Source organism: Rhinatrema bivittatum, chromosome 1 (assembly GCF_901001135.1).
Source record: "Rhinatrema bivittatum chromosome 1, aRhiBiv1.1, whole genome shotgun sequence".
Classification (NCBI taxonomy): Eukaryota; Metazoa; Chordata; class Amphibia; order Gymnophiona; family Rhinatrematidae; genus Rhinatrema; species Rhinatrema bivittatum.
Window position 1 is genome coordinate 240,740,772 of NC_042615.1, and position 72,089 is coordinate 240,812,860.

Below are 72,089 nucleotides of genomic sequence, written 5' to 3' on the forward strand. Positions count from 1 at the left end.
CCATAACAGCACCCACTCCTTTAGGCTTCCTCCTAGAAAGCTCGGGTTTTCCCGGGCGATCGGTGTCGAAACTCTTGATAAGATCCTTATCTAGGATGTCAGTTCCCAAGAGTTCTCTTCATGCCCAAATCCCTCCCATGCTAGGAGATATTCCCACTTGCGGCCTCGTCTCCGGACATAGAGGATCTCACTGACCTGGTATGTGGTTTCCTCCTCTGCTCTGGGTTGCAGAACGTCAGGAGCCTTCCGAGTAGGCCAGGTGAGTACCAGCCGTTTCAAAAGGTACACGTGGAAAGCATTATGGATTCTCAGCGTGGCAGGCAGATGAAGTTGATAGGTCACAGGACCAAGTTGCCGCATCACCGGGAAGGGTCCAATGTAACAAGATGCCAATCTCATTGATGGAACTCTCAGACAGATATGCCGGGTGCTGAGCCACACCTTTTCACCTGGACGGAACCGGGGAGCTGGTCGTAGATGCCTATCGACAAATCTCTTCGCAGTGTAACTGAAGAGACTCTGGGTATGGACCCAGAGTCTCTTCAGTTGAGTAGCAGTTAGCTGGGCTGCTGGCGAGGGAACAGACAGTGGAAAAGGCAAGGTCGGCCTGGGTTGTTGCCCAAAAACAATTTGAAAGGGTGAGGCCCCAGTCGAATGAATTCTTGGCATGTGAGTTGTGGGAGAACTCAGCCCAGGGAAGAAGTGCTGCCCAGTCATCCTGACGAGAATTGACATACAAACGTAGAAACTGTCTCAAGGTGCGATTTGTATGTTCCGCCTGACCGTTGGCTTGAAGATGAAATGCTGTGGTAAGGTCCAGGGCAATGCGAAACATCTTACAGAGGTTGAGCCAGTATCGGGCCATGAATTGAGGGCCACGATCAGATGTGATGTGCTGCGGTAGTCCGTGGAGGCGGAAGATATGTAGCATGAACAGCTGGGCCAGATGGGGAACCGACGGGAGGGAGGGTAGTGGGATGAAGTGGGCCATTTTGGAAAATTGATCCACTACTACCCATATCACTGTGTTGCCCTCAGAAGGTGGAAGGTCCACAATGAGGTCCGTGGAGATATGCGTCCAAGGCTTTGAGGGTATTGGAAGAGGTTGTAATAATCCCCAAGTTTTCCCTGCTAGAATCTTGTGTTGAGCACAGGTTGGGCACGAATCAACATATGCTCGTATGTCTTTGCGCATCTCGGGCCACCAATAATGCTGTTGGAGAAGGATTTGGGTCCAAGCTTGTCCTGGATGTCCAGCTAAGTGGGAATCGTGAGTCCAGGCTAAAAAACCCCCAAAAAAACCCAAAAAACAAACAAGCAAACAAAACAGGGGTGGGTAAGGGGCAGGGGTGTGGCCTGCTGGTTGCGGCGGTTGCTACCCCTGATTGAGCAGGATGTTTACTAGGATGGCGCTGCTCTCTGCATTGGTGGAGGGGTGGAAGGGAATTGGGGCCAGAGAGTGCTGGAAGCCAATAGGGACAGGTGGGAGGGAGAAAAAGGGGGAAAAAAAAATGGATAAACTGCGTAGCTTGCTGGGCAGACTGGATGGGCCGTTGGTCTTCTTCTGCCGTCACTTCTATGTTTCTATGTTTCTATGTAAGCCTCTTTGGCACCACAGTTTTACCAGGTGGAACGGTGAGTGTAGCAGAGAGGATGATGAGAGCTGGGTCTTTGATGTGCTGAATAGGATCATCAGTGACTTCAGTGGAGAAAGATCAGGATAAGGCATCCGCCTTAATGTTCTTGTTAGCTAGTCGATATTGGAGTTCAAAGTCTAAACCTGTGAAAAAGAGTGCCCAGCCAGCTTGGCGCGGATTCAGACACTGGGCTTGCTGGAGATACACCAAGTTCTTATGGTCAGTGTAGACTGTTATAAGGTGTTGTGCTCCCTCCAGCCATTGTCACCACTCTTCAAACGCAAACTTAATGGCTAGGAGCTCTTTGACGCCGATGGAATAGTTGCATTCTGCCGGAGAGAATTTTTTTGAGAAATAGGAGCAAGGATGAGAGATTCCCGATGCTTCATTCTGGCTCAAGATAGCTCCTACTCCTTCAGCGGAGGCGTCCACCTTCACCATAAATGGGCATCTAGGATCTGGATGTCGCAGGCACAGTTGCTGTAGGAAGGACTTCTTGAGAGTCTGGAATGATTCTTCAGACTCCAAAGGCCAGACTTGGATTTTGCCCCCTTACGAATAAGGGCAGCAAGAGGAGCGGCCAGTTTAGAAAAGTTCTGGATAAAACTACAATAGTAGTTAGCAAATCCGAGGAAATGCTAGAGCGCATGTAATCCGCTAGGTTGGGGCCATTCTTGGATACATTTCAACTTGGAGGGGTCCATCTGGAAACCTTGATTTGAGATAATATACCCCAGAAAGGGTAGTGACTCCTTTTCAAAGATGCACTTTTCTAGAAGAGATGAAGAACTCCACGGAGAAGACGAAGAAGACCTGACGGAGCGCTGGCAGGCAGGAGCCTCCAGAGAGAAGTAACTCCGATACAAGGCCAAGACTGACTGACGGAGCAGCCCTTTATAGGGCTGGAGCAGGAAGTCCACTCCCTAGGTGGGGCCAGCACACTTCCTGTGCCTGGCCCTTTAAATTCAGTGGAGAGGCGCGCGCCGGCGCCTAAGGGGAAGCAGGAGCTTGTGCAGGACCGCGGATAGCGGCCTGCACCAACGTACAGAGCCATAGACGCAGGGTGGGCCTGAGGGGCAGGCCTGATGACGGCAGCAGCTCCAGCCGCTGCAGGAAGCCCCGGGGGCGGCTCCAGCCGCCACTCCGACCCAGGGATGCAGCCTTCATGCCGCGAAGATGAAGTGATGTTGGCGGCGGCTTCCGGCCGAGATGGAGAGGCAGAAAGTCTGTGGCTCCGGCCGCGGTGAAGAGGACGAGGCCGGGCGGCCTCCGGGCCACAGAGGAGATCAAGTCCGCGGCTTCCAGCCATGTAGGCAGGCCCAACATCGACGTCCCTGCCGCGTCGGGTGAAGAAGCAGCATGGGTGAGTGCCTGCTCACGGGGGGACCCGCAGGTAGCAATTCATAACAACTACTACGCATACATAGAGCAGATCTCGCAATGTTTCAATAATGAAGTGCTGAAACACTGCAGGAGCATTGGTTAATCTGAACGGCATGACCAGGTATTCATAATGACTGTCCCTGGTATTGAAAGCCGTCTTCCACTCGTCACCCTCTCGAATCTTGATCAGATTGTAGGCTCCTCGAAGGTCCAATTTCGAAAAAACCCTGGCTCCCTGTAACCAGTTGAAAAGCTCGGCTATCAGGGGCAATGGGTACCGGTCCTTAATGGTCATAGCGTTCAGCCCACAGAAGTCAATACAAGGATGCAAAGTCCCATCCTTTTTGCCGACAAAGAAGAAGCCTGCCCCGGCTGGAGACGTGGATCGTCAGTTAAATCCCTTCTGGAGATTATCCTGGATGTATTCGGACATGGCTCGGGTCTGCAGGGCGGATATTAATCAAGTTTACTTAGGGAATAGCCACTGCTATTAATTGCATCAGTGCATCAGTAGCATGGGATCTTCTAGGTGTTTGGGTAATTGCCAGGTTCTTGTGGCCTGGTTTGGCCTCTGTTGGAAACAGGATGCTGGGCTTGATGGACCCTTGGTCTGACCCAGCATGGCAATTTCTTATGTTCTTATGATAGCGGATAGACTCATCCACGAGGCGGAGTGGTTCCAGGAATGAGATTTATAGCGCAATCAAATTCTCGATGTGGGGGCAAGATGTCAGCAGCCTTCTTGGAGAATACGTCAGCGAACTGATTGTACTGCGGGGGCAAACCTTCTAAGCATGAGGTACAGAGGTAGCTAGAGGAGGGAGTGGCTCCCTTACGGCAGGTTTCCTGGCAAGATGGACTCCAGTGGGTCAGTTGTAATGAAGTCAAGTCGAACTGAGGGTTGTGGTGTTGCAACCACCGGATACTGAGTAAGACAGGATGGATGGTTTTCTGGATAACATATAGAGAGTAGAGATGTGCTTCGTTTATCACGAATTAGGCAATTTCAACGAAATTGCCTAATTCGTCGTGGGTCGGGGGCCCCGAACCCCGAAACTGATTTTCCCCAAACTACGAGGAAAATTAGTTTTTCGAGTTTGTACGAGGGGAGGGGCACATTTTAGTTTTTTAAATAAAAAAACCAACCCAAGCATTAAAATTTACTGTAATACAACCCCCCCCCCCGCCCACCATCCCTATCCCTCCCCAAGACTTACTAACATCCCTGGTGGTCCAGCGGGGTCCCGCGAGGGATTTCTCCCTCCGTGCCGTCGGACTTTCGGGCCTGCCTCGCATCAAAATGGCGCCGATGGCCTTTGACCTACTATGTGACAGGGGCGCTGGCCATCCATTGCTCCTACCATGTGACAGGGGCTAACCAATGGCACCGGTAGCCCCTGTGACATAGTAGGTCAAAGGCTATCGGCGCCATTTTGATGCGAGGCAGGCCGGAGAGCCCGACGGCACAGAGGGAGAAATCGCTTGCAGGACCCCGCTGGACCACCAGGGATGTTGGTAAGTCTTGGGGAGGGATCGGGATGGTGGGGGGGGGGGGTTTTGTATTTAATGTATTATAGTACATTTTATTGCTTGGGGTGGGTTTTTTTGAGATTTGTTTTCCCGCGTCGTTTTTTGGGCCCGTTTCGTTTTTCCCTGTTTAGTTTTTGTTCATTTTTCGAAAAAACTAACCGAGGAAAACTGAACTTCACCCCGAAGCGTCCGACTCAAAAAACGACCCGGTATAAAAAAACGAAGCTCATCTCTAATAGAGAGATGTGTTCTGTAAGGCCCGGTGCAATGTGGCATTCCAGGGGGACCGAGTGGTGTGTTATTTTCCCTGGCAAAGGATCTCCATGGATGGAGAAGAGAATCAAAGGTCTTCGGCACGGGCTAGTGGGAATACGCAGCTGTTCCACAATGTCTCGCAGGATGAAGTTTCCTCTAGCCCCGGAATCTACTAGGGCCAGCGTGGAGAATTCATGGCTTTTGAGGGAAAGAGTGACCGGCAGGGTAAGTGCAGCAGGGTAAGTGGAGGAGCCAGAGAAGTACTGCCTAGGGTTACTCTTCAGTGGAGCCTAGGCTGTGGAGTTTCCCGGTCAAATTGGGCAATAAGCAATAAGATAACCCAATCCCCCACAATAAAGGCAGAGACCTGCCTTACGGCGTCTTTGTCGCTCCTCCGGAGAGAGAGGGCCTCGTCCTAATTGCATCGGCTCGTCAATGGTCCCCTCAGTGGTGGACGAATTTCGAGAGTTGGATGGAAAAGGATGTGAGGAAGTAGGAGCCGTCATGCGCCTTCTCAAGCTCAGACATTCACGAGCCCATTCCTGCAGGCAGCGGTCAATCCTAGTTGCCATTTCAATAAGGGAATCCAGCGAGCGTAGCAGTTCCCAGGCTGCCAGCTCATCCTTGGTCCTGGCCAATAATCCCTGGAGGAATATGGTCCGGAGACAGTTCTCCTCCCAATGGAGTTCTGATGCTAGGGTTCTAAATTTGATCGTGTAGTCCACGAGCGGACGTCTTCCTTGGTGAAGAAGCAGAAGACTGGAACCGGCAGCTACTTGTTTTCCCGGATCCTTGAATACTGTTCAGAACAGCTCTAAGAAGCTAGGGAGATTTTGCAGGACTGGAGCTGAACGTTTCCATAATGGGGAAGCCCAGGCCAGGGCCTTGCCTTCTAACAGAGATAGGATGTATGTAGTCTTTTTAAGGTCATCTGGAAAGAGGGAAGCCTGAAGACAGAAGTGCATGCTGCATTGATCCAGGAACCCCTGACACAGGAGGGGTTCGCCGGAGTAATGTGGAGGAGTTGGTAGTGGAATTACCGGATGATGATGTCCCTGTATTAGGGGCGGTGGTGGTGCTGGTGGAGAAATTACGTGAGCAGCGACCATAGAAACAAGGCAGGCGTTGAGCCGATCCAGGGAGGATGTCAGAGATTCTAATACCCGTTGTTGCTCCAGGATCTTCTGGGCCAGGCCTAGAATGGCCTGCAGAGCTGAAGCCTCTTCTGGATCTATGGCCTTGGTTTACTGTTGTGATCTGAGAGGTGGATCCTTAGTCCGAGGTAAAGTTGGTGCTACCTGAGAGAGAAGACCCTCACAGGTCCCTACCATCGGAAGGCAAGGCTGTACTGAAGCGAGGGCCGGCTGGAGTTTCACCACTGGAAGCCCGCGGTCCCCCCGGGTGGAGCCCGTAGGGACCCGGGCCGCTTGGACTTAGGTGGACCTCCATGAAGGCAAGAACAAAGTCAATATACAGTCTGAGGTTGAAAACCTGAGGGAGGTCGGAGGCCGGTCCAGACGTAAGTGCCAGGAGAATAGTTGGAAGCCGGTCCAGGGGACGAAGCCAGGAGAATCGTCGGTAGCTGGTCCAAGGGTCAAAGCCAGAGGAATCATTGGTAGCCGGTCCAAGGGTCAAGGCCAGAGGAATTCATCGGTAGCTGGTCCAGGGGTCGAAAGCCAGAAGAATTGTCCAAAGAGGTAGAGAGCAGAGCACAGGAACTCAGGATCAGGAACTCAGAACCAGGAGCCAAGAAACCAAGGCAAGGTCTGCAGACCTTGCCTTAAGTAGCAAATAGGTGGGAGGAGACCCCAGGAAGGAGCCATGACTATTTCCTGTCATGGCCCCTTTAAATAATTGAGTTCAGCTGCACGTGCGGCTCTAGGACGGCCCTGCAGGGGAGGAGTCAGCAGCCAGGAAGGAGGCAGGCTAGGATGCAGCAGAATCAGCGGCAGCTGCAGCCGCGAAGAGAGCGTCGGGGACCGCTCCTGCCGGCACCCCGGAGGCTGACCATCCATGATGGTAGGGGGCCGGCCCCGGTCACGGGCCCCTGTGGCCAGCAGCCATAACACGCACCTTGAATTCTGTGTACAATTCTGGTCGCCGCATCTCAAAAAAGATATAGTTGCGATGGAGAAGGTACAGAGAAGGTCAACCAAAATGATAAAAGGGATGGAACAGCTGCCATATGAGGAAAGGCTGAAGAGGGTAGGGCTGTTCGGCTTGGAGAAGAGATGGCTGAGGGGGCATATGATAGAGGTCTTTAAGATCATGATAGGTCTTGAACAAATAGATGTGAATTGGTTATTTATACTTTTGGATAATAGAAGGACTAGGGGGCATTCCATGAAGTTAGCAAGTAGCACAAGACTAATTGGAGAAAATAATTTTTCACTCAACGCACAATTAAACTCTGGAAGTTGCCAGAGGATGTGGTTAGTGCAGTTAGTGGCGGATTTTAAAAGGCCTGCGCGCACCGGCGCGCCTATTTTGCATAGGCCGCCGGCGCGCGTAAAGCCCCAGGACGCACGTAAGTCCCGGGGCTTTCGAAAAGGGGCGGGGGGGGGGGGCGTGTCCGGGGGCGTTCCTGAAACGACGCAGAGTTTTGGGGGCGTGCCGCGGTGTTTCGGGGGCGGGCCCGGGTCATGGCACCGGCCCGGGGGCGTGGTCGAGGCCTCCGGACCAGCCCCCAGGACCGGAGGACAGAGCGGGGCTGCCGGCCGGAGTGCGCAAAGTTACGCCTGCTTTCAGCAGGCGTAACTTTGCCGACAAAGGTAAGGGGGGGGGGGGTTTAGATAGGGCCGGGGGGTGGGTTAGGTAGGGGAAGGGAGGGGAAGGTGGGGGGAGGGCGAAGGAAAGTTCCCTCCGAGGCCGCTCCGAAATCAGAGCGGCCTCGGAGGGAACAGAGGCAGGTTGCGCGGCTCGGCGTGCGCAGGCTGCCGATTTTGTGCAGCCTTGCGCGCGCCGACCACGGATTTTATAAGATACGCGCGTATCTTATAAAATCCAGCGTACTTTTGTTCGCGCCTGCTGCGTGAACAAAAGTACGCGCTCGCGTACCTTTTGAAGATCTACCTCTTAGTGTAGCTGGGTTCAAAAAAGGTTTGAATAAGTTCTTGGAGGAGAAGTCCATTAACTGCTATTAATCAAGTTTACTTAGAGAATAGCTACTGCTATCAATTGCATCAGTAGCATGGGATCTTCTTGGTGTTTGGGTAATTGGCAGGTTCTTGTGGCCTAGTTTGGCCTCTGTTGGAAACAGGATGTTGGGCTTGATGGACCCTTGCTCTGACCCAGCATGGCAAGTTCTTATGTTCTTATGTTCTTATACTGTCATGTGTTCATGCGGGGGTGCCTTCAGTCTCATCTTTTCTGTAGATCCCACCAGTTGTGGATCTGTGCTCTCTTGCTGTCCATGGTAGGACTTGCCATATTGACTTGCCATATTGACTCAGACCAAAGGTCCATCAAGCCCAGTATTCTGTTTCCAACAGTGGCCAATTCAGGTCATAGTACCTGGTAGGATCCTAAAAGGTAAATAAGCAGTGGATTTCCCCATGTCTACCTTAATATCCCCATGTCCACCTTAATAATGGTTTAAGTACTTTTCCTCCACAAACTTGTCCAAGCCTTTTTTAAACCCAGCTACACTAATAACTTTCATCATATCCTTTGGCAATGAATTAATGAGTTTAATTATATGCTGAGAAAAAAATATTTCTTCTATTTTTTTAAAGTATTATTTAGTAACTTTATTACAAGTTCTTACATTGAGAGGCAAGGTCGGGTTGGCTTCATTTTGAAATATGGTGCTGATCAGCATGGGGCTAGGGAGTGCCATGGCCCCCCAATGAGCTATCAAAGATCCTTTTGTGAGGTACCGGGAATTAGGGGAAGGGTAGGGTGTACCAACCCCCCAGACCACCAGAATTCTACTTATTTTGGGTAGGAGGAGGACAGTAGGCACCAAGGTTTGTTTTTATTTGGAAGGGGATTGGGATGGGGTGGGAGTGGGAGTAGGGGTTTGGGGCTATTCTTTCTCTAGGGTCACTTTTGGCTTTGAAGAGAAGGGGCAAGGGAAAGGGCCTTCGGCACATTTGTGCCAAAAGGTGTTTTTTATTTCTTGGGGGCCTATTGCTCCCTCATTAGATGGCAGGGGATGGGGGAGGGCCGGAGTGGATCGACATTGATCCCTGGTATACTTTTTTAAAATTTTGAATGAGTGCCGTTTTTCAAGCCACTGGCCCTTTAAGCAATGGAGGCCCTAGCTAAGGTGAGCTGCCATTGTACGGGAAGGGAAGATACCGCGGTGCAATTTTTGTTGCGTGTTTTTTACTGCAATAAAAAAAAATGGACTGTGGTACATCTGTACCACAGTCTGTTTTGTCAGGGAGGGGCTAAATATTACAGGGACATCCCCTCCTGAATATTTGGACCCTCCTGTGATAAATTATCGTGTTTAGTAAATGTTCCTATTAGATTGTGAGGCCTCTGAGGACAGGAAAATAGCTATATTATCTGCATGTAATCCGCTCTGAAGTGCAGAAAAGCAAAGTAAAAAATATTAGGAAGCATGAAATGTATTGTTCATCCTGCTACCTGAGAGCACACAAAATTCTTACAGCACACAGATAGTGAGATTTATGGTACATTTGACTCTCCCAAAAGTTGGATGGGTTTGTGAGTTGTAGAATGAATTTTGCGGATCTACAGAAGATAAATGGACCTGAAAGAGAAAAATATATGGATATTGTGCCCTGATATAGGAGAAGACAGGGATGCAAACCATTAAATAGTAAAACAATTAAATAGTGAGTAAAATCTTGCAGACCGATCTAATAAAGCTGTGCGGAAAACGGGTGCTCAGTGTTGAGCGCCTGCTTTCCTAATGTGCACCCAGCTACCTCTCCTGGGCACGTGATAGAATATTTAAATGAGGGGTCCGCTAAAAAGGAGGTGCTAGGGACAAATGTGTGCCCCTAATGCCTCCTTGGCAGCAGGCGCCCAGGAGAGGTGGCTGTCAGGGGTTAGGGAAACGGATGCTCAATTTTACAAGTGTCCATTTTCCTAACCTGTGCACAGCCACCGGTTAGGAAAATGGACGTTTGTTAATTCAGCATCCCTTTTCCTAACCTGACTGCCGGCACACTTTTTTTTAACCTTTTGATTCCTTTGACAATATCAGCACAATATTAAGTCGGATGATGTATAAAAAAACAGTATTTTCTGCTTTTCTGTACACTTTTTAGGCTGCTCAGACATTAACGCCTGCTCTTGGGCAGGTGTTAATTTCTGAGCATAAAAATGTGTGGATCGGGCACACAATGGGCTAGATTTTAAAAGCCCTGAGCGCATAAATCCTGCCAGATTTACGCACGCAGGGCACTCGCGCGCTGGTGCGCCTATTTTGCATAGGCTGCCAGCGCGCACAAAGCCCGGGATGCGTGTAAGTCCTGGGGCTTCGTAAAAGAGGCGGGAGGGGGCGTGTCTGGGGGCGGGCCTGGGGGCGTGGTGACGGTTCGGGGGTGGGCCGGGAGGGCGGTCCCGAGTCCCCCGGCACTGCGGACTGTGCCGGGGGATGCTGTGGCGGCGCGAGCAAGTTACACCTGCTTGAAGCACTCGGAACTTGCACAACAAAAGGTAGGGGGGGATTTAGATAGGGTTGGGGGGTGGGGTAGATAGGGGAAGGGAGGGGAAGGTGGGGGGATGCGGAGGGAACAGAGGCAGGCTGTACGGCTCGGCGCGTGCAAGCTGCCGATTTTGCGCAGCCTTGCATGCGCCGACCCCGGATTTTATAAGATACGCGCGGCTACGCGCGTATCTTATAAAATCCGGAGTACTTTTGTTCGCGCCACCGGCGCGAACAAAAGTACGGGCACGCGTATGTTTTTAAGATCTACCTCAATCTTTTTTTTGGATATGGGGCGAATAGCTAATAGCCTCATCAACATGCATGTGCATGTGATGAGCGCTATTAGTTTGGGGGGGAGCTTGGATGTGCGTTTTGGATGCACTAATCCCCTTATAGGTTTTTTTTTTTCAAAATACTTTTTATTCAACAGGGAAATGGTACAGTAAGAAAAGCAGTAAACCCAAACAGTGGAAAGAATAACTGTAACAACAATTATTGCATTGAGAGCAAAACTGGAAAAGCCACACTATACCATCAATCCCTGTGCCCAAAACCAGCGTCCAACCGCAGGTTAAACATTGCGCTCAGCTGAGCACGCTGTATTGGATCGGCCTGATACTGTTTAGTCCTTTAACCATTTAGCATTTGCTAGCACTATAGAAGACAGACTCTAGTTCTTCCAAAGCTGACTTCCAGCTTCCTCTTTCCTGGCATGCTATAATGTGGCTCCCCAAGCTATCATTGACCAGCCAAGGGAGCATGCAGGTATGTTCAGCTGCCCCCTCCTTCCCTACCTGCAGATGCAGGCAGCTCCATTGTAGCTATTGTGTAAACTGTTAAGTTTAAATTTCAGATATTTAAATGGCTAACTATTTACATGAAATTTATTTCCTTAAGAGAAGATTATACTGTATGGGGTAGATTTTCAGACAAGCGCGAACAGCCTACTTTTGTTTGCGCTCCAGGCGCAAACAAAAGTACGCTGGATTTTAGTAGATACGCGCGTAGTCGCGCGTATCGGCTAAAATCCTGGATCGGCGCGCGCAAGGCTATCGATTTTGTATAGCCTGCGCGCGCCGAGCCGCGCTGCCTCCCCCCGTTCCCTCCAAGGCCGCTCCGAAATCGGAGCGGCCTTAGAGGGAACTTTCCTTTGCCCTCCCCTCACCTTCCCCTCCCTTCCCCTACCTAACCCACCCGCCCGGCCCTGTCTACACCCCCCCCTTACCTTTGTCGGGGGATTTACGCCTCCCGGAGGGAGACGTAAATCCCCGCGCGCCAGCGGGCCTGCTGCGCGCCGGGCCGCGACCTGGGGGCGGGTACGGAGGGCGCGGCCACGCCCCCGGGCCGTAGCCACGCCCCGTACCCGCCCCCAAAACGCTGCCGACACGCCCCCGGAACGCCGCGACGACCGGGCCCGCCCCCCTACACGCCCCCCTCCGAGAACCCCGGGACTTACGCGAGTCCCGGGGCTCTGCGCGCGCCGGGAGGCCTATGTAAAATAGGCTTCCCGGCGCGCAGGGCCCTGCTCGCCTAAATCCGCCCGGTTTTGGGCGGATTTAGGCGAGCAGGGCTCTGAAAATCTACCCCTATATGTCAAATGTAGACTGATTACAAAAGATCTAGTGTTCTTTTTCAGTTGTATTTTGATCATGCCAATAAGAAGTATTTAAATAAGATCTGAAGGGTGTTGGTTCAAACTTCTATGGGCAAGGTATTTCCTGCAGAGCAAGGAAGGAATGAGCTGTAAATGCTGAATCAGTTGGTGTGCTCACTGTGCTGCAGACACAGCAGTTTGAATTGGTGCAAAGTTATTGCTGGTGTCATTCTAACACAAGCTGCCATGGAGATTTAAGTTGTTTAGAGTAGTATGCATCTATATTACAGAACTTGCTTGTATGTAAAGCACATACCCTTACATAATTTCAGTGAAACCTCCTGTGGCCTGACTCCACCACTTAAGAGAACTGTCTTTGTATATTTTACTATGTACTTTAAAAAAAAATACTGTGTACATTTGTGTTTAATGTTATGATTCTATCACTACTTTCACTTATTGACAATTTGTGTTGATGTTATGATGACCCTATTTTGCTTTTAGATTGCTTGTTAATTTTTTTATGTATAATTTTTTTAATTGTATGTAATTATTTATTTAGGTCAACATAATATTTGAGTTCCACACCCTGAGCACTTCTTACATATGGCATGTCACAAATATTTAAAATAAATATATATTTATACAATGTGAATTTATAGGTCTCTTACATCCTACAAATCACTTTGTAGTCATGAAACTTTCAAGTTTTATATATTAGCTGTCTGGGTGAATTCCAATACTTATTGGCTCATATTCAAATTAAAATCATTTTTTTACTCCTTTGCTTCATAAAAACTAATTGTTCAGCTCAGTTTTTGTTCTGTTTCTTCATGACATCATTGTTGTCTGTAGATGATGATGTCATGAACACAAAGAATAGCTTTAATGCTTAAAGACAATTTTTTTAGGACAAGGGTTTGTGATAAGAAAATGGTGTAACCAGTTAGTTAAGCAAATACGACTAGAAAGATAAACAGCAACAACACATATATCACTGTCAACTGTTATGTTTGGGTATGGATGTGAACCCTGGGCCGAAGTGAGAGGTGTCGTCGCCCACAGGGAGGAGCCCTGTGGGCCTCGCCATCAGTAGGCGCGGTCTCAGTAGCTAGGACACAGCTGTAAGATAGACTTTATTATGGAGGAAAGAGAGAGCATATCCCATGGAGCGGGAAATTCAGTTAAAGTGCAGTTCTTGAGCAGAACCCGTGGAGTGGGTAATGCAGTTAAAGTACAGTTCTTGAGCTGAGGGGTATACCCAGAGTGATACCTCAGAAGTGACGATCCAGTAGTGGCCCGCAGAGTGGGGTATGCCAGACAGTCTTCCCAGTAGTGAAGAAAATACCTAAGGTATGCAGATCCGGTAGTGGCCCGCAGTGCGGGGTATGCCGAAGAAGATGATGTTATTTATTTATTTAGTATTTTTCTATACCGTCCTTCATGATTAAATACCATATCAGATCGGTTTACATCGAACAGGGGAACTGTAACAGAAAAAACTTTTAAATAAGTGAATAAGAGACTATGTTGAGATAGTCTGAGGTCCTGGAGCTCAGAAGGTACTCGAGGATGAAGAACCAATATCTGCAGTGCAGAGTAGATGTAGTGAATCCTGCTGATGAGGACATGGTAGTGACCTGAGGCACGGGGTACACCACAGGGAATCCAAGCAAAGCTTGGCAGAGATGAAGTAAAGTGGTACTCACAAGGAAAGGTTCCAATAGGTCAAGGCAGGAAGGCCCTCCGAGGAGCGGATAGCCTAGGAACACGGAAGAGCCTCCGAGAAGCGGTTACTCAGAGCGTCCACACAGAGAGACAGGAACAGGAACCGGATATCCAAGGAGAAGCGGATCCACCAATGAGAAGAACTCCTTGCTATCTCGTCTGAGTGTAGGGCCAGTTAGTTTAAATACAGCAAGGCGGTGATATCATGCGGAGGGGATGCCCCCGAGGTTCCCGCCATGACGTGTACAAAAGGTAGCCCGTGGGAGGTGGAGAAAGGAGAGAAACTTACAAAGCTGCCGGAGGTTTTACTATCGCTATTCCGGGGGAGAAGCTGGAATCCAGTCCTCGATGGTGAGCACGGTGCAGCAGGCCAATTACTTTCCTATACGTCATCAGGAGGGGCCGGCTGAGAAGCCTCAAAACCAGCCCCCTTGTGGCGTGCAGTCGACGCCGGTGCACTGCCTAAGCCGTGCTTGCCAAAGGGGCGCATGGCTTTGAGGAAAAAAAATATATTTTCCTTAAGACGATTCATCTTGGAATAAGTATTCTCTCTCCTATGAGTCTCCACCTAAAGAGATCCAAGGTTTTTGAAGCTCCGGTGATACGTGAGTAAAGCCTGAAGGCTTAATCATTATTATTGATTTATAATGCCTCATTCTGTGAGAAAACGGAGGGCCAAAGAGAAAGAGGCCCTGCCAGGATCTATTACTAATACGCTAGGTCCGATGGACGCTCATGTACATCGAGGAACATTGGTATCGGGTGAAATTTCGCTGAGTGAGGGTAGGAAGAAAGATTTACCTGGCCCCTCTCCTGAATCTTGTACCACCTTATCCCTGATAGAACGAATGCCCCCAAGTAATCCTGCAGAGAAGAGGCCTCAAATTCTAACCTCTGCTCTGGTGGTGCTTGGTGGAGACCAGAATCCACTTGATCAGGGGAGTAAAACATCACAGGATTTACCTAGCTTCTCTATATTAACATCATATACTGGGGGAGAGATCAGAAGCACTAAGTTAGGGGAAAACCCTGGAGAGAAGTATGTTTTTCCACACTTATCAAAAGTGGATTTGGTAAAACCAACAACTATCTCTTTAGATTCTATCTGGGAGGCCATCCAGACCTTAAATACTAATATTTATAAACAGATGTTGCCGGTGTATACTTATATGGAGAAAATGGATACACGACTTGTGGACATGGAAAAGGATATAAAAGTGGATAAAGAGAATATTACCAAAATTAAAGCTGAACTGGAGAATAATAAAGCTCTGCAGAATACAATAATGAAAGAAAATTATATTTTGACTACTAGGATAGAGAATATGGAAAACATCTTGAAAGGGAAAAATCTACGATTTATTAACTTCCCAAAAAAGTCAATTTATATCTCCAAAAGAGATGTGGAAAAAATATATGTTAGAAATGTTAAAGATCCCAGATCAAGCTCTGCCTGTAACATCGAGGATATATTATATACCAGTTAATAAAGTCAGGAAAGAAGGTGAGGATAAAGAAAGTAAGCATATTCCTCCAGTTGATTCATTACAACTAAACCTAACGGAAATATTGGAAACTTCCCAAAGAGATCAGACTGTCCCTGCTACTCTGGTGGTTTCTTTCCTTCTTGAAGCAGACAAAGAATGGACATTAAAAATGTTCTTTCGACATAGATCTGAGTCCTTTTTGGGTTATAATGTGAATATTTTCCCTGATCTTTCCAAAGCCATTCAAAAAAGAAGAAAACAATTCTTGTTATTAAGACCTAGAGTTCTGGAAATTGGTGCGTTGTTCTTATTAAAATTTCCTTGTAAATGTTTAGTAAAATATCAAAGTTTATCATATGTTTTCTTTCAACCAAATCAGCTTACAGCTTTTCTTGTAGGAAAAAATCCTCTACCAGGTAGTTCTTCCCCTATTGATTAGTGTAAAGCATGATATAATTGTTTGTCAATGAATATAATGTACTGTGTTAAAAGCTTCTTATTTTCCTAGTAAGATTGTTTCATGTTATAATTCTTCAAGGTCTTTAAAATTGGATCTCTGATTGTGGACTTTGATAGGGATACAAATATTGTGTGATGTAAAACTTTAAATTGTTTATTATTAATTCCTACTTTGTATCTTTGTTTTCAAACAAGAATTGATTTTCTTGATTATAAATTGTTTAAATTCAATAAAAAAAAAAAAAAAAAAAAGGTAGCCCGTGCGTGCATGCTAAGTAACTCCAGGAACAAGATCGCCCATGCCGTCCCGGGGACACCAGGGAGGTGTTACGCCCATCGGTTGCAGACGGCTGCGCCCTCTATTGCTAACCTTTTTCTTGCCTGCTTCAACCTATGTTGGGAAAGTAACGGCCACTGCTTCTCCTTGCCAACCCCTTCGGCGTCTTCAGCCCGGCATGGGTGATTGCATTCACCATCTTTGCCGAGGATTCACCTAGGTGCGTGCGCAGCCCCGTCCTTTACGTGCATCATGGCGGGATCCTCAGGGATGTCCCCACCGCATGACATCACAGGCCTCCACTATTTAAACTTGAACCTCCAACTACAATACAAGTTAGCAAGGATTCCTCCATGCTTCTCTGACTCACTACCAGACGTCTGCTCTGGTTATCGCCTACTCTGGATGACTTTGGGCACTTGCTCCTCGAGGGCCTTGCCTCGCTTCCTTACACCCTCCGGGGTAGACTGTCTACTGCAGGATGCCTAAGGTACTCACTCTTCGGGGCCTTGCCTCGCTCCTGTCGACCCTCTTGGGTATCTCTCAAAACAAGGACACCTAAGGTACCCACTCCTCAGGGCCCTTACCTCACTCCTCTACACCCTTCAGGGTCAGACTGTCTCCAGCAATTGAAGCCTAAGGTACTCACTCTTCGGGGCCTTGCCTTGCTCCTGTCGACTCTCCGGGGTATCTCTCAACAACAAGTACGCCTAGGGTACCTGCTCCTCGGGGGCCTAATTCCGTCCCGGACCTTCGCTCCTTGGGGGTTCCCTGCTTCTGTGATTATCATCATCTCAGTGAATACTGTTGCTCCTGTTCTATCTCCACGTTGTCTCACTTCTCTCACAGATCCCTGGATTACTCTTCACCTTAGATCACAGCCAGGTTCTTCCCGCTATCTGGATCCGATGAGACTATATCGCTGCCTTTCCATCCTGCAGCTAGCAGAAGGAACACCGCCATCAGAGACATCCTCTTCTGGCAGGGATCAGTATCCACTCCTGGGACTATCTCCATATTGCAGTACAATAAAAGACTATTCACTCAGTCCATATCTGCTCAGAGTTAGCCTATTGTTGCAAGTCCCCACAGGGCCCCACCCTGTGGGAGGAGCCATCTCTTGCAACGACCAAGGGCCCACACTTTATCATTTAAAACCATGACAGGAGGTTGGCGTTCGCTGGCAGAGGCCACCATTCTTCCAAGAATTGAAGATGTAGCAAGAAAAGAGGTGAGCATGAGATGGTCGCAGCCATCTGCGACCGATGGGCGCAACATCAACATACATGAAGGCAATATAATAAAGACTAACTCAGCTGAAATTAGCACTAAATACAAAAAAAACTTGAAATAGTATGGTTGAGGAGAAATTCCCTCAATAATCAAACCGTCATTCCTAGACCTAGAAAACTTTAGCATTACTCCCTCAGACCAGATACGAGACCTAAGAAAACAGATTGCTGAAAATTTGTCAATGAAAAAGCATATAAGCAAACTAATTTCAACAGGATACTCCAAGTTTTGAATATTACATCGACTGAAACATCTACTAACAATACAGGACTTCCGCACTGTTCTACAATCACTAATATTTTCCAACATAGATTACTGGAACTCCCTATTACTAGGCCTACTCTCTGGACTCATAAAAGCTTTACAACTACCACAAAACGCTTCAGCCAGACTGCTACTGGGCATAATGAAATTTGACCACATCTCCCCCTTGCTGATAGCACTGCACTGGCTTCCTGTACAATACAGAATCCACTATAAAGTGTTGACTCTAATTTTTAATATCATCAACAACATTAACCTATGCCTATTAGGAGTGACTCTTCAACCATACACACCACAGAGAGCCCTAAGATCATAAGACAAAGGATTGCTAAAAATAGCAACAACACGGAGCACACACTTAATGCAAATAAGAGAATGCATGTTTTCTATAGCAGGCCCCAAGTTATGGAACTCTTTCCCAAAGTCACTACATCTGATAACAGAAAGAAAGTGTTTCAGACGAGAACTGTAAACATGGCTCTTTAGAAAAGCCTATAATCTAACATAAAAGCCAATAAATTGACAATGTCACTATCAGATCTTTAAACAATATCAGTAAGTTGAGTAAAATGAATTGAATGATATAAAATGTAAAAGACTACACTATGAGTATGATACATAGGATAATGAAATGAAATGAAATAGCACCTTAATTAACGCATACTTGATGATGTTGTGTTGACCTAGAACTTGTAAGAAACTAGATAATAGACAAAACTAGATAATACATGAACAAGACCTCAACCATGTATGAGATAATATATGAATAAGACCTCAACGCAGAATGTGAATGCTGATCTGAAATGAGAATGTTGACCCAGAATCCGAACAATGACTTTGTAAACCGTTGTGATCTCATCTTGAAACAACTGTATATAAAACACCTAAATAAATAAATAAACAAAATATATAAGGTAAAGGTCTTAATTTTACAAACTTCTCCTTAACTCTCTTATGTAGCAAACCAGGAAGATCCAGCAAGTTTGAATCAGTGATTTGTCACTGACTATTGCTCAAGAGCTGTGTTACTGTTTGAACATGCCCATAAAAATTGCATCATACACCCTCTGCTGAGCTTTCAAAGTAAAGCGGCCTCATAAAACCAAGTGCAAGGAGAAGCACAGGCACCTTCTCTCACTGCTAGCTGCACAGAGAGCATCTCCAAGATGCCGTTCAATGGAACGTATAAACTCGAGTCCCAGAAAAACTTTGAGACTTTGATGGAACGCATTGGTAAGTTTCATCTCATTGTAGCTGAATTCTGCAGAATGTTTGGCACACATGTCAGGACAGCTGGTTTTATCTTGAAATCAAAATTAGTACAATATGCATTTATTGTCATATTATGTGTAATTTAATAATAGTGAAAAAACAATTGTAGGAAATGAAAAACAAAAAAAACGAGAAAAGACACTGGTAGCTAATATTTTATAGCACTTTTACTGTCTTCAGCATAATTTAAGACAAAAACTGCTTAAAATATTATATGTACTGTGAGATGAGCCTTTTATCATGTACCATTATCCTTTCTCTTGTGCTGTGCCATTCAATGATTCTTTAGACATAACCCATAGTAAATAACATAAGGAAAAAAAAGAAAGTTTGTGAAGATGAGCAATTCTGAGACCAACTTGAGAATGGTGCCTCTTTTGGGCTAGTTTTACATAAAAAATGTAAAACATCTTTTGAATTTTAGAAGGGGCCTTTGTGGTTCCAAAAGCTCCTGCACTGCAATCACTTTTGATGGTCTTAAAAAGTATCACAGCCTATGTACTGTGACTTCATAACAGATTGCTGCTACTCAAACTTCCTGCCTTCATGAGATTTCAGTTCAATTCTTATTTCATTTCCATCATTTACACTGTTTCTTACTTTTCTGCTTTAGCAGAGACTGCAACATCCTGATAATAAATTAGCTGGGAAAGCATAGCAGTAAATGAACCGGACTATAAACCTACCTTTTGTTTTTTATAATTATTAGGTGTGCCTAAGGATAAACTTCAGAACACAAAGGAAAGCACCTGCGAAATTATACAGAATGGCAAAAATTTTAAAATTACTATAACAACTGCTGGCCAGTCTGTGACTAATGAGTTTACTGTCGGAAAGGAGGCAGAAATTAAGACTTTAACAGGAGACACAATCAAGGTAAGAAATCCATTCATAAATGTTTGCAGGAGACAGGTAATAAAGCTGACATTTAGAGTGGTCCTTCTTCACAATAAAATTCCTTTATAGCCAAAAAATGACAGATAGAAATCTTGTATACAGCAGTACCAGTTAGCCTTGTTCAGTATTAATTACAAGTCACACTCTGCTGTAATAAAACCTCTTTATACCAGAGAAATTCATTGACTTCAAGTTTTTTGTTATAAAAATTAGTCAGGGATCACAGTATTGTACATTTTCTATTAGCTCTATTTTATTTTTATTAATTCATGCTTTGGATTGTTATTTATTGTTTTGCAGATACTTTTGGTGTTATTTGTGTTAATTTGATTTGTTATATTTTCTCTTTTGTGACTTTATTTTCATGGATTGTGTTATTATATATATATTTATTATGTACTTTATTTTAATTGTTATTGTTTCTTATTGTAAATCACCTTGTGTTATCTATGGAAAGATATTTAAGAAATCTGATCAAATAAATACATAAGTAAATAGAATACATCTAGAACTGGTTTGGGATCACTGCTTAAAGCAATGTTTTTTCTTAGAGTGGAGTATATGGTTGCATATAATTTCACAATGATGTATTTACAATTTTTGGCAGAAGGGAAAGATTTAAAACTTCACATTGATCTAAAACCTGCAGTCAGGAAGGAGTATTTTGTTGGATAAAGCACTGGACAGTCCTCTTGGGAGGGAAGCCTGTTTTTACAAATTATTGTGCATATCACATTACCTCACAGTCTTCAGCCTAACAATATTTGAGCAGAGCCATGGGATTATTTTTTTTTTCTTCCATTTGGAAATTGCCAAGCTGTCTGAAGCCAGTGAATTGTCGTCTTTTAACCACAGAGCTGTCTATATATAAATTCCTAAGGTGCAATATAAAGAACATTGCTATTTTATAGGATGACCCAGGCCCTGTCTTACTCTTTGCTTCCTTATTACCCTCTACTTTCCCTCATTCTGCCTTCTCTACAACATGTACACACACACACACACACACACACACACATGCACAGTCACGTCCGTTAATTTACACTTATTTGTATTGTCACACTTGGTGATTGATGTGTAGTTAAATGTGAAATTCAAGGCAGGAGTGTGCAAGGTATAAAAAGCTGCAGGGATCTTTAAACAGCAAGGAACATTCTGAAAATTAAGAACAAAAAGGTTCAAACTGATTCCTTCATCGCTTCACAAAATAAAATGCTACTTTTGAATTAGGTGCCGTATCAAGTATGCTAGTATTCACACTTCTATTTTTTTCTTCATTTTAGACAGTAGTCCAAATGGATGGAGAGAAAAAGCTGATTGTGAATATGAAAGGACTCGAGTCAGTCACTGAAATAAATGGAGACATGCTCATCAATGTAGGTATCTGCTATTATAGAAGGAAAAATAATACAGTATTTAAAACTTTAACCAGGTCCCAATTTTATCAGCTCCCTTGCACAGCATCCACTGAAGATAAATATCTTTTCTTAACCTTATATTAAATTAATTATATTTAACAAACAATACAACTGAATGTGTTAAGTACATTGTTTTTAATTAGAAAGTCAAGCATTCAAACTTTTATTATAGAACATGGATAAAGCAGAGTTGCTTACTAGTAATAGGTGTTCTCCTAGGTTGACAGGATGTTAATTCTCACACATGGGTGACAACATTGGATGGAGCCAGGCACAGAGCTTTGATCTCAAAGATTCTAGAACTCTCAAACATGCCCTACTGAGCATGTGCAGCTGTACTCATCACCCTGCCCCTAGGCAGAGTCCCTTAGTCCATGAAATAGCAAATACAAGGAGAAACCAACTCCCTGGGGAGGCGGGTGGATTTCGTGAGGACTAAGGCCTGGTTTCACTATTCTCACAGAGAATAGTGAATCGCGGGGTACAGGGCATGGGGGGCGAAGTGGGGAGGGCGGGCCTGCGAAAGCCGGCAGCAATCGCATCACTGCGGTGCGCTGGCTTTCGCACCGAATAACTACACCATAAAAAGTGTAGTTATTCAGCGCAAAACTGGCGGCGATAAGGGTCCTTACCTTTCGCCGCCAGCGATGTCACTGCAGCGTCGGCCCCGGTGCCGCCCCGACTCCTCCTCTTCCGGGGCCGACTCCACCCCAACTCCGCCCTGATCACCCTATCGCACGTGAAACGTCCCTTTCCGCATGCAAAAGCTTTTGTAAATGATCCCCTAACATCCTGCTGTCCTATGAAAACACTCTGCTTTCTTCTAGGACAAGCAGGATGGTAGTCCTTACACATGGGTGAATCCCTAGCTATAGGCTGTCCGAGCAGGACAAAGTGGGAAACCGCACAATGCTGAAAGCACCACCTCTCTCACTTTTGCCTGTGAGAGAGCCAACCCATCAGGATTCCAAGCTGGAAAAGAGTTGGGTTCTATAAAGAAAAACCATAGAAAAGACAGAGGAGTGATGTGAGTGCAAGCAGAAGCAAATTCTGCATCACGGAAAATAGTACAAGCAGGGTTCCTGATAAATAAACCCTCACATCAGCAGTAGGTCTAGCATCTCCTGGATACAGGAAGAACCCAGAGGTATAGACAAGAGAAAGACACGGTTTCCCTCAGTGTTAAAAGATAACTGAAAAACAACTGGGGCCCGAGAGCCCCCCAGAGAAAAACTGCAGTCTGCTGACATCCAAAGGACTGAATATCTCTGCAGAAGAGTGCCCAGGTTTGGCTGGTAAGCATAATGGGCAGAAGAAACCAAACATTGCTTGGTAGAACAGGCAGCAAATCACAGCAGGGCTTGGAATAGACACTATGTGCCGAAGTATCAGACCTAGGTGACCATGCAGGATAGTGTTAAGGGTTTCAGGGGATGAATGCCAAACTGGAAGCAGACCTGAAGCCCAAAGCTCCCAATCAGGGACATAGGCCTGTAGCTCACCAAGAGCATCTGTCAAGAACATCTATCCTGGCACAGGATAGCATAGGGGAGCAGGAAGGCCCTTTGGACAACCTAGAGAATTGAGAAAAGCTAAAGGCAGTATTGGCCAGAACATGGTGAAAATATTTGGAAAAATGTGGTGTATCTTACCCTGAAGGTATACAGAAGATAAACCACGAGTGCCTTAGCTTGTCCTCCCCTCCCACCGACAATCCAACCAGAATTCAGAAGAGCGAAGAGCACAAGGAGGCAGACCAGTGGATTGCCGAGGTAAGCACAAAGCCCGGTTATTAACCCCAAGCAAACAACTCACTGCCGAATCCAGCAGGGAGTTACTCACCGAGATAGAGCCCTTAATCTGCTTGGAACAGCAGAAACTGAGAACGAATGCCCCAGGGGAAAAATCCCAAAAACTCCACTAGGAGACGGGAAGCCGGGGAGTCGCTTACGCAAACCTCAGTAGAACAGGATTTCATTACCAGACTGGAAACCCAAGGGGCACCAGACCAGGCCCAGGGAGATCACGGAACAGATTACCAAGCACCCAGCTGAGGTACCACTACCTCAGCCATGAATGCATATACTCTCCCCCTCCCCCAAGGAAGCATGTACTCCAGCAATGGACACTCATTGCATAACCCAGGACTCCTCTGTCCACAAACAGGGTGATCCTGAAAAATGGGAAGAAAAGCTTGCACGCTGCCACAAGCAAGAGCAGTGCCTCTGTTGTGGGGTCACTGGCCCCCAACTCCCTCAGCCATGGATATGGCAAAAGGGTGAAAGTCATGCTCACCCATTTGATGGACTAGAATTCTTCTGACAGAGGAGGGTCACGCAGGCAAGAATGACTGGCAATGGCAAGCCCTAAGAAAAGATGCCCACAGAGGCCAGCAGATATGAAAGTGACTCCTGAACAGAGGAAACCCTGAGGGTTACCGGGGAGCAACAATGGATGGGCTCCCTCGTGAATAGACCTGCAGCGTCTTAGAACGCCCGAGGGTGCTATCACTTGACCAATTCCTGGGGCTGGTGAGAAACCGAGAACAAACACCAGCCAGAGCAGAGCCATCCCTTCTCTGGGAATGGAGGAACGAGGGACACCACTCATCGGCATGCAGTCGGGTGTTCAGAGAGGAACCCATAAGAGTTGCCCTGGAACCCCGTCGAATCTCCCCTTCCAAAGGGGATAGGGAAGCAATAAGATCACGGCCTTCTGATCCCGAAAGATCTTTCAACTCCCTAGAGGAGAGTTGAGGCACAACTACTGATTGCTGAGGTGCCAAAGCAACCAACATATTACAGGCAGCTAGCCAGCCTTGGATGGGGGAGGTCCCCAGCCAAAACGGTTCAATGACCACTGCTGCCAGTCCTCTGCCATGGCCTCCAAGAAGACACACCAATTCAAGAATTGAGCCCTGGATCAGAGAAAACCCTGCCAGGGCCAGAGCCTCAGGGGCTTCCCCACAGAAAAGGAGTTTTGGACATGGGAGAGGTCGAAAGACACATTCCTCTGCTGAAGAAGGAGAGGACTCCTGATTACTCTCTTGATGTCTACTCCCCTCAGAGTCTGACTAGGAACACAGTCCTAGGTCAGTCCTGTGGCTGTGGAATACAACATGTGTCCGCCCGGAGGGAAACACCCACATACACACACACAGACGCCCAAATGGCAGAGGGCAACTGGAGGCACAAACCTTCTGCTGTAAAAGCATTCTGAGCAGTACTCATGCAGTGGTATACCATCCTACGGATGGTGGCACAACTATGGTCCCATGCGCCGTGCCTGTTGGTAGAATCCCAAGCCACAGCAAGGACAATGCACCATGTGCCAGAGTCAGTGGCTACACACTGCCCCATGGCAAAGCACAGAGTGTGTGATGATACCTCCCCACCAGTACTCCTCAGCAATGTGCAGTGCAGAGCTGAATAGGAGGCTCAGATCATGATGGGACAATGGCAGAAACCTGGTCTGACTGAGGACTGCACAGCCAGGGAGAATACATCTGCCATTGCCCGAGGCATTTGGAGGCACTTGGAGTAGATGCCTAGCTCCCCCTTATATCCTCCCAGCCTTCACCTTCTTTCTTCTCGCCCCTCCACCGTTTCTTCCATTCCCCTTGTCCGCCCTCTTTCTCCTTCACAGTATTCCTTCGTAATAGAGACGATTTTCCACTTCATTTTGTTTTTAACATTGATGACTCTTTTACTCACTTTTTGTATTAGAATTGGTTAACAAAGGTTTATAAATGTTCAAATGTTTAAATATTCCTCGTTTTTTATGTAATGCTCACAAGCACCCTTAATTTGTTCTAAGTTCTTTGTTCCATGTAATGCTCTTAGGCAATTTGAATTGTTTCGATGTAAACCGGTTTGATTTGTATCCAATGCAAGAAGATCGGTATAGAAAAAAACAAAAATTAAATAAATAAATAAATAAATAAATAAATAGTCTTTCCCGTTTACACATGTTGCTCACCCATGTCACAGTAACTCCAGCAGAATGAAGAAAAACAGTGTGATGACAGTGTCCCTAGAATCAGTAGTGCTCTGGGTAAGATATGGTAGAGGCTGGCAGTCTATGGCGTTGCCCACTCCAGTACCTGATAACGTTGCAAGTGGCGGGCCCTCAAACTATGATGGGAATGGCTCACCTTTGATTCCATCAGGGAACAACTGCAGTGAAGTCCCTGGTGACCGATGGTGCCCATGGGGTTCTGCAGTCATGTCCTGTGGCCTCCGACTACAGCCACTGGTGCCTAGAGTGATGACAGTGCCCATAGGGCTGTTCACCGAAAGTTGTTTTTTTTTTTGAGTGTGTGGCACCCATTCACATCTAAACATGACTCCTCTCCCTCTTTTTGTGAGGGGATATATTTGGACAAGGAGTGTGGGGATCAGGGAGGTAAGAGTATGGAAGGGGGGAGGGTTTGGGGCAAAAGGGTTATATAGATTATATTTTGGATGTTTAATATGTGAGGTTTTTGCTTGGGGGGGATGGGGGTGGGATAAGTCATGGATAGATATCATATAAGGTGCTATGTTCTTCTTCTTGGGAGCCCATTAGATTGATCTGTATATATGAGTTTCCCTTATGGGCAGTGGGAGGTTAGGCTGGGAAACTTCCACTACATCTGCGAGACACACAAATGGCTTGAGTTAATCTACAATTGCTGGGTAAAATGAACAAGCTAATCTCCTGGAATATCAATGGCATAGGGTCTCCCATTAAGAGGAACAAGTACTACAAAATCTGAAAAGTTCTCATGTGGAAATTGCCTGTTGACAGGACATTTATTGGAGGTAGAGAGTGGGAAGCTTAAATGAGAGTGGGAGGGGTCTTGTGTGTTTTCAGCAGCAAAAGGGAAAAAGGCTGGCGTCGCCATCCTGATAAGTAAGTTTGCTAATTTTAATATCTCTAGGACTATATCAGACCCAGAGGGGAGATTTGTAGTTCTAGGGGTGTGGAACAGCACTTTCAATGCATATACAGCATTGCTCTCTGCTTAAATGGCAGAGATAAATGTGGAAAAGAGGATTTACATTTCGACAACATCCAACAAGGCATTGATCTATGCAGTCTGGGTAAACAAGCATTGGGGTAACTTGCTTGATGTGGCAGTTACTACCCTTAACCATTAAGCCTTATGCTTCACCTTTGATGCAGCTCCAACATTATTTTCTGCATCAATGGCAAGGGGATGGCAGGAAATTTGAATCAAACAGTTACCAACAAGGGCCTGAACTTGGTGGTTGGTGAAACAGATAAGTATGGGAAAATAAGAGTGGGAGCTTGCTGGGCAGACTGGATGGGCTGATTGATCTTTTTCTGCTGTCATTTCTATGTTTCTATGTTTCTATTTGCAATCTTTATGCCCTGAATGAGTACTTGCATGACTTTTTTGTAACTATTTTAAATACACTCCTGACTCAAATGCAAGGTACAGTGCTTTTGGTAGGAGATTTTAATTGCCTACATGATCCTTCGTTAGACAAATCCTCAATGAGCTTGATAAGAGGAAGTCATAAAGAAAGAGGTTTGGCTTTTTTTTGTTGGCATTTAGGCCTACTGGATGTCTGGAGAGTTTTACACCCTGAAGAGAGGGATTACACACACATTTCTAGACCCCACATATCTTTATCCCGTATTGACTATATATTGGTCTCCCATTCTTCCTTTCCTTTTATCTCTAGGGCGGATATTGAACCCCAGGTAATCTTGGATCACTCGCCAGTCTCAATTATTCTTTTACTTGGGAATGGGGGCCCAGGGGAGTGTATCTGGCAGTTACCTAACTATTTAAAAGATGATGTGGAATTTAAAGAATTCCTTACAGTCAAGTGGGAGGATTTCGCAACCCATAACAAGCAGCATGCGGGCACCCCTCAACTGTACTGGGAAACCGGCAAAGTGGTTCTTAGGGGGGAAATCATTTCCTATCTAATATCTAGAAATAAACGCATAAATGGGGAAATATTACGGCTAGAAGTCCAACTAAAGATGGCCAAAGAAACTTTAATACGCGACCCCTCGGACAGACATAGGGCTGCTTATTATAATATTCTTGCTAATCTTAATTCAGTACTTCAATCACGAGCTCAGCGGACATTACAAGTCGCAGATCATAACTTCTTTAAATTTGGCAATAAGGCTAGGAAACCCCTAGCCAATTTGGTTCGCTCTGCTATTAGCTCTCTTTTTATTGGCCATATGAGAAACCACCAGGGGCTTCTGGTATCTCAAAAGCAGATATTTGCGAAGTTTTTAGACTTTTTAATGATTTTTTCTATAAGGCAGATCCCCAGAATCTGACCAGGAAGTAGCATTCTTTGACAATCTCTCACTACCAAACCTTTCGGACTCTCAGCTGAAGTTTCTTATCCAACCGATCCAGACTTATGAAGTGTTGCAGGCCACTAATTTTGTTAAACTGAATAAATCCCCAGGACCAGATGGTTTTTCTTACGATTTTTATAAGATTTTATGCTCACAAGTACTGGTGCCGCTAACCAATTTTTATCTGGATGGGTTGCAAAACGATACTTTCTGAAAGAACTTTAACAGCGCCCACATTATAGTGTTACCAAAACCGAGTAAAGATTTACTTCTTCCCTCTTCCTACTGCCCAATTTTCCTATTGAACAGTGACCTAAAAAGTTTGGTGAAGGTTCTGGCAGATAGTCTCAATGCTCTACTACTCTTCATAATACCAGACACTCAAGTAGGCTTTGTTAAAGGAAGGAAAGCCAACTGTCATATTATTAAGCTTCTTACAGTCATGAAACTTTGTCAATGTCAGGGAACTCCTGCTTTAGCCATTGGATTCAATTCCAAGAAGGCATTTGATCGGGTGTCCTGGACTTATCTCTTTTCGGTTCTCCACCATTTTTTTTCCGAGGGGATTTTCTTTGGTACATATAATTGTTATTTAACAAACTAATTTCTTGCATTATTGTTAATGGGTACCAGTCAGGAGATATAGTCTTGCAACGAGGGGTACGTCAGAGGTGCCCTCTATCACCCCTGCTTTATATTCTTTCAATTGACCTGCTGCTGTGGAAGATTGAGCAGCACCCGCTTATTAAGGGCTGTGAAGGTCCTAGATAGGGACTTAAGGCCTCTGCCTTCGCAGATGACGTATTAATTTTTTTGACTCAACCTGTTCATTCTCTACTGGTGCTGCTCGACTTTCAGTTGCAGTTTGGGGGGTTCACAGGGTTAAAAATTAATCAAGATAAATCCAAAGCCCTGGATGTTAGCAACAATGTTAGGCATCGGTGGCCAGGCATCTTTCCTTTGAAATGAGTGACTAAAAAATGAAATACTTGGGTATAAAAGTACCGATTGATATGGACACTGTCTATAAGGCCAACATATGACCCATTTTAGCTAGCATGATGGCCTCTTTTGAATGGTGGAGAACCTTGCCTTTCTCTTTAGTGGGCAGGATACACCTTTTCAAAATGGTAATTTTACCCAAGTGGCTTTATATTTTTCAGATGGTACCTTTGTGGTTAGCTAAACAGGATTTAAAGATGTTCAACTGGGCTCTTAGTCTTTTTCTGTGATGTGAGAAAAAGGCCAGGATACCTTTGTCAATACTGAGGCAGCCTCAGTATAGGCCTCGGTTGTTCAAACCTCTTTCTTTATAATGTGGCCTGCAACATGCAATATCTGGGAGATTGGTTCTTTGCTACTTCTCATTTTATGCCGTATCAGCAACTTTTAGATTGGTATGGAGTTCCTGCCTTTAACTTCAGTCCATTGTACCGTCCCATTGTACGTTCACTTCAGTCCATTGTACCGTCCCATCTACGTTCACATCTGCTTATCAGAACTTGTTGGAAAACTTGGCTACAGCTGTGCAGATGGGCTCACCATTCGGGTCGGGTAACATCCCTGTTAACTATAGCAGATAATAAAATCTTTCAACTGGGTATGGGGGAAATGGTCTTTAAAAGGTGACATCTGCAGGGTCTTACTTATATCTATCAGTTCTTTGAGTCAGCGACGGGTATCTATTTTAGTTTTCAAAATTTACAACAGCAATTTGCCTTACCAAAGTCCGACTTTTATGCTTATTTACAGCTGTGACACTTTGTTCATAGCAGTCGTCTAGTCTTTCAGGAGACCACCCCTTCCAAAAACATACAGGAGCTATTATTCTTAAGGGACAAACAATGCCCCTCAGTAGCCATATTTTCTAAACGTCTGATATCTATGGTAGGGACAGATTCTATACTGAGTTTATACAAGAAATGGAAAGACTGGAATGCCTTCCGACTTTCTCACAGAATTTAAGAATGGTTTCCTTTGCATAATTGATATATTGTAGACAATGACCTTCTGCATGAAACTCAGTATAAGTTTATGTGGCAGTCGTTTATCATCCCTTTGGGGGCGTTTCAGCTTAAAGATAAGCACATCTAAGATATATTTAAAGTGCCGGGGGAAGGTGGGCACCTTCTACCATTGTTTTTGGGCATGCCCAGTAATCTCTGCATTCTGGGAGAAGGTTAATCAACAGTGTATAATTATACTTAAGGAAGACCTACCGTATGACCCTAACCTTTGGCCCCACCGAATGATGATTTAGATGCTGGGTCTGTGGAATTTGTCATGAAAGCTGGCTTAGTAGGTAAGAAAGTGATCCCTTGCGGGGTGGGTGGAGCCACAAGGGCCTGACAAAAAGCAATGGTTTAAGAATTGTTTGCAACCAGAGCACTAATGATTTCACATGTACTGACTACATACATTTTAGCTGTTTCACATCTACAAAATTTCACATATACTAGATATATGCATTCTGTTTCTAGAACATGGACTCATTCACAGTACTGATGTGTGACCCTAATGCAGTCTGGATATCTTATACATATGCAAACAAGCACTTTTCATTCCTTGTATTCAATACTGCTGGAACAATCAACTTTTAAACACCCTCCACGTACCCATTAGTGTATAACATCAATCTTACAGGCCTAGTAAGCATACCACAATAGCAATGCAACTCTACAGACAATTAGCTGTCAGTGACTGGAGCATAAAGAGGAAAAACAATGGAGATACAAAGAGGCTTATAAGACCCTTCCTTATCTACTGCACTTTCCAATGTCTTCGTGTAAGAGCAGCATATGAAGCTCATCTTGTTTTTTACTTTATTAGAAACACATAAGTGAAACTTACTCTGTATTTATATTTCACATGAGAAGTTGTCCTGAGACCATGAACAAGAGTGAAACAATAGGGAGGGAAGAAAAATGGCTATAAAAATAACAGAAGAAATGTTTTAAAATGTTTTTGCTGCAAATAATGAATGAGTAGGGCTTTCAGAAAATGTTTGCTATTTAATGCAGATGTAGCAATGTAAATATAAAATGTGTACCTTCCTTCTGTTTTCAGACAATGACATTGGGAGACATCAAATGCGAGAGGATCAGCAAGAGGGTTTAGACCTGTTTATGTATTCCTGTCCTTTCACTATGTAAAATGTGTGCAATAAAATACAATTTGTAAAATAGAAAATCAAAATCTTTGGGTTATTCTCTGGCCCCAACACCCCCAGAAATTGAAAGAGGAGTAAATCAGCAAGCACTGCGGTCAACACGCCAAGGCAAGAAGGCATCGAGTGAGGGGTAAAGCAGCAAGCACAGTGGCATAAACAACCCAAGGCACAGAGTGGGGGTAAGTTAGAGAACAGAGCGGCATTAACTCCCGAAGACATAGAGTGAGGAGTAAGGCAGCAAATACAGTGGCATCGAAACCCCAAGGCATCTTGAGATGGGCAAAGGACACTAACAACAGAGGTATGAACAGCCCAAAGCATCAAGAAAGCAGCACAAACAGTGGCCTAAACACCCCAAGGCACTATGAGAGGGGCAAGATGGTACCAGCAGTGGCAAGAGTTCTCAAAGGCACCATGAGAGAGCCAGGAACAAGCTGGGCAGTAGTGGGTAGCTGAACTAGGAGAAATATGGGGTGGGAGAAGAAAACTTTTCTTTTCCTTGTTCTTTTTCTTTTTTAAAGCATTTTTTTGTTTTAGAGCCCAAACACCCTAGCATAACCCGGGGTTAGAGGACCAGGCCAGGTTGCAAGAGTGATACAACAAGATACTTCTCACAGTCTTTATTTGATTTATATTCCTCTTTTCGGCATTTCAGAGCAGATTACATTCAGGTACTGAACGCAAGGAGCTGAACCAGGATAGATGGCAGGGTGCAAAGAGTATGCAGCAGCAGCAGCAGCAAGAGTGACAACTGCAACAACACAGCAAGGTGTTAAGGGCAAAAAACTGTCTGCATTAGTTCACTGTAGCCGTGCACTCAGTCCTTTTGACACCCGCATGGAAATTCATGGAAAATGAGCAGAGAGAGGAAGGAACAACTTGTCCACCAATTCTGGGGGCCAGTTGTGAATGGTGTGGACTCACAATAATAATGGGAAATTTCAAATGCTCCAATATTGACTGAGTAAATGTCACATCAGGACATACAAGGGGCCGATGCAATTAAAGTAGGCTGAAACCTCAGTGTCCGCTTTCCTAATGCGCCTCCAGGCACAACTCCTGGGGGGGCGCCATGCAATGTTTAAATTAAGGGTCGCGTTGTCAGGAGGCGCTAGGGTTGCATGCACGCCCCTAAGCGCCCCTTTGATAACGGGTGCCCGCGTGCGGTCAGCTGTCCACCGGTTAGGAAAATGGATGCCGAACTTATCAGTGTCCGTTTTCCTAATTGGCACACAGGGGAACAGCCAGGGGTTCAGGAAACGGACGCTTGTTAACTCAACGATATTGAGGAGGAGTATTTGAATGGTGCAAGAGGTAACAGCACTGGGGCTTTGGCAATAGTGATCATAACATGATCACTATTGCCTTAAGAACTGGAGGGAGCACATTAAGTAAAATACTGAAACAGCATTTAACTTTCTAAAGGGAGACTATGATAAAATGAGGAAAATAGTTAGAAAGAAAGTAAAAGATAAAGCTGCAAACGTGAAGTGTTTACATCAGTTTACTCTTGTTTGCGCACCAGGCGCAAACAAGAGTACACCGGATTTTAATAGATAAGAATAAGAACATAAGAACATAAGAACATGCCATACTGGGTCAGACCAAGGGTCCATCAAGCCCAGCATCCTGTTTCCAACAGTGGCCAATCCAGGCTATTTTCTAAGTCAACTTAATTAATAGCAGGTAATGGACTTCTCCTCCAAGAACTTATCCAATCCTTTTTAAAACACAGCTATACTAACTGCACGAACCACATCCTCTGGGAACAAATTCCAGAGTTTAATTGTGCGTTGAGTAAAAAGAGAACTTTCTCCGATTAGTTTTAAATGTGTCACATTCTAACTTCATGGAGTGCTCCCTAGTCTTTCTATTATCCGAAAGAGTAAATAACCGATTCACATCTACCCGTTCTAGACCTCTCATGATTTTAAACACCTCTATCATATCCCCCCTCAGCTGTCTCTTCTCCAAGTTGAAAAGTCCTAACCTCTTTAGTCTTTCCTCATAGGGGAGCTGTTCCATTCCCCTTATCATTTTGGTAGCCCTTCTCTGTACCTTCTCCATCGCAATTATATCTTTTTTGAGATGTGGCAACCAGAATTGTACACAGTATTTAAGGTGTGGTCTCGCCATGGAGCGATAGAGAGGCATTATGACATATTCCATTTTATTCACCATTCCCTTTCTAATAATTCCCAACATTCTGTTCGCTTTTTTGACTGCCGCAGCACACTGAACCGACGATTTCAATGTGTTATCCACTATGATGCCTAGATCTCTTTCTTGGGTTGTAGCACCTAATATGGAACCTAACATTGTGTAACTATAGCATGGGTTATTTTTCCCTATATGCATCACCTTGCACTTATCCACATTAAATTTCATCTGCCATTTTGATGCCCAATTTTCCAGTCTCACAAGGTCTTCCTGCAATTTATCACAATCTGCTTGTGATTTAACTACTCTGAACAATTTTGTATCATCTGCAAATTTGATTATCTCACTCCTCGTATTTCTTTCCAGATCATTTATAAATATATTGAAAAGTAAGGGTCCCAATACAGATCCCTGAGGCACTCCACTGCCCACTCTTTTCCACTGAGAAAATTGTCCATTTAATCCTACTCTCTGTTTCCTGTCTTTTAGCCAGTTTGCAATCCACGAAAGGACATCTCCACCTATACCATGACTTTTTTTACTTTTCCTAGAAGCCTCTCATGAAGAACTTTGTCAAATGCCTTCTGAAAATCCAAGTACACTACATCTACCAGTTCACCTTTATCCACATGTTTATTAACTCCTTCAAAAAAGTGAAGCAGATTTGTGAGGCAAGACTTGCCTTGGGTAAAGCCATGCTGACTTTGTTCCATTAAACCATGTCTTTCTATATGTTCTGTGATTCTGATGTTTAGAACACTTTCCATTATTTTTCCTGGCACTGAAGTCAGGCTAACCGGTCTGTAGTTTCCCGGATCGCCCCTGGAGCCCTTTTTAAATATCGGGGTTACATTTGCTATCCTCCAGTCTTCAGGTACAATGGATGTTGTTAATGATAGGTTACAAATTTTTACTACTAGGTCTGAAATTTCATTTTTTAGTTCCTTCAGAACTCTGGGGTGTATACCATCCGGTCCAGGTGATTTACTACTCTTCAGTTTGTCAATCAGGCCTACCACATCTTCTAGGTTCACCGTGATTTGATTCAGTCCATCTGAATCATTACCCATGAAACCTTCTCCAGTATGGGTACTTTACCCATGAAAACCTTCTCCAGTATGGGTACCTCCCCAACATCCTCTTCAGTAAACACCGGAGCAAAGAAATTATTTAATCTTTCTGCGATGGCCTTATCTTCTCTAAGTGCCCATTTAACCCATTGATCATCTAACGGTCCAACTGACTCCCTCACAGGCTTTCTGCTTCGGATATATTTTAAAAGGTTTTTACTGTGAATTTTTGCCTCTACGGCCAACTTCTTTTCAAATTCTCTCTTAGCCTGTCTTATCAAAGTCGTACATTTAACTTGCCAACTTTTATGCATTATCCTATTTTCTTCTGTTGGATCCTTCTTCCAATTTTTGAATGAAGATCTTTTGGCTAAAATAGCCTCTTTCACCTCCCCTTTTAACCATGCCGGTAATCGTTTTGCCTTCTTTCCACCTTTCTTAATGTGTGGAATACATCTGGACTGTGCTTCTAGAAAGGTATTTTTTAACAATGACCACGCCTCTTGCACATTTTATACTTTTGTAGCTGCTCCTTTCAGTTTTTTTCTAACAATTTTTCTCATTTTATCAGTTTCCCTTTTGAAAGTTTAGCATGAGAGCCGTGGATTTGCATACTGTTCCTCTTCCAGTCATTAATTCAAATTTGATCATATTATGATTATTATTGCCAAGCGGCCCCACCACCATTACCTGTCTCACCAAGACCTGTGCTCCACTGAGAATTAGATCTAAAATTGCGCCCTCTCTCGTCGGTTCCTGAAACAATTGTTCCATAAAGGTATCATTTATTTCATCCAGGAACGTTATCTCTCTAGAGTGTCCCGATGATACATTTACCCAGTCAATATTGGGGTAATTGAAGTCTAGAAGACAATGGTGCAGGAACAAATCTTCAATTCCACCCGTTCTCAAAACAAGTTAATATTTATTGAGTTCAAATAGTGAAACTGACAACTCCACAAGTAAAGAGGCATTCATTTAACAAAGTCCCCCGACACGGTCCCGTGTTTCACGGTTGCTGCATCGGGAGGTACCAGAGGTTTCAATAAATCTGTGAACAAAAACTTTTTTTACATGTATAGTGGAACATACAACAAAAAGGCTACTATTCTTAAAATATACATAATGGTACATACCATTCATAGCCGTCACGGAGCGCAAACGCCCTCATTCATGACAGGCATTTAAAGCAGGAGATTGGCGCGAAACAGGAATCCATCGCGAGATTTCTGAACCAATCACAACAGAGCACAAGTCAACCAAACAGATGCCACTCAATCTCTTTATTGAGGCCTCTCGGGCTCACAGTGTCCAACGTATATTTTTATTTTATTTATTTATTTATTTAAGGTTTTTCTATACCGGCATTCATGATAAGATCATATCATGCCGGTTTACAAATAACAGGGGGTGCAGAAACAAAACTTTGTTCTTTTAAAAGTGAATAGTAGGCAAAAGTTACAATAAAACAGGGTTGAATAACTGGGGTGAGAAGGAGACGAGAATAGACAGGAGTAAAAATCTTTACATAGGTAACTTATTTACATTATGCAGTGATTACTCTTTATGGATATATACATTGGGCAGTAAGGTCTCTCAATGGGTATTCGACTCCGGAAAGGCTTGCTTAAATAGCCAAGTCTTAAGTCTTTTCCTGAAAGTTAATAAGCAGGGTTCAAGTCTCAGATCAGGAGGTAAGGTGTTCCAAAGAGAGGGGCCCGCTGTAGAAAAGGCTTGGTCTCTGAGTGCCTTATGGTGTGTAGCTTTAGTTGGGGGAACTGTCAGGGAGCCTTTGTAGGCGTCTCTGATAGGTCTGGATGATGTGTGTATTCTGAGGGGGATTTGGAGGTTGAGCGCGGCCTGTGAGTGGATGGATTTGTGGATGATGGTGATGGACTTGTGTAGGCAGGGCCGGCGGAAGCACTAGGCGAACTAGGCGGTCGCCTAGGGCGCCAGCTTCCCGGGGGCGGCACTGCCCCGGTAAAATTAAGAGAGCCGCCGCCCCCCCCCCCCGATAAAAATAAAACAGCCGCTGCCGGCAGCCCGCCCCAAAAGACCCATCTGACCTCCCCCAGCGGTTCGCGTGGCTCCCGGTCCCTCCCGCTGCTCTTTCTTCCCTGCTGCCGTTGCCGCCAGGCTATCAGCACGTTCAAGCCCAGCGGGAACGGCAGCGGTGCAAAAAAAAGCTGTTGCATCCGCGGCTGGTCTTCTTCCCACCCCCCCCCCCTTTGAACCGGAACAGGAAGTGATGCGCGGGAAGAAAGAGAAGTGCTGCGTGAAAAAATAGCGGCGACAGCAGCATCGGCCCCCGAGCAACTGAAGCAGCCGGTAATCGGGAAAGGAGAGAGCAGCACGAGCCTCCTGCGGCCGATGGGATTCTTCCTTCTTGGCCTGCAGGGGCTGGAGGAGGAGGAGCAGCTACCGTTTGTGCTGGGGGGGGAGGAAGTGAGTGAGAGAAAGAGAGAGAAGCAGCCAGCCTGCCTGCCTGCCTGCCTGCCTGCGTGTGATTGAGAGTCTGTGTGTAAGTGAGAGAATGTATTTGATGGAGAGCATGTGTGTGTGATTGAGAGAAACTGGTCAGAGAGCTGATGTATGTGTATATGTGAGAGACAATGAAAGTGACTGCTCAAGGAGATGACTGATGTGTGAGACAGTCAGGGATGTGTGTGTGTGTGTGTGTGTGTGAAAGAGAGAAAAAGCATGGAAGTGAGAACTCTGGGTATGTGAGAAAGCATGGGAGTAAGAAGCCTGGTGTGGGGGTGTATGTGAAAGAAAGCATGGGAGTGAGAGACTGGTGAGTGTGTGTGTGTGTGTGTGTGAAAGAGAGAAAAAGCATGGAAGTGAGAACTCTGGGTATGTGTGTGAGAAAGAAAGTGATTATGAGAGTGAGAAGCCCATATATGTAAGTGGAACACGGGAGTGGGAAGCCTGTGTGTGTATGGCATGAGAGAAACTGTTCAGGAAGGTGACTGGTGTGTGTGTGCCAAAGACTGTTTGGGAGATGATTGGTGTGTGAGAGACAGAAACTGGTCATGGGGGCATGACTGATATGGTGTGTGTGTGTGAGAGACATGGGCATTAAGGAAGAGGACCATGAGTATAGAGCTTAGCCACTACTGCTGCTTCTGGTGTGTGCTACAGCCTGCATGGAAGAGGAGTAAGAGAGCTGCTGGAGGGGGTAAGTAAAGATGGCTTTTTAAGTTTATTTTTCTTGATTGACTGCCATTTTAATTATTTAATATTATGTGATGTGTCTGCTTTTTTTGTTTGAGCAACAAGTATAGCTTTGGTTTATGTTTATTTTATTTATTTTTATTTATTTATTTATAAAAGAGTTTCTATACCGTCGATAAGACAAATCATCTCAATGGTTTACATGGCATAAAAATGTCAAATAAGTGTTCTGTTATAAATACAGACTTCGTTATTTTCATTAATGCACAATGTAAGTTAATTGTGTGTGTGGGGTGGGGGGGGGCGGCATAGCTGACGTTTCGCCTAGGGTGCCTAATACCCTTGCACCGGCCCTGTGTGTAGGATTCTGTAGTGTATTGGCAGCCAGTGAAGATTATTTAGAATTGGCGAGATGTGGTCTCTTCTTCTTGAATTTGTCAGGATTCTGGCTGCCGCATTCTGGAGCATCTGAAGTGGTTTGATGGATGAGGATGGGAGACCTAGTAAGATAGAATTGCAATAATCCATCTTGGAGAAAATTACGGATTGTAAGACTGTTCTGAAGTCATGAAAGTGTAGTAGGGGTTTCATTCTCTTGATTACCTGCAGCTTGTAGAAGCAGTTCCTGGTTGTGTTGTTAATAAATGTTTTTAGGTTCAGGTGTTCGTCTATTATTACCCCTAGGTCTCTTGCTTGTGTAGACATGGTGTTAACTGGTGTGGTTTGTGGGGAGTTACTGTTTTCGGGGGTGATGAGAAGGAGTTCCGTTTTGGCCGAGTTTAGAATCAAGTTTAGGTTAGCGAGGAGTTCGTTGATCTCTTGGAGGCAGTTTTCCCAGTGTTTGAGGGTTTTAGTGATAGATTCTTTGATGGGTATAAGGATTTGTACGTCGTCGGCGTATAAGAAATGTTTTAGTTGTAGGTTAGTTAACAATTGGCATAGAGGAATAAGGTATATGTTGAAAAGAGTTGGGGATAGTGAAGAACCTTGAGGAACTCCTTGTGAGGAATTGTGGCGGGGGGATTCTTTATTATTGATTTTAACTTTGTAGCCTCTGTTACAGAGGAAAGACTTGAACCAGGAGTAGGCAGAGCCTGTTATTCCAATGTCTGCAAGGCGATTGAGGAGGGTGACATGGTTGACCGTGTCGAAGGCAGCCGACAGGTCCAGTAGAATTAGTAGGAACGATTGTCCTTTGTCCAAGCCCATGATGAGGTGGTCAGATAGCGATAAGAGAAGGGTTTCAGTGCTTAGAGCCTTGCGGAACCCATATTGTGTGGGGTGTAGTATTTCATGATCTTCGAGGTAGGTAGAGAGTTGCGAATTGACCAGTTTTTCCATAATCTTTGCTATAAAAGGCAGATTGGAGATTGGGCGGAAGTTGTTTGGATTCATGGGATCCAAGTCTGGTTTCTTTATTAGTGGTTTAAGAGAAGCCGTTTTTAGGGCCTCAGGGAAGGTTCCCTGTGTTAATGAGCAGTTTATAATGTCTGCAAGTGGTTTGGAGATGGTTTCGGGTATTAGCAGAAGAAGTTTTGATGGTATTGTGTCGAAGGGATGGGAGGAAGGTTTCATTTTCTTTAGCAGAGATTGGATCTCTAAGGCAGTGGTAGGTTCAAACGAGTCCAGTGAGATTCTTTTGTTGGGGAGGTGGAGGGAGCTAGTCAGAGGAGTGGGGTTAGGTGGGAGGAAGGTTAAGAGATTAGAGATTTTACTTTGGAAAAATAGAGCTAGTTCATTTGCTTTGTCTTGTGCTTGTTCACTGGGGAAAGAAGGTGTGTTAGGTTGAGTTAGTTTGGAAACGTAGGAGAAGAGGGCTCTTGCGTCAAAGGTAAGGTCGTGAATCTTGTGAGCGTGGAAATCCCTTTTTGCCTTTAGTGTGGCGTTCCTGTAGTGGTGGAGGGTAGATTTGTAATTGGAAAGTGTGCTGGGGCAAGGGGTTTTGCGCCATAGGTTTTCCTTTTTTCTGAGGGTTTGTTTGAGTTTCCGAAGGTTCTTGGTGAACCATGGTTGTCTCTTTGGTGAGTTTGGGTTGAGTGTTTTTGTTGCAGGAGGGCATAGTTTATTTGCTATTTCCTCTGTGATATTTCTCCAGGATGATAAGGCTGAGTTGGGATCTGCAAGGTTTAAATTTGGAAGTTCTTTAGCCAGGTGGAGGCTGAGATCATCGGAAGAGCAAGATCTTCTGTAATGAAATGGAGATTGATGGGAGTGAGTGTTGCGGGTTTCTGTCATTGAGAAAGTGGCGGAGATTAGTGAGTGATCCGACCAGGGAACTGGAGTGCAGACAGGAGGGGATGAGTGTGAGATGCCGGAGTTCGTGAAAATGAGGTCCAGAGTGTGTCCTGCTTTGTGGGTGGGCTTGTTGATAATCTGTTGGAAGCCCATGGCTGTGAGTGTGGAGAGGAGGGCTTCACAGTTGGTTGTGCGTGTGTTGTTGTTGACATGCAGGTTGAAGTCTCCTAGGATCAAGGCAGGTGAGTCCAGGTTAATGTGTTTTGCAATTAGTTCTATTATGAGGGAAGCATCTGCATCGAGGAGACCAGGAGGGGCATAAACTAAGAGGATTTGGATTTGGGTTGTTTTGAAGAGGCCTATTTCTAATTTTGAGTCTGATTTTACTGGTAGTTGGGCGACTCTCAACTCTTTTTTGGTTGCTAAAAGTAGGCCCCCTCCCCTTTTCTTTAGTCGGGGGAGGGAAAAGAAGTCGTACATCTGTGTGGGTAGTTGGTTTATTAGGGTTATATCTGTTGGTTTAAGCCAAGTTTCCGTAATGGCACAGATGTCTGGTTTGGCGTCTAGGAGATAGTCATTGGGGATCAGAGTTTTCTTAGTGATGGATTGTGCGTTGAAAAGCGTTAGGGAGAATAGAGAGAGACCTAGGAGTTGGGTAAAAGGGGTGATTAGGATCGGGATGAGGGTTTTGGAGGAGCGCGGCTGAAGTTGCATTATTGCTTTATCTGTGTTGGGAAGCTGCGGTGAAGAATAGGGATTGAGAGTTCCGGTAGCATAGTGGTCTATTTATATGATCATGGACAGGATGGATGCTGGATGAAGATTGGCGGAGGCTGGATGGGTGCTGAATGAATGCTGTTGGAGGAGGCTGGATGCTGAATGAATGCTGTTGGAGGAGGCTGGGTGCTGAATGAATGCTGTTGGAGGAGGCTGGATGCGGTTAAGTGTGTTGGTTATTACTTGAGTGTGCCCATGCTGAGGCTCAGTGAACTATCGAAGGTCTTAGTTTCTGGGTCACACAAAGGGGCGCACTAAGGGGCAGGCCCCTTAGGTCGCGCTCCTTCTGGCGCGCATCGCCGTTGGGTGTTTCTTGTAATTTAAAGGGCTGTTACCGCCCTCTGATTGGCCTTTTGTCTCCTTTGGGGGCGCGGTTCCCTTTCCATGAGGCTCTCCGGGCTTAGTGCGAGTTTGTTTAGTTTTTAGGTTTGGCTCCATTTTTGTCCCACCCTGCACGGCTCACCTTATCGTTGTAGGGAGTGAGGTGAGCAGGCTCTCGCCCCGAATGGGCCGCGCTGACCGCGCGAGCCTCGGCAGGGAGAGATGAGGGAGGAAGCTGCAGGGAGCGGGTGTGCGCCGAAAAGAGCGCCGCCGGGTGTTTCTTGTAATTTAAAGGGCTGTTACCGCCCTCTGATTGGTCTTTTGTCTCCTTTGGGGGCGCGGTTCCCTTTCCATGAGGCTCTCCGGGCTTAGTGCGAGTTTGTTTAGTTTTTAGGTTTGGCTCCGTTTTTGTCCCACCCTGCACGGCTCACCTTATCGTTGTAGGGAGTGAGGTGAGCAGGCTCTCGCCCCGAATGGGCCGCGCCGACCGCGTGAGCCTTGGCAGGGAGAGATGAGGGAGGAAGCTGCAGGGAGCGGGTGTGCGCCAAAAAGCTATATATATCCATCTCTGCTCTCTTCTCCCCAACACTTCCGCGAAGTCACCACCCCGAGATGGGTGGATGACAACCTCAAGTACGGAGAAGAAGAGGTCCGAGATGGAGTGATTAAACTGGGACCAATGGGCCACCAGAGGTTCATCAATTCTAAGATGTCGAATATTTGAACAATGTTCAGTCATCCTCGTTTTCACCATTCTTGTAGTCTTCCCCACATACAAGAGGGGGCAGGAGCATTGCACTATGTATACCACACCTTTAGTAGTGCAATCAGATTTGGACCGTAAACGAAATGTACGATCCGTGTTAGGATGTTTGAATACAGTAATCTAACCAGTGTGGTTACACATAGAGCAATGTCCACAGGGGCTGTGAATCCCTTCCAAAACAGGCTCCCTCACATGGCCAGAGAGATTAGCATGAACAAGCTAATCACGGAGATTCCTCCCCCTCCGAAAAGTGAACCAGAGCGAGCCATGAAGGAGATTAGATAGTGAACGTGCATGCCAGTGTCTCCGAATCATGTCGGCAATTGATTTGCCCACAATCGAGAAGGGAAGAATGCAGTTGTAAAAGTCTTCCTCTGATTCCCCAGGGGGAAGGAAAAGCCAATCTCGATTTGAGTAAAGAGCGCGTTTAAACGCTCTTCAAACCACCCTTGCCGGATAACCTCTCTGTAGAAACCTAGCAGTCATATTTTGTGATTGGGTCAGAAAATCAGAGCGAGATGAACACAATCTCCGCAATCTTAAAAATTGGCCAGTAGGAATGTTATTACGGAGTGCCCTGGGATGACAACTCGTATATGCTAATAACGTGTTGCAATCAGTATGCTTGCGAAAAAGAGTAGTAGTGAAATGATCCTCCCCTACAGAAATGAGAATATCCAAAAAGGCTATTTCAGACGGATGAATACAAAAGTTGAATTGTAGGTGGCTATTGAGAGAGTTCAACCAGTCCATGAACATATAAAATTGTACATCAGTACCCACCCATATCATAAACACATCGTCTATAAAACGTAGCCACAACTGCATAAAGGAATACCACTCAGAAGGATAAACCAAGGTGGATTCAAAATGATCCATATAAAGGCAAGCTAAACTAGGGGCCATAGTGGCCCCCATCGCTGTGCCCTTAATCTGCTGATAATGAGTATTGTCGAATCGAAAATTTTTTTTTGTCAGGGCCAGTTCAGAGAGTTGTAACAAAAAAGACGTGGGAACACGGTGAGGTACTGGACGCAAATTTAAAACATTCTCTATGATCCGAAGTGCATCAACCTGGGGGATGTTAGAATACAGAGAGATTACGTCTAAGGTAACAAAGAAGAATTTTTCAGGTGGCACAGTCATCTCAGCCAAAAGAGAGATTAAATGAGAGGAATCTCTCACATACGATTTAATCTTGGGTACAAAGGGCTTCAAGAAAACGTCAACAAATTTGGATAAGGGCTCCAATAAGGAGTCAATGCCAGAGACTATAGGGCGGCCCGGTGGGTGACTTAGAGTTTTATGAATTTTAGGGAGGGTATAAAAAACTGGCGTGATCGGGTGGGAAGTCACCAAAAATTTACCCTCTCTACTGGTAATAATATTACGATCAACCGCCCCTTGAACCAGTGTTTTAATATCCCTCAAAAGTGATTCAGTTTCGCGCCAATCTCCTACTTTAAATGCCTGTCATGAATGATGGCGTTTGCGCTCCGTGACGGCTATGAATGCTATGTACCATTATGTATATTTTAAGAATAGTAGCCTTTTTGTTGTATGTTCCACTATACATGTAAACAATTTTTTTGTTCACAGATTGAAACCTCTGGTCCCTCCCGATGCAGCAACCGTGAAACACGGGACCGGGTCGGGGGACTTTGTTAAATGAATGCCTCTTTACTTGTGGAGTTGCCAGTTTCACTATTTGAACTCAATAAATATTAACTTGTTTTGAGAACGGGTGGAATTGAAGATTTGTTCCTGCACCATTGTCTTCTAGTACTTGCTGATGTGCAAGGTTTCGCTTCGTGACTGTTTTGGTAATTGAAGTCTCCCATTATTACCGCACTACTAATTTGGTTAGCTTCCCTAATTTCTCTTAGCATTTCACTGTCCGTTTCACCATCTTGACCAGGTGGACGGTAGTATACTCCTATCACTATAGTCTTCCCCAACACACAAGGGATTTCTACCCATAAAGATTCAATTTTGCATTTAGTCTCATGCAGGATGTTTATCCTGTTGGACTCTATGCCATCCCGGATATAAAGCGCCACACTGCCTCTCGGGTGCACCTCTCTGTCATTGCGATATTTCTAAATTCGTTAATATATCGGATATTAAAAGAAACAATCACGTTTCCCCCCAAATTTTTGTAAAAATTGTTTTTCAGGTTAGTGCGCGCTAACTCATGTTTATTTTTGTTATTTTTTGTTATTTTTTGCAATTTTTGTTAATGCGCGCTAAGATGAGTTAGCGCGCACTAACCCAAAAACCGATTTTTCGCGGAAAAAAAAATCGGGGATCCGCGGGAAAATGAGATTTTCCCAAGGCCAGACGAACCCAAAAGCGGGAACGATTGGGCACCCGATTCACATCCCTGCTAAGAAGGATATTCTCAGTGGGAGCACTGAGAGGAAAGGATCACCTTGCTGGTGGCTGGAAAGAATCAGTAAGTACTGCTTGGAGAAATTTTTAAAATTTAAAAGTATTGGGGAGAACTAACTATTGGGGTCTTGGGCCGAATTGCCAGTATTCAAAATGGCGCCGGCGCTACCTTTGCCCTCACTATGTCACAGGGGCCGAGGGTCGGCCCCTGTGACATAGTGAGGGCAAAGGCTAGTGGCTGCCATTACTCAAAATGGTGCCAGCGTTAGCCTTTGCCCTCACTATGTCACAGGGGCCGACCGTCGGCCCCTGTGACATTGTGAGGGCGAAGGTAGCGCCGGCGCCATTTTGAATACTGGCAATACGGCCTGAGTGCAGGAGGTCGCTCCCGGACCCCCGCTGGACTTTTGTCAAGGCTTGTGGGGGGTCACGAGGTCCCCCCCAAGCTGGCCAAAAGTCCCTGGGGGTCCAGCGGGGGTCAGGGAGCAATCTCCTGCACTCGTGCCATCGGGTGCCAGCAATCAAAATGGCGCCGATAGCCTTGCCCTTACTATGTCACAGGGGCTACCGGCGCCATTTTGAAACATACCGAGTGTGTGAGAGTGCAGGGGATGGATTCCGGACCCCCTCCCCGCTGGACCACCAGGGAGTTTTGGTAAGTCTTGGGGGGGATCAGGAGGGTGGGGGGTTGTTTAAATTGGTGGCCGAATAATTCGGCGAAAATTTGTTGTATTCGTGGGGAATCGCGATACGTTTCACTTCCCCACGAATACAACGAATATTGGCACATCCGTTGTGGATTGCCAATACGTAGGGACCGAATGCACACCCCTAGTCAATGCCATTTGTTTTGCTGCTTTGACTGTCGTGCTGCCTTCGAGGGTTCATGCATCTGTTATCGGTGCTTTCTATTGAAGCTGTGGTGTGTTTTTGACACTCTTGCTGCACTCTTGCCACTTCTGGTACCCCTTTGCACCTTTACAGTGCCTTAGGCTATTCATGCCACTTTGGTGCCACTTTGCCACAGTCTAAGTACCTTGGAGCTCTTTTGTTGTTGTGATGATTGCTCCCCAGAAGTTTCATCAAAATTGATAATAAAACCCCAATTCTTCAGCCAAAAATAGGCTGGAAATCCTTCCCCCATTGACTTTAATGGGAACTGGAAAACGAATTCACATATCAACGTATCGGGGGCGCCATACGTCCGAATGCAACGGAAATGACCCCTGACGAATACGTATCCCGAATGCAACGAAAATTTTTTGGCTGCACATCCCTAGCATTGACATCCTACTGTTGCAGTCTGAACTGCAGGCGAAGTAGTGGACCCTTGGGCCGGCCTACCTCGAGTGATAGGGTAGGCCGGGAGGCGGAGCCAGAGGCTCGAGGTGTTCACCTGGGAACCAGGAACCCCCCAGGAGGAGCCCGTAGGGTTCTGGCACCTTGGGACTTGGGCAATAGAGAGAGAGTCCAGTGACAGGGATGGCGATAAGCCGAGATGAGAGGAAGGAAGTCCAAAGGTACTTGGTAGGCAGGAGACCGGATACTGAGGCAGGCGGAGGATAGTAACAGAGTCTCTGTGGCAAGCGGGAACAGGGGCAGGCGTAGCCTGAAACAAAGTCTGTGACAAGCAGGAGCTGGTGCAAGCTGTAACCTGGAACGGATTCCGTAGCAAGCAGGAACTGGAGCAAGCTGAAGACTGAAGCAGGACCAGAGACGAGCCGAGCTCAGGGCAGGCAGCAGGCAAAGCGTAGTCAAGGCAATCCAAGGACAGCGACAGGAACTCAGTGAAGACGATGCGCAACTCAGAACTACAAGGCAGTAGTGAACCTCGTTGCAAGGCGATGAGACGGTGTCCAGGCGCCGGTTATATCGCCCTGGGTGCGTGACGTCATCATCGCAGGCGGGGCTCGACTTCCGGGTGCTGGACGCACAAAGTGAGCGCACTCGCGCGCGTGTGAGGCCGCGGCGAAACAGACAGGAAATGGCGGACACCACGTGGAACCATCGGCGTTTTGGGATCCTGGGGTTGCGGAGCGCGGCGTCTCCAGCTGCGAAGGTAGGCACTGGTCAGGCACAAGGGAGAGGAAGCGGTGCAGACCGCAACACCAAAGCAAAGGAGAAGGTACAGAGAAGGGCTACCAAAATGATAAGGGGAATGGAACAACTCCCCTATGAGGAAAGACTAAAGAGGTTAGGACTTTTCAGCTTGGAGAAGAGACGACTGAGGGGGGATATGATAGAGGTGTTTAAAATCATGAGAGGTCTAGAACGGGTAGATGTGAATCGGTTATTTACTCTTTCGGATAGTAGAAGGACTAGGGGACACTCCATGAAGTTAGCATGGGGCACATTTAAAACTAATCGGAGAAAGTTCTTTCTTACTCAACGCACAATTAAACTCTGGAATTTGTTGCCAGAGAATGTGGTTCGTGCAGTTAGTATAGCTGTGTTTAAAAAAGGATTGGATAAGTTCTTGGAGGAGAAGTCCATTACCTGCTATTAAGTTCACTTAGGGGTAGATTTTCAGAGCCCTGCTCGCCTAAATCCACCCAAAACCGGGCGGATTTAGGCGAGCAGGGCCCTGCGCGCCGGGAAGCCTATTTTACATAGGCCTCCCGGCGCGCGCAGAGCCCCGGGACTCGCGTACGTCCCGGGGTTCTCGGAGGGGGGCGTGTCGGGGGGCGGGGCCGGAGCGCGCGGCGTTGCGGAGGCGTGTCGGCAGCGTTTTGGGGGCGGGTACGGGGCGTGGCTACGGCCCGGGGGCGTGGCCGCACCCTCCGTACCCGCCCCCAGGTCGCGGCCCGGCGCGCAGCAGGCCCGCTGGCGCGCGGGGATTTACGTCTCCCTCCGGGAGGCGTAAATCCCCCGACAAAGGTAAGGGGGGGGTGTAGACAGGGCCGGGTGGGTGGGTTAGGTAGGGGAAGGGAGGGTAAGGTGAGGGGAGGGCAAAGGAAAGTTCCCTCCGAGGCCGCTCCGATTTCGGAGCGGCCTTGGAGGGAACGGGGGGAGGCAGCGCGGCTCGGCGCGCGCAGGCTATACAAAATCGATAGCCTTGCGCGCGCCGATCCAGGATTTTAGTGGATACGCGCGGCTCCGCGCGTATCTACTAAAATCCAGCGTACTTTTGCTTGAGTCTGATGCGCAAGCAAAAGTAGGCTGATCGCGCTTCTTTTAAAATCTACCCCTTAGAGAATAGCCACTGCCATTAGCAATGGTTACATGGAATAGACTTAGTTTTTGGGTACTTGCCAGGTTCTTATGGCCTGGATTGGCCACTGTTGGAAACAGGATGCTGGGCTTGATGGACCCTTGGTCTGACCCAGTATGGCATTTTCTTATGTTCTTATGTTCTAAAATGAAGGGGAACATAGCAAGCAGAAAGACTAGCACCAACACACTGAGGAACCATGATAGTCGCAATAACACCACAAGGAGTTGAGTGAGTCATCTGGTGATTGGCAGCAAGGCAGAGTGGCAGAAAGTTGATAGGGGCAAGACAGGCTGGCAGAGCCAAGGTAGTCAGTTCCCTGTGGTTTGATAAGGGAAAGACAAGGAGGCAAGACAAGATGAGGCTCAGCATGTGGTGGGACTGTCAACTGTGCATACTGTGCACCCGACCCGTCTTGAAACAGGGACCCGGACCAGGGAGTCTAACAAGAGTGCTAGGACCTGAAACATGATGAACTATGCCTGGGTGGAGTGGAGCATCTGCGGGTGCCAATTTTGGTGGTAGTAGCAAATATTCATACAAGAGCCCTGGGGAGAGTTTCCTTTCCTATAAGCAGGAAAGTGCTCCCTAGAATGGGTTCGCCCCTAAACAGCGATTCAACATGGGACAGAGTGCAGATACAGGCAGGCTACACACGGGATCCCGAGGGACTGTAGTGTGAGAATAACCTTGACAAAAGACAGGTAGGCCGGAAAGCAGTCAGAGTACTGCTTGGCATAGAAAAAGGCTGATTTCAAAATGGAACAGCGGTTCAACATGGGTCAGAGGGTAGAAACAGGCAGGCTACACACGGGACCCCGAGGGACTGTAGTGTGAGAATAACCTTGACAAAAGACAGGTAGGCCGGAAAGCAGTCATAGTACTGTTTGGCATAGAAAGAGGCTGATTTCAAAATGGAAGAAATGACTGGAGGTAAAATACTAATAAAAATGTCTTCATCAAGTGAAGTAAAATCCCAAATGCCAGCTGTTGTTTTAGTAGAAACAGAGGCCTTGATGAGCTTTTTGGGAGTGCAGCCCAAAGCGGGTGGTAAACTCCATCTAAGGCTAAATACCGGCACGAGACCGATTTTCGACAAGTACCATAAGGGAAAGTTGATAAGTACTTTGAAGAGAGAGATCAAGAGGGTGTGAAACCATTAAGAGGTAAACGGGTGTGTTCCATGCAGTCCGCCCGGAGGATTCAACCCGGCGGGATGGTCGGTCGGACAGGGTTTTGGCGGATCCCCCACCCCAGTCTTCCTGGCATATTGGTGATATGAAAATTGAATATACAAACGAGAATTGTCAAGGCCAAAGCGGAGGAGGTTACCATGTAAACACAGTGGTTCAACACAGGTTGGAGGGGAGAAACAGGCAGGCTACACCCGGGATCCCCAGGGTGTGAGAATAACCTTGACAAAAGACAGGTAGGCCAGAAAGCAGTCAGAGTACTGCTTGGCATAGAAAGAGGCTGATTTCAAAATGGAACAGCGGTTCAACATGGGTCAGAGGGTAGAAACAGGCAGGCTACACCCGGGGAGAGTTCCCTTTCCTACGAGCAGGAAAGGGCTCCCTAGAATGGGTTCTCCCCTAAACAGCGGTTCAACATGGGACAGAGGGCAGATTCAGTCAGGCTACACACGGGATCCGAGGGACTGTAGTGTGAGAATAACCTTGACAAAAGACAGGTAGGCCGGAAAGCAGTCAGAGTACTGCTTGGCATAGAAAGAGGCCGATTTCAAAATGGAAGAAACGACCGGAGGTAAAACACTAATAAAAATGTCTTCATCAAGTGAAGTAAAATCCCAAATGCCAGCTGTTGTTTTAGTAGAAACACAGGCCTTGATGAACTTTTTGGGAGTGCAGCCCAAAGCGGGTGGTAAACTCCATCTAAGGCTAAATACCGGCACGAGACCAATTTTCGACAAGTACCGTAAGGGAAAGTTGAAAAGTACTTTGACGATAGAGTTCAAGAGGGCGTGAAACCGTTAAGAGGTAAATGGGTGTGTTCCGTGCAGTCCGCCTGGAGGATTCAACCCGGCGGGACAGTCGGTCGGACCGGGGTTTTCCGGATCCCCCACCCCAGTCTTCCTGGCATATTGGTGATATGAAAATTGAATATACAAATGAGAATTGTCAAGGCCAAAGCGGAGGAGGTTACCATGTAAACACAGTGGTTCAACACAGGTTGGAGGGGAGAAACAGGCAGGCTACACCCGGGATCCCCAGGGTGTGAGAATAACCTTGACAAAAGACAGGTAGGCCAGAAAGCAGTCAGAGTACTGCTTGGCATAGAAAGAGGCTGATTTCAAAATGGAACAGCGGTTCAACATGGGTCAGAGGGTAGAAACAGGCAGGCTACACCCGGGGAGAGTTCCCTTTCCTTCGAGCAGGAAAGGGCTCCCTAGAATGGGTTCTCCCCTAAACAGCGGTTCAACATGGGACAGAGGGCAGATTCAGTCAGGCTACACACGGGATCCGAGGGACTGTAGTGTGAGAATAACCTTGACAAAAGACAGGTAGGCCGGAAAGCAGTCAGAGTACTGCTTGGCATAGAAAGAGGCCGATTTCAAAATGGAAGAAACGACCGGAGGTAAAACACTAATAAAAATGTCTTCATCAAGTGAAGTAAAATCCCAAATGCCAGCTGTTGTTTTAGTAGAAACACAGGCCTTGATGAACTTTTTGGGAGTGCAGCCCAAAGCGGGTGGTAAACTCCATCTAAGGCTAAATACCGGCACGAGACCAATTTTCGACAAGTACCGTAAGGGAAAGTTGAAAAGTACTTTGACGATAGAGTTCAAGAGGGCGTGAAACCGTTAAGAGGTAAACGGGTGTGTTCCGTGCAGTCCGCCTGGAGGATTCAACCCGGCGGGACAGTCGGTCGGACCGGGGTTTTCCGGATCCCCCACCCCAGTCTTCCTGGCATATTGGTGATATGAAAATTGAATATACAAATGAGAATTGTCAAGGCCGAAGCGGAGGAGGTTACCATGTAACCACAGTGGTTCAATATGGGATGGAGGGGAGAAACAGGCAGGCTACACCCGGGATCCCCAGGGTGTGAGAATAACCTTGACAAAAGACAGGTAGGCCAGAAAGCAGTCAGAGTACTGCTTGGCATAGAAAGAGGCTGATTTCAAAATGGAACAGCGGTTCAACATGGGTCAGAGGGTAGAAACAGGCAGGCTACACCCGGGGAGAGTTCCCTTTCCCAAGAGCAGGAAAGGACTCGCTTGGAATGGATTGGCCACTAGAGTGTATAATGGTACAAATTGTTCGGATTAAATCATTTGCAAACAGATCATGACTTCATAAACAAGATGAAGGAAGTTCTCTTCTCTGCCCTGAAACTAAAAAAACTTTTTGTTTTATTTAACTATCAATGCTGTGAAGGAGTACTAGTTTTAATTGCCAGAGACTGAGGTTTCCCTTTGCAACAAGGGTTCAGCCATTATGACTGGACATAATGCCTGGACTAACAGGCACAGCAATCGAGGTCAAACACTTGTAGGAACACAAGGCCTTGACTGACAGGCAAAGCATTCGAGGATAGAAGTCAATCCCACCTAGGGACATAAGGCCTGGACTGACAGGCACAGCAATCGAGGTCAAACACTTGTAGGAACACAAGGCCTGGACTGACAGGCAAAGCAATCAAGGACAAACACTTGTAGGAACATAAGGCCTGGACAGTTGACGGTCAGGCACAGCGTTTCATGTCAGGTACATGTGCTGCAGTGCTTATATTATCTGGAGCATAGGAGGCAATTGGAGCTGCTGCAAGGCTTTGAATTGCTTTTATTCATCTTGCCATTCACAGGGAAAATTTGGAAACCCAAGCAAAGGCAGGTTTACTTTCAAAAACACTAGCATTTCCATCAACCCTGGTGCCAGCCTTGAGCGGTGAGGGCTCATGATATCCCCTGTCATTGAAAAGACATGTTCACTGGGTACACTGGTTGGTGGACATGACAGATATTGCTGAGCCACTTTGGCTAGGTGTGGCCAGACAGTGGACTTGTGTGCCCAATATGCCAGCGGATCTGTCTGCATTTTCTCTATCGGCTCTGAGAGATACCGTGTCACTGACAGCTGTGCTGGTGTCTCCTTTGCTTGGGCGGGCTCAGAGTCACTCATGCCAGCTGCTTTCTCTCTCGCCCGTTGCACAACTGATGAATCTTTATGGGCAACATGCCTTGGGCGTTCTGATGTGGAGGAGGAGGTACTATCTGTCGCTGACACAGTGCTGCTCCTGCTTGGGCTAGCAACACAACTCTCTGACGTGCCTGCTGTTTCCACCTCTGCTTCAAGCCTAATCTGTCTCCGCCTATGGCGCTCCTGTTCACGGACTTTTGCTAACAGCAGCTCCTTCACAAATGACAGACAATTGGACTGTAGGGCGAGTTTACCTTTCACACGGGGATCACAGACTGAGGCGAGCATGTATGTGCGGTCGTCTGTTAAAGGCCTTAATCTGTCTTTCACCTGCTGCTGCAAAACGTCCAGACACTGCAGTACCTCAGCTGTCATTCCCTCTTCCTGTTTAAAGGCCTCCAAATGTTCATCCAGGAAATTAACTATAGGGATGACGTCAGCCAAGGTGGCACTTCTGGAACTCAGCTCCTCCATGACATCCTTGAAGAGCTGCAGGATTTTTACCAGCTGACTCATGACTAACCAATCATGATGCCCTAGGGGATTCTGCACACCTATGTCCATTGTACCAGAAAGTTCATGAAGGGGTGTCTGCAGCTCCAGAAACCTCTCAGCATCATAAAGGTGGAATTCCACCAGGTGGCAATGTCTTGAATGAGACGCTTGTGAGGCATATCCAAATCAGTTTGCTTTTGTCGGAGAACCTGCCCCGCCTTGACACTTCTGTGGAAGTGTGCTGCTATGTTCCTGCACTTCTGTATTAACCTATGCAGGTATTCATTCTCTTTGTCATTGGACTCCAAGCCCAGAGCTGACTTCACTACCAGGTGCAGAGTGTGTGCAAAACATCGGATGTTCTTAAAGCGCCCCTCGGTTATTGCCTTAACCATGTTTGCACCATTGTCTGTGACAGAGAATCCTGCCTGCATTTTCCTGTCTCGCTGGTATAGTTGCCAGCCCTCCAGCATCTGTCTGATGCATGCTAGAATATTGGCTGCGGTATGGGCCTGGTCCGTCAGGTGGGTGTGCAGTAAAGCCCACCTCCACCCTGATACTTCTTCAGTAATAGAGCTGCTGGCTGCCCCTGCCTCAGCCATGTCCCACCAGTGTGCTGTCAGAGAGAGGTAAGAGTGTGCAGCATTCATGGCGGTCCAGATATCGCAGGTGAAATGCACTCTTCTCTCTGCCTTAGCTAGCAGTGCTTGCATGCGACTGTGACACTGCTTGTACAGGCTGGGGATGACCTTTCTACTAAATGTGGTTCTGCAGGGGATTTTGTAATTTGGAAGTATGACCTTCAAAAAACGCTTGAAACCCACATTCTCCACTAACTGCAAGGGCTGGTCATCAAGGGCAATCATTTCCCCAATGGTCCTGATTACAACTTTTGAGGCTGCCTGCCTCCTACCCTGGGATAGTGTTACCGCACTCCACCCCATTTCCTCCATGGTGGATTGTCGCTTCTGCCACATGTCAGGGGGTTGCTGGTCTGCCACCTGACTGCTAGAAGGGGATGAGGGCGTGGGCTGACTCTGCTCCTTTCCTACCACTGCACACTGGTTGGAAGGGACCCCCCACTGGTACTGCCACCATCCCAGGATGGCAGTAATCTTGTTGGGTGTTGCCTCTTCATATGATGGTTCATGCCAAAATTAGATAGATGTCCCATTTGCTTGCCTCTACTAATATCCCTGGCACAGTAATTACACCAACCATAACGCGGGTCTTCCGTCACTTTAAAGTGTCTCCAGATCGGAGATGTCTTTCGTGATCCTCCCCTCTCTAACACCTTGGGGGTGGATGCTGGCACTGGAGCTGAGGTAGTGGGTGCACCCTGAGAAGCAATGCCAGAGGAGGCCTCAGTCACCCTCTGTGCCTGTGCTGACTGCTCTTCCTCCTCCTCGTTATCACTTTCATCTCTCCCCTGCTGCACATTTGTGTAGGCTAAGACAGGACTAACTGATTCTACCGAAGATTCGTCAGCTATTACTTCTTCCGTTTCTGATGAGAATCCCACACAAGAAGATTCTTCATCTGAATCAGAAGCAAACAGTGACTGCGCTACCTTGTCAACGCTAAGTGTTAGTCGAGACTTCTGTCCCCCTGCTGCTTTTGGGTGTCTACATTTTGTCTGGCATGACTCTGCCTCCCCTTCCCTCACCTCCAAAACTACAGGGCCAGAAACAAGTGGTGGCGATGGCGATGTATCAAGGTCAGATTTCATTTTTTTTTGGCATGGAACTGCCATCCTCTACAAAGAATTTAGAGTGCGACAGTTGCCTTTTTAGCTGTACTGGTGGTGTTGCACTAGTGTCTTTTGAGGTGCCTCCTCTGCCAGTCCCAATCACTCGACTACATCTCTCTTTCCCTGACATTATGGATTTAATGTTACTGAGTAGTAACACTGCCCACTGTCACGGTGCCTGGCTGTGCACTAATGTGTGTGGCGTGTACACAGAAGCTGCTTGCTTGTAAGCACAAAAGAGGCAGACTCCCAGGGCACTTGACTGCACAGAACCACCCAATAGTTAGGATCAGTCTGTTAAAGCTACCCACTGCCCACTGTCACGGTGCCTGGCTGTGCACTAATGTGTGTGGCGTGCACACAGAAGCTGCTTGCTTGTAAGCAAAAAAGAGGCAGACTCCATGGGCACTTGACTGCACAGACCCAGCCTGTTAAACTGCCCAGTGAAGCCCAGTGCACTGAGAGACTAAGTAATTGGAATTAAAAAAAATCAGTTTAAAAAAGCTGGAATTTTTGTCACTCCAGAAAAATGGATGAAATTGAAAATAATATATCTCTCCAAGCCAGCCCAACACCCTAAATGGTGGTCAGTGCTAGCTGACTTAGCACAGCTTCTCTTCTCAGTCAGAGATGACCAAAATAAACAGCTTGAAAGAAACAGGACTAGCTGACCCTGGCACTGCAGCAAAACAAAGAATAATTAGCTTTTTCTTTCCTTAACTAGCTTAACTAGCCTATCTCTCTTAGTTCAGCCTCTTCCCTCTTCCACCAAGTCCACCTCCCCACAGCATCGCTGGAAATAAAATGCGTGTTTTTCCTCGTGCTCATCTTTATATAGTGCTGGCTCATCAGTAAAATCGACAGAGAGCACTGAATGACAGCGCGATTGGCTGCATTCAGTGCATGTCACAAAATGTCAGCGCGGATATGCTGCATTCCGGTATCCATGCCGACCTGTCTGACCCTTTCCTGTGAGTCACAGTGACTCACAGGAAAGGGTCGGTCGGCATGGATACCGGAATGTAGGGCAGGGGCGCTGCCATTTTGTGAAAATCCACGGCTCCTCTGGAACTAGCAGCAGTTGCAGCAATCCCCAGGGCTGACCAAAAGTAGGCTTATGTTTAGCACAGTTGGAGCATGATGCTACATAGGAGTACGTGTCTTCCTTGATTGTAGGCCACCAATAGTAATTCTGTAATTTCAGCAGGGTATGGCATTGATCAGGATGGCCAGCCAGCTTAGAATCATGAGCCCAGTGTAGAAGTTTCATTTTGAGGTTCTTCAGTACAATCGTTTTCTGGCAGGCACAGAATGGGTAGCCGCCAAGCTGACTTTCTTCGGGTCGATGATATGCTGAAGTTCTTCAGAAACATCCTCAGAGATGAAAGAGTGAGACAGGGTATCTGCCCTGGTATTCTTGTCTCTGGGACGGTATTTGAGCACAAAATCAAAGCAATTGAAAAACAAGGACTATCTGGCTTGTCTGTGGTTAAGACGTTGCACATGAGGAGATACTCTAGATTCTTGTGGTCAGAGAATACGGTAATTTGATGTTGGGCACCTTCGAGCCAAGGCCGCCATTCCTTGAATGCCATCTTAATAGCCATGAGCTCATCTCCGATCCCATAGTTCTTCTCTGCAGGAGACAAGCGCCGCGAGAAAAAGGAGCAGGGATGTAAAGCTTTAGAATCTTCAGTTTGGCTCAACACGGCCCCTACTCCAACATCTGAAGCGTCAACCTCCACGATAAAGTGTCTGTTTTAGTTTAGTTTAGTTTATTAACATTTCTATACCGTTACATCAGACAAGCCTTCACAACGGTTTACATTTATAATTAAGAAATACAATAATTATAAAATAGAAAACAGCTAAAAAACTACAAAAGTAAAATGAATAAATTAGTTGTTATAATAAAAGTCAGATAAGAACAATTAAGAGCATAAAAATAAAACTAAAATAAATGGTTCTTTAAAATTAAGCACTTGATTTTAATCGATGTTCTATGGTTGCTTATTGGGTTTCAAATTCTATAAAGAATTTGGGGTCCAGGTGACACAGACATGGCTCAGTGGAAAAGGCAGTCTTTAATATCTTGAGTGCGGAAATGGCTTCCACAGACCACTTTGAAGCGTTAGCCCCTTTCTGTGTCATAGCAGTTAAGGGCACTGTCAAAGAAGAATAGTTCCTATGAAGCTTCTATAGTAGTTCGTAAACCCCAAAAATCGTCTCAGGGTCTTCAGACTGGTAGGTTGAGACCAATTCTTGATACTCTCTAATTTTTGGGAATCCATCTGGAAGCCTTGTTTCAATACGATATAGCCAAGAAAAGGCACATATTCTTTGTGAAACTCGCATTTCGACAATTTGGCGTAGAGACGGTGTTCTCAAAGTCTCATTAGTACTTGTTTGACATCTGCTAGATGAGTAGACATATCTTGTGAAAAGATCAAGATGTCATCTAGGTAGACAACGACACATTTGTATAGAAGGTTCCGCAGAATGTCGTTCATCATGTTCTGAAACATGGCAGGGGCGTTGCACAGGCAGAAGGGCATCACCAAATTCAAACTGGCCATCTTGAGTATTGAAAGCTGTTTTCCACTCGTCACCTTCACGAATGCGAACCAAGTTTTAGGCTCCCTTCAGGTCAAGTTTTGAGAATATCTTGGCTCCTTGAAGTTGATCAAAAAGCTCTGAGATCAGAGGTAAGGGGTATCGGTCTTTAATCGTGAGCTTGTTCAGACCTCGATAGTCAATACAAGGATGCAATGTGCCGTCCTTCTTCCCCATGAAGAAGAAGCCTGCGCCCGCAGGAGACTTAGATGGTCTAATGAAACCCTTTTGCAAATTTTCCTCAATGTACTCAGACATGGCTTTGTTCTCCATCACCGACAATGGGTAGAAATATCCCTTAGGAGGTTCAGCATTAGGTTTCAGTCTTATGGCGCAGTCATAGGTTCTATGTGGTGGAAGGATGTCAGCAGCTTCTTTGGAGAAAACATCATAAAATGATGCATGCTGAGGTGGCAGTCCTGGCATCACTGGAGTTGTAGGCATACAGAGAATAGGAGTGACCTCCTTCAGGCATTTTCCATGGCATTCTGGGCCCCAATGAGAGAGTTCCAATGTGGCCCAGTTAAATTGCGGCATATGCAGCTGTAACCAGGGTAACCCCAGAATGATAGGGTGCATGGCCTTCTCCAAAACAAAGAAGTAAATTAATTCCATATGGAGAGCTCCGGTATGGAGGGATACCAGTTTGGTACAACAGGTAACAGCACCCAGTAAAGGCTTCCCATGTATAGATGATAAGAGTAGTGGAGTCTTCATAGTGGTGAGGGGAATCCTCAAATGTTCCACTAGACGTTGAAAAATAAAATTACCTCCTGCCCCTGAGTCCACCAGGGAAAGGGTCTGAAATTCCAGAGGTCCGCAGATCAGAGAGACAGGGAGAGAGCGCGGAGGAGAGGGCGTAGTGAGACCTAAGAAGAGTCCTTCCGCAGGACTTAGGCCTGTCCATTCCCGGACATATCGGGCATGTTTGGACTGCATGACCAGCTTGCTACAGTACATGCACAATCCATTCCTCTTCCGAAGTCTTCTCTCTTTGGATGTCAAGTGACTGTGACCAAGTTGCATCGGTTCTTCCCTACTGGCAACAGGAGTCAAAGGAACCATCCTGAGTGCAGGTTGAGCACGAACTTCCTTCTGAACAGGTCCTTTACAAGGCTTGAGTTCTTGCACCTTATCACGAAGCCGGTGATTAATTCTAGTAGCTAAGGCCACTAGCTCATCCAGCAAGTCAGGTGTTTCGCGAGTAGCCAGCTCGTCCTTCAAGCGGGAATCCAAACCTTTGAAGAAGAGAGTTTTTAGGCATCTAGGGTCCCAATGTAATTCAGTTGCAAGAGTTTTGAACTCTTTAGCGAAATCAGTCAGGGGTCGGTTGCCTTGCTTCAGGTCCACCAATGTAGAACCAGCAACAGTATACCGGCAGGATCATCAAAAATGGATTTAAACAAGTCCATAAATCCATCAATATCCTGAAGTATGGGGCCTTTGCGTTCCCACAGCGCGGAAGCCCAAGTCAAAGCCCTTCCATCCAGGTAGGATAGAATATAAGTAGTCTTGGCCTAGGCTGTGGGGAAATGAGTGGGTCGTAAGGCAAAATGCATACAACACTGATTTAAGAAGCCTCTAGTTCTCTGAATCTCTCCAGAAAAATGTACGGAGCAGCAAGAGGCACCACAGTCTTTATAGTTACTTCAGGTAACTGACCATTACTGGATGTAGAACCTTGATTCTTCTGTGCGTGCAGCTGATGAAATGCAGTAGTTAGAATCTCCAATGCATCTTGTTGTTCAGCAACTTGCCGGATTAGGCCTGGAATGGCCTGCAAGGCGTTGAGCTGAGCCGGATCCCTGGAGTTAGCAATCTGTTATGGTAAATAGTGTTTGGGTGGATCCTTGGACACTGTGGCAGCTGACCACACCCATGGGGACAGTCCCATGAGGGACCACGGTGTCAGGCTAGACTCCAGACAGACAAACACAGATTTGAATCTTTTATTAGACAGTTTAGGTGACCACCAGAGGTGGCAGTAGTGAGTAGTGGTTGTAGAGCCCCGCTGGGCATGTCTCACACAGAATGCTGGAACAGCGGATCCTCTGCAAGGCAGTGCTGTAGTGGAAAGAGACTGAGAGTTATGAGCATACAATAAGATTAACATTCAGAGTCCCAATATAGAAATAGGAGAAGCTCCGAGACAGGGAGAGCAGGCCTTCGAGGAGTGAGTACCTGATCCCTTGAGCAGAGCAACTCGATAGTGTTGTACTCACTTAGCAGTAACAGAGATTCCACTAGATGAGAGGTCTGGCACCGGAGCAGAGAGCAGTCCCTCGAGGAGCAAGTACCTGATTCCAGTGAAGCAGTACTGTGGAGGGCGAGATGGTATCTGTACTCACTGATGGCAACTTTAAGTTAGTTATTCCAAGTAGAAGGGTAGAGGTTGCAGGCAGTGACACAGGGAACATGGGCCCTTGAGGAGCGAGTACCAGTTTCCTGATAGCACCTGAAAGAAGCAGAGAGGCCCCTGAGGAGCGGGTACCCCGTTAGGGACCCCGAAGGGTAGTAAGAGTTCCAGATAGCGCTGGAGTGGCAGAATAGCTTAGGAACGGAGAGGGAATACCATCCGTACGAATCCTGTTACTAACTCAATGAGCTAGCAAATACTGTAGGCAGATATACCCGGAAGTCGTGACTTCAGAACAGGGGGGACGCCCCTGAGGTTCACGCAAACGTAGAGTTAAAGATGAGGGCGGTGTGCGTGCACGCGCCCTAGAGGCACTTTGAAGGAAAATTGCGGGAGGCAGCACCAAAGCCGGTCCGGGGACGCTGGAGAGAACTGCAAGCAGGCGCTGCAGTGGCCATCAGTCCAAGGTGAGCGGGAGGAGCTGAGAGTAGAAAGAGGTAGGAGGGGCGAAGCCGTCGAAGACCGATGGATGCAACAGGTACTCCCAGCGTCTTCCATGTTTCCGCACATCAAGGATGTCATCTACCTGGTTGGTAACGTCTTCTTCAACGGAGAGCAGTTGCGGCTTGGGGGTCTTCTTAGAAAACTCAGATAGGATGCACGGTTTTAGAAGAGAGATGTTGAAGGTGTTGTGGATCTTTAAGGATGATGGTAACTGCAAGCTGTACATGACTTGACCCAGTCGACGGAGTATAGGGAAAAGTCCTATATACCGAGGTGCAAATCGAGCTGAAGGTAGTTTGAGACGAATGAAGCGGGTACTGAGCCATACCTTGTCCCCCGGGCTGTAGCTGTGGAGCAGCTCTGTGACGGGCATCATAAAACTTCTTTGCTTTTTGTCCAGCTTTTTGAAGAAGCTCTTTAGTGTGTTCCTCAGCAGATGCTGCTCCTGTGCTGAAGCTTGAGTGGCCGGAGAGGATACTGATAAGGGCATCGATAACGTAGATAAAGGCTGGCATCCATAGACAAGTTGAAAGGGCGATGATCCTGTGGAAGCTGAAGGATAGGAATTCAGTGCAAACTCTTCCCAAGGGAGCAGTTCCGACCAGTCGCTTTGTCTGGATTTGACGTAGGCCCGGAGAAACTGCTTTAATGTGCAGTTCATCCTTTAGGTCTGTCCCTTGGCTTGCAGATGATAACCTGATGTCAGATCTAGAGATATATTGAACTTCTTACAGAGAGATCTCCAGAATTTGGCTGTGAATTGTACTCCACGGTCCAAGAGGATGTGCTTAGGCATGCCATGTAAATGGAAGATATAACGGATGAATAGTTTCGCCAATTCATGAGCAGAGGGTAATCCAGATAATGCCACAAAATGAGCCATTTTGGAAAACCGGTCAACAGTGACCCAGATGGTGTTGTTACCACTAGACACAGGTAGGTCAACGATAAAGTCCGTGCATATGTGTGTTCATGGTTTGCTAGAAGCGGGTAAAGGTTGGAGAAGTCCCCAGGGATGACCGGCAGGAGGTTTCTGTCTTGCAAGGTGGAACACGATTCCACATAGGTTCATACATCTTCTTTCATTGAGGGTCACCAGTAGTATCTTTCCAAAGTAGCCAAGGTTCTAGATTGACCAGGGTGTCCTGTAAGGAGTGAATCGTGAGCCCATCTGAGGATTTTCTTCCTGAGTACCACAGTTTTTCCCGCTGGAACTGTGTGTGTGGCTGAAAGGAGCACCCTAGTAGGGTCAATGATATGATGCAGAGTGTCTGGGGTATCTTCTAGCGTAAATGAGAGGGAAAGAGCATCAGCGCAGGTGTTCTTGTCTGCTGGACGAAAGCTCAACAGGAAATTGAATCTGTTGAAAAACAATGACCAGAGGGCTTGTCTGTGATTCAAGCGTTGGGCATGACGTAAATACTAGAGGTTTTTATGGTCAGTAAAACCATTATCTGGTGTAGAGCACCCTCGAGCCAAGGGCGCCACTTCTCAAATGCCAATTTGATTGCAAGTAGCTCTTTGTCTCCTATCCTGTAGTTTCACTCAGCAGGGGAAAAATGCCGAGAGAAAAAAGAGCATGGCTGTAACGTATGGTTGTCACTATGTTGGCTGAAGACAGTGCCAACTCCAATGTCCGAGGCATCTACCTCGACTATGAAAGGTCGTCGAGGATCAGGGTGCCATAGACATGGCTCCTGGAGATATTCCCTTTTTAGTAACAGCTTCAGAAGACCACTGAGAGGGATTGGCTCCCTTGCGTATTATGGCAGTGAGAGGCGTGGTCAAGGTGGAGTAGTGATGAATGAATGACCTATAGTAATTGGTGAATCCGAGGAATCGGCATAGTGCTTTTAGACCAGTAGGTTGGGGCCAGTCCCAAATGCTCTGGGTTTTTTTTGCGGATCCATTTGGAACCTCTGGCTGGACACGATGTATCCCAAAAAGGGAACAGACTCCTGGTGGAAAGCAGACTTCTCTAATTTGGCATACAGATGGTTATCTCTGAGTCTTTGAAGAACCTTGGAGATGTCCAAGTGGTGAGTCTGGAGGTCCTGGGAAAAGATCAGTATATTGTCCAAATACACTACTACGCAGTCGTACAACATGTCTCTGAAGATTTCATTCATCATGTTTTGGAACACGGCCGGGGCGTTGCAAAGGCCAAAGGGCATGACCAAGTATTCAAAATGGCCATCGCGGGTATTGAATGCTGTTTTCCATCCATCGCCCCAGCATATGCAAACTAAATTTTATGCTCCTCTGAGGTCCAGCTTGTGAATATTTTGGCTCCTTGGAGCTGATCAAAAAGTTCAGAGATCAACAGCAGTGGGTAGCGGTCCTTCGTGGTGATCTCATTCAATTCACGATAGTCTATACATTGGCGAAGGGATCCATCCTTCTTACCCAAGAAAAGGAATCCGGCTCCGGCCAGAGACTTTGAAGGCCGAATGAAGCCCTTTGCCAAGTTTTCCTGAATGTAGGTAGACATAGCTTTTGTCTCAGATAGAGAAAGTGCGTACACCCTTCCTCTAGGTGGTTCGGAACTCGGTACTAAGTTGATGGCGCAGTCAAAGGATCGGTGAGGTGGCAAAGTATCTGCCACTTGTTTGGAAAAAACATCCTGGTAAGACTTATACTGTGGAGGTAAACCCGGAAGGGCGGTGGTGGTAGTCAGGCAAGGCATGGGAGTCACTGCCTCTAGACATCTTCCATGGCAGGCTTTTCCCCACTGGGATAATTCAAAGGTACTTCAATCTAATTGGGGTGAAAGAATTTGAAGCCAGGGTAGTCCGAGTATGACCGGCTGTATAGCTATATCCAGGACTAGAAATGTAATGGTCTCTGAGTGTAGCGACCCTGTGCGGAGACGAAGAGGCTGAGTAGTATAGGAGAACTAACCAGGCAAAGGCTTGCTATGTATAGATGACAGTAGGAGTGGAGTGGTATCCGCACAATAGGGATTCGTAGGTGCTCTACGAGTTGGTGGAGTATGAAGTTCCCACCGGCCCTGGAGTCAATGAGGGTTAATGTGTGAAATTCGAAGGCTTCCAAAATAATGGAGACTGGAAGGGTCAGTGGAGGAGATGGAGAAGTTAGACCTAGGAAGAGTCCTCTGGCGGATTCTAGGTCTGCAAGTTTCCCGGACAGATAGGACAGGAGGACACTGCATGGCCAGGTTGTCCGCAGTACATGCAGAGACCCAGACCAAGTCTCTTTCGATAACGCCTTTCCTTCGACATAATTGTTATAGTTCAGTGTGGTTGTGGACACCTGGGTCGTAGTGAGAGTTGGCTCCACCCCTGTGGGGACTCACTATGATAGGCTCTAGTCTCAATAGACAGACAACAGTAATAGATTTTATTAAGCAGGAATGTAGGTATCCCACTAGGTGGGCATATACTCAGTCTGGAGTGAAGTGGTGCGAAGCTGGTCCTCCTGGTAATGGTCCGCAGAGCGGGGTATGCCATGGCAGCTCCTCTGGAGTGGAGATGCTTCTAGATGTGATCTGGTAGTGGCCCGCAGCGCGAGTTACACCGTGAATCAGTTGGAGAAGAGAGAGAAGCACTCATAGCAGAGGAGCAGAGAGGGCACTCACTTGGTAGAGATGAGGCTGGTAACAGAGAGTGCTCAATAGTGGCCCAAGGAACGGGGTACACCAGAGGTCTTGTCACCAAGGAGGTAGATGATGGTACTCACAGACAGAAGTAGTAGATACTTGCAGAGTAGATGGCCCTCTGAGGAGCGGATAACCAGAGCACAATAGGCCCCCGAGGAGTGGGTACCTTAAGTCCAATATCAGTAGTCAGAACGAATACTGTTAAGCACAGAGAAGATCTCCGTAGGAGTGGAATCAGGCAAGATGGAAGCCCATGCTAACTCGCTGGATGTCAGGAAGCGTAGGGTTTAAATATCTCTTGGCGGGTGACGTCACAGGTGGGAACACCCCAGAGGATCCCGCTTTGATGGGAACAAGAGGGAGGCTGATGCTCGCGCGCCCTAGGTAACTCCGTCATCAAGATGGCGTCCAGGATCACCCACGCCATCCCGGGGACGCCAGGGAGAGCGGCATTTGCAGGCTAAGGCCGAAAGAGTCTTTGAAATCACTGGAGCAGGCAAAAAAGAGGTGAGCAACAGAGGTCGCAGCTGTCTGCGGCCGACGGTCGTAACAATAAGGTGGCTGCGGCCTAGCTGCATTGGTTCTTCCTCCTCAATATTGGGTGCAGGAGCGGTCTGAGTAACTGGCATGGGACGAGAACAAGGAACTCCAGATGACATCTTCTTAGGACTTTTTATCTCTTGTGAACGTTCATGCAGTCAGCGATCAATTCATCCAACAAGGTCAATGAGAGAGTTCGCAGGCAACCCAGGTCCCAATGTAGTTCTGAGGAGAAGGTTTTAAACTCAATAACATAATCAGTCAAAGGTTTGGCACCTTGTTGTAAGTGTAGGAGAGCAGATACAGTGACAGTCTTGTGGGTGGGATCGTCAAATACAGAATGAAAGAGTGTGAGGAATCCCATCAAGTCCTTGAGAATTGGGTCATTACGTTCCCAGAGAGGTGAAGCCCAGGCCAGGGCTTTCCCATCTAGAAGAGACAGTATATACATAGTTTTGGAGACTACGTCTGGGAAGTAAGTAGGTTGAAGTGAAATGTGCATACAGCACTGATTTAGAAAGCCCCTACCTAACAGGGGGTCACCTGTAAATCATGTAGTTGCTGGCAAGGGCACAGAAAGACGTACAGTCATCACTTGAGGAGCGGAAATGGCCTTGACAGGTGTTCCTGTGGAAATCAGCCGAGAGTTTAGCTGATTAAAGGCGTTAGCCAGAGTCTCTAATGTCCTTTGTTGTTCGGCATGACGCTGGGCCAGGCCAGGGATGGCCTGAAGGGCTGAGAACTGAACCGGGTCTATGGAGTTAGCAATCTCTTATGATTTAGTAGGAAATTGTGGACCCCAGGCCGAGATGAGAGATGTCTCCGTCCACAGGGAGGAGCCCATGAGCCTCACCATCGGTGGGCGTGGTCTCAGCGACGTAGGACACAGCTGTGAGAGAGACTTTATTAGAGAGAAAAGATAAAGTATAACCCGAGGAGTGGGAAATGCAATAAACACAGTTCTTGAGCAATGAGATATCCCCAGGATGGTACTGTAGAAGAGAATGTCTGGTAGTGGCCTGCAGCACGGGGAACACCAGGAGGTTCCTGCAGGCTGGTGGGGATGCCTCAGAAGTTTAGATATGGTAGTGACCTCGCAGCGCAGGGTATGCCGAGGATGACTGTACTGTAGGTGACGAGGCAGATGGGTCTTGAGATACAGAAACCAAGCAGAGGACCTTGAGTAGCTGCAGCAATGCCCTGTAGTTCAGGATAGATAAAAGCGATAATGCTGAAGAACGGTAGTGGCCCGAGGCACAGGGTACACCGTGGAGACTTCAGCAATGATGGTATCGTAGGAAACTGAAGAAGGTACTCAAACAAGGAAGTTCCAGGAGAGAAATCCAAGGATCGGGTCAGGTAAAGTCCAAGGCAGGAAGGCCCTCCAAGGAGCGGATAGCCAAAACACGGAAGGGCCCCCATGGAGCAGGTACCCAGAGCGTCCGAATGCCACGAGGAGATACTGGAACAGAAGATCCCAAAGTGGAGCGGATTTAACAATGAGAGAACTCCTTGCTAACTCATCTTAGCAATGGGCTGGTCAGCTTAAGTACACCAGCGGGTTGACATCATCGGGAGGGGAAGCTCCCAAGGTTCCCGCCATGACGTATACAAAAGGAGGCCCTGCGCGTGCACGCACGCCTAGGTGATTCCAGAAGTAAGGTGGTGGTCGGCATCACCCATGCTGTCCCGGGGACGTCGGGGAGGTTGGCGTTGGTTGGCGGAGGCCTCCATTCTTCCAATGATTGATGGTGCAGAGAAAAAAAGAGGTGAGCATGAGAGGTTGCAGCCATCTGCAACCGATGGGCGCAACATGTTCATAGCTCACGTGGGACAGGATTCTATGTAACGCTTCATGTCTTCATCTGGGGACACCAGTAGTGTCACATGATTAATTCCAAAGTCCAGGTAATACCAGGGTGACCAGCCAGGCAGGAGTCATGAGTCCACCAAAGAACTTTCTGCCATAGGCATCGGGGCACTGCAGTCTTTCCAGGAGGAACTGTAAGTGTGGTAGTAATCACAATCTTTGCAGGGTTGATGATATGCCATGGAGATTCCAGGGAGTACTCAGTATCAAAGGAATGTGAGAGGGTATCTGCTCAGCGGTTCTTCTCCATGGGACAGTACCACAACTCAAAGTCAAACCTTAAAAAACAACGACCAGTGGGCTTGCTGGGGGTTCAACCTCTGCGCTTGTGTTAGGTGCTGTAGAATCTTGTAATCTATATAGTTACTGGGTATTTAGCTTCTTCCTGTAGGTGTCACCATTTTTCCATGGCTAGCTTGACTGCTAGTAGCTCATGATCACCAATGGTATAATTCTTATCTGCCAGAGAGAATTTACTTGAAAAATAGGAGTAGGTCACGCGAGTACCCTTATGTTTATGCTGTACGAGGACAGCGCCTACCTTGAGAGTAGATGCTTCCAAAATGAATGGCTTAGATGGATTTGGATGGTGCAGGCATGTATCAAAGATGAACTTCTCTTTCAGCTATTCAAAGGCTTGAATAAAATCCAAGGTACAATTCTTGATATCTGAGCCCCTTTCAGTAAAGCCAGTGAGTGGGGCTGCCAGGGAGAAGTAATCATGGATAAATTGCCTGTAGTAATTTGCTAATGCCAGGAAGTGTTGCAGCACCTTGAGACCTACAGACTGAGGCCACTCCAATTCGGATTTAAATTTCTCTAGGTCCATCCAGAGGCATTGATAAGAGATAATATATCCCAAGAAGAGAAGTTCTTCTTTTTTGAAGCTACAGTTTTCTAATTTTGTATAGAGGCGGTACTCACAGAGTCTTTGACGGACCTGTTTCACATGATGTTGGTGTTTGGATAATGACTTTGAGAAGACTAGGATGTCATCCAGGTAAACCACCACATGGGGGTAGAGCAAGCCCCGGAAGATCTCGTTTACCATAAATTGGAAGACTGCAGGGGTGTTGCACAACCCAAAGAGCATCACTAAGTGCTCATAGTGTACATCATGGGTATTAAAGGTGGTCTTCTACTCATTGTCAATGCAGATTCTAATCAGGTTGTATGCCCCTGGAAGGTCCAGCTTGGTAAATACTTGTTCACCCTGAGGGAGGTCAAACAGCTCGGAGATCAAGGGAAGAGGATATCTATTCTTCTTAGTAATAGAGTTAAGACCATGATAATCAATGCAGGTGCATAATGGCCCGTTCTTCCCATTGAAAAAGAATGCAGCCCCTGTAGGCAAGGAAGAGGTGCAAATGAAGCCTTGGTTCAAATTTTCCTTAATTGTCATAGCCTCTGTTTCAGGAGCAGAAAGCAGGTATATTCTGCTTCTGGGTGGAATCTTGCTTGGGACCAAGTCTCTGGCACAATCATAGAAGCAATGAAGCAGTAGGACTTTGGCCTGCTGTTTACTGAAAACATTAGCAAATTCAGTAAACTGTGGTGGAAGGCCTAGAAGCTCTGTAGCAACTGACCGAGCTGCAGATACCACAGATGAGACTTTGGTGAGGCAATGCTCCTTGGGAGAATCCTTATAAAGTGAGGAGCCTGTGATGGCATCAGGGGCACCGCGGCTGAGTTCCCACCATGGGCCTTTTAAGAATGGGCAAGCTAGGTGTGCGCATGCGCCTAAGGGAGGTCAAGGGGAGTGGCAGCTGGCAATGTCTTGGACCACATGGAGCTGCACCTATATCAGTGATGTCCCTGCAGCTTGGGAACCAGCAGTGGTTGAGCTCCTGATGACAGCATGCATGCTGTGAAAAAGGTGTTAGCGTTTTGGGTTGAGAGCTGCGGCTTGCAGGCGCCTCCTGTAAACTGCTAATCCTAAAAGGTACTAGACATGCACAGCACTGTTCAGTTACATGTAAAAGGCACACATTTTTTTCTGAATCAAAAAATGTACCTTTGTGTGGATAGATCAACTGTAATGGTTTCACCCTGAGTGGCCAAAGAGGTATGCAGACAGCTTGAGTTGTAATATTCTCAACTCTCTGCCTGGTGAACCATGACTGCTGGCCCAAATGTACCATCTTATTCAACAATGGTAACCTTATTTATTTAATTTTTTATTAGCTTTAATTTGTGGCTTGCCTTTCCAACAGTCTGCTGAAGGCAGAGTACATATTTGAACATGCATCATCAGAACCATTCCTAGGGCAATTATACAACATTAATCACATAAAATCATTATCATTAACCATAAAAAATAAACAATTAACAACCATTAAAATTATTAAAATTGCTAGACATACATAGTGCTGATTAAATTAAATAGAGCATACATAACAATTTATTTAGTTAATGCTTTTCTACACATTTTTTTCTAAATTAAAAAAATGTACTTTTTGTGGACAGATCAACTGTAATGTTTTATTTTCTCCCTGAGGCCAGGATTCATCAAACTATCACATGCAATAGGAAGAGGGGTGTGTTTTATGGTAATATCTTATTTACCACAAAGCATGCTATCTTGGTGCTTCACATAGGTATTACCTCAGAATGCAATACATTTTTCTTGAGAGAGAGAGAGAGAGACTAACTATGAGGCCCTCATAGTAGGTAGGTATTTATACCTCTATAGGAGGTCCACCTAGTAACCTGAGGTGAGGTTTAGGTAGTAGTGTAGGTGTTAGGGGCCACTTCGACATTCAGAGTGAGACATTCGAACAGAACAGTACACTCTTGTGAAGATTTGAGATCCTTTGGAGTGAGGAATCTCACACAAAGATGAGATTTGTACAATGATCTCTCAACCTAGCTGATGTTACCCAGGTAGAGAGTCCATCAAGCTAGGTTGAGAGAACATTGTACAAATCTCATCTCCTCCCCTTTTCTAAATTAGCATCACACCATGCGTAATGGTGCTTTTTGCATGCGAAAAGCCTATAACTCAGTTTGGAAAATAACCCCCTGAGTGACCAAAACTGGAGTTGGAATTTTCCCAAATATCTGCCTGATGAACCACAACTGCTGGCCCAACTGTACCGTCTTCTTTTTAAAAAATGCCAAGTGAGTACCCTACTGTCCGGTGCAAGGTGGTCAAGAACATCCTAATGTGCAATGTGTTGCATGTGCCGCCTGCAGCAGGCCCGCATCCAGGCCCACTTACCCCTGACTGCCAGCTCCTGCTCCTGTTTCAACCTCCCTCGTGGCAGTAGGCAGCCGCCTGTCCACCCGAGCTTCCTCTGCCGTCCCCGACTCCTCCGCGAACTCCTCGGTTCCTCAGCGGGCTTCCCCGCGTGGTCTGCGGGGAGACACCGCCATCCAGCACCATGCTGCCCTCTAGGCACGCGCGTGCCTTTCTGGTTTTTAAAGGGGCTGCGGTGGGAATCCACCCCACGGCTCTGGATGATGATGTCACTGGGTCCCAGTATATAAGGACGGGCCCAGCCTTGGCAACAGGTCTCCATGTTCTTCGTGTGCTCGTTGCTTGTACCTGATCCTCTCTACGTTCTTGGTTCCTGATCCAGTCCTCGTTACTGGTTCCTGCTCCTGTAACCAGTCCTCGCTTCTTCATCTCGGATTGACTTCTGGCTTGACCCCTGCTTTGCCTGACCAAGTCTCGGATTGACTTCTGGCTTGACCCCTGCTTCACCTGAGCATTCTCAGATTGTCTCCTGGTTTGACCCTTGCTCATTTGACTGTCTATCCTTGTCTGCCACCTGTCCTGACCACAGCCTGCTCATCGACGCCTCTACTGGTTCTACCCTGGACTTGGCTTCTCAGGCTTTGGCCTACTTCTACTCGGGCACCACTTATCCTGCCTCCATACTCCATTGGCACCTGGGTCTCGGGATCTCTGCCTTGTCTGGACTTGTCTTTGTCTTCCTGCTACCACTGCTGGTCCCTGGCTGAATCCATCATCGTACCCTGGGAGTCCTCGGTCGGAGGCCCACCTAAGACCAGCTGGCCTGGCACCCAAGGGCTCAACCCGCGGGAAACAAGGGCTGGTATTGGCGAAGCTCCTGCCGACTTCCGTCGTTCAGCCAGCTCCGCCTGCGGGTAGCGTGAACCTCACCTAGGGCCAAAGGTCCACCTCCGGCGCAACACAATGTCCCTGAAACAGGTTCCGATTAGGGTACAGTATGAAATATTGCTTCTGCTATCACCAATGAATACTGTGACATTGAGTCAAATTAAAAATTCCAAAGTTTGAGAATGTGAAATGGAACAGTAGCTGCATGCAGGAGTGTTTAGAACATGTAAGAACTGAGCAGTTATCTGTCCCCAGGTCTAAACAAACCTGAAGCTCTTAGAAATTACTTTCTGTGTCCATTCATTCCTAATCCAGGAGTCTGGTCTGATGTAAGCTGTAAGGAGAATGCCAAAGTTTCTGTTTAATATAATTGAATAATTTGTAAATTGCCTTCACAATTATCTTGCCCAAGGCAATGTACAAGAGAAATAAAACAGAGAAATCAAGCATCACAGTAATATAAAAAAAAAGTTACCAGTTTTTGGGGGAAGATTTTTGCTTATTCCTGATATTTTAATTTACATCCCAATGCAATGTAGTACTTTCAGCCCTGCTTCTTTCATTCATCTTCAGGCATCAAAATGCTTAGGGGGATGAAGGAGGAGTATCATAAAAACAGGTGGCTGAATGAACCATATGAAGTGGAATGAGCCTTATGAAGTGGAAATCATTCAACCTTAGGAAGAAACTTGCTCAGAGGCATCTGACGAAGTGGACTTGTTCTCGAAAGCTCATGCTTTAATAAATTGGTTAGTCTATAAGGTGCCACTCTACTCCTGTCATTTTTATAAAAATAGGTTTGCTTGAAGTCTCCTCCAAAAACTGGTTGACTTTGCAGGTCAACATTAAAAGGCACATGTACCTTATGCAGAAGATATCTGGAAGGGGGAAAATTGAGGAGTGTTTCCTCATGGTTCTGTGATTTGTGTCATCAATATCGTTTGCTGTATTATGTTTGCTTGTCTGTTATCGGCAAAGTTTCATATTGTGTCTGAGGATCACTCAATAAAAATTGTATTACAAAAAAAAAAAAGAATGAATCACAGCACAAAGTTTGCATCAGTTCCATGGTCATTGCTAAATCTGAGATAAGGTTTACTCTGCAACAGCCTATGTCTTTGGACTGAGTGAGGATATGTATAATACATGGTAACTCCAGACCTACCATATATTAACATCTCTGAGACTATAGAAAGGGAGGATAACTTTCAAACATCTACATACAGCAGCATATATGTATGTATGTGGCAGCAAACAGATGTATTATAGTATTTTATTGGCCAATCGAATAAGTGGAAAAAGACCGCATCATATAAACTTATAGTGAAGGAAATAATGGTGCAGCACTCATAAATGAATATATTATATTCCAAAAGTCAGAAGTAAGATCTTGAACAAGGAACATATTTCCAAAATCCAAAATGGTTTATTCAATCCTTGAAACGCTGATATTCACAGAGTTCGTAAAGATAGGTTTGTCTCCCAATACATACGTGTTTCTTAGTCGTGCTGTATCAGGAGGGTCAGGACACTGTTTTTGTCAGCAAAGAGTGCGTATACAACAATCTGTGTACCATGCCTTGTTCAAGAGCTTGCTTCTGACTTTTGGATTATGATATATTCATTTATTACTGCTGCACCATTATTTGCTTCACTATAATATTTTATAACATACATGTTGCATCAAAAATGGACCCTTGGGCTGAGGTAGAGTTGATGCAACCCATAGGTAGGGACCTACAGGTCCCCACTGTCTGCAGGTGGAGTGGGCTGATAGACAGAGGCTGCTGGAGCTTCACCTATACCAGCCCTCGTTCCCCACGGGTTGAGCCTTTGGGTGCCGGGGCCGGCAGGACTTAGGTGGGCCTCGAGATGAGTTGGTTCAGCCCAGAGACAGCAGGTGAGAGATGATACACTCTTATTCAGGACAAGGTAGTGTCCTGGAAACTCGAGTGCCAATGGAACGGAAGCAGACAGTGGGCGCTCGAGCAAGAGCAGGCCGAAGCCTGAATAAACCAAGTCCAGGGGGTAAGCTGAAGAGGCGTCAAAGAACAGGCTTGAATCAGGGCTGGCGGCAATCCGAAAGCAGTGGCAAGCAAGGCTGAGGTCTGATCACAGAGATAATCAATAACGTAGTCAGGCGAAGCAGAGGTCTGGAGCTGGAGATAGGCAATAGCGTATACAATAAATCTCTGAAAATTTTGTTCATCATTTGTTGAAAAACTGCGGGTGCGTTACAGAGGCTGAAAGGCATCACCAGATATTCGTAATGCCTATCCCGGGTATTAAAAGTGGTCTTCCAGATGTTGTTGGGACGGATCCATACCAAGTTATACGCACCACGTAAATCTAACTTCGTGAATATAGATGCTCCATGTAAGCGATCGAATAATTCTGAGATCAGCAGTAGAGGGTACTTGTCCTTACAGGTAATGGAGTTTAGGCTGCAATAGTCAATACACGGCCTGAGTGATCCATCCTTCTTGGTCACAAAAAAGAATCCATGTTACGACTGTTGCTGCCCGATGTCTCCACTCTGCCATCCTTACCTCTCTGGCGACTCCTCCCACGGTTGATGGACGTTTGGCTGCCGCGGCATCTGCCTGCCGTCCTCTCCGGCGTCCCCGGTCCGGCATGGGTGCTGCTTCCCACCATGCTGTCCAGTTGCCTTAGGGCGCATGCGCCGCGCTGCCCTGCTTCAAATACTTTCTTTGGCGCAAACCTCAGGGGTGTCCCCCTGTGATGACATCACGCATCCCGGATACAAAAAGCCTATGCTACTGCTAGCTAATCGAGTTAGCAAGGTTCAGGTATTCGTACTGGTGAACTCCTTAAGGATGGATTCGCTCTCTGTACCTAGCTACTCTGCCTCTCCATTATTGGACTTACTCTATTTGGGGTACCTGCTCCTCGGGGGCCTCTCTCTTCTCTTTCAGGTCGCTGTCTGGAACCGGTACTCGCTCCTCGAGGGCCCATGTTCCCGGACTCGTTGCCTGGAATTCACTTCTGCCTGAAAGATACCACTGCCTACACTATCAGTGAGTTACCATCTACTTCTTTCAGAGCTGTTCCCTGGAACCAGGTACTCACTCCTTGAGTGCCTGCCTTTACTTCAGCTCCTGTGTTCCCTACCGAGAGAAACCGCTGTGTTTGTACTCAACCAACGAGGCTCTATTCCAGAACCCTGCATATAGTTCATTGTACTCACTATCTCAGTTTCTCTTCACTACAGCACAGCTATTGTGGGATCACTGTTCCAGAGCCCTGAGGACAAGCCCAGCCGGGCTTCATCTCTGCTCACTACTGCCACCTCTGGTGGCTCCTCAATACTGTTAATAAAAGATCTATCTGTGTTGTGTGCC

At 46.4% G+C, this 72,089-nt stretch overlaps 1 protein-coding gene across 1 annotated transcript; it reads left to right on the plus strand.

Annotated features, from left to right (window-relative positions):
- Positions 1–18,614: 18,614 nt before the first annotated feature.
- Positions 18,615–30,661, plus strand: LOC115086748 (fatty acid-binding protein, liver-like). The gene is made up of 4 exons (XM_029593039.1): positions 18,615–18,769; positions 19,518–19,684; positions 20,989–21,081; positions 30,526–30,661. The coding sequence occupies exons 1-4, from the start codon at positions 18,703–18,705 to the stop codon at positions 30,574–30,576; spliced, it is 378 nt and encodes a 125-aa protein (XP_029448899.1). The 5' UTR covers positions 18,615–18,702; the 3' UTR covers positions 30,577–30,661.
- Positions 30,662–72,089: the final 41,428 nt, after the last annotated feature.

Bases quoted from the DNA above. Each gene is read 5' to 3' on its own strand.
- LOC115086748 (XM_029593039.1), top strand. From the start codon at position 18,703: ATGCCGTTCAATGGAACGTATAAACTCGAGTCCCAGAAAAACTTTGAG. The intron at 18,770-19,517 runs GTAAGTTTCATC...TATAATTATTAG, and splicing joins GACTTTGATGGAACGCATTG to GTGTGCCTAAGGATAAACTT. The intron at 19,685-20,988 runs GTAAGAAATCCA...TCTTCATTTTAG, and splicing joins TAACAGGAGACACAATCAAG to ACAGTAGTCCAAATGGATGG.